At 43.7% G+C, this 55,633-nt stretch overlaps 1 protein-coding gene across 2 annotated transcripts; it reads right to left on the bottom strand.

Moving 5' to 3' along the window:
- Positions 1–37,130: 37,130 nt before the first annotated feature.
- Positions 37,131–50,348, bottom strand: LOC132351558 (epidermal retinol dehydrogenase 2-like). Of its 2 annotated transcripts, XM_059901408.1 has the most exons (8): positions 50,210–50,348; positions 47,692–47,971; positions 47,156–47,502; positions 44,600–44,731; positions 42,253–42,352; positions 40,071–40,215; positions 38,721–38,846; positions 37,131–37,431 (listed from the first exon to the last, which is right to left on the bottom strand). In XM_059901408.1, exons 3-8 carry the CDS (start codon positions 47,486–47,488, stop codon positions 37,338–37,340), a joined length of 930 nt encoding a protein of 309 aa, XP_059757391.1. In that variant the 5' UTR covers positions 47,489–47,502; positions 47,692–47,971; positions 50,210–50,348; the 3' UTR covers positions 37,131–37,337. The 2 variants fall into 2 exon arrangements, with proteins under 2 accessions (XP_059757391.1, XP_059757390.1); XM_059901407.1 differs by lacking the exon at positions 47,692–47,971.
- Between the last annotated feature and the right edge of the window lie 5,285 nt (positions 50,349–55,633).

Genomic DNA, 55,633 nt, shown 5'->3' with positions numbered 1-55,633 from the left:
GTAGACCTAGGTTGTCCCGTCCTGCACTAAACTGCAAAAGCAGGGACCGCCCGCCACGGTACCTTGTGCAGCACCTCGCAGTTTGCAAGGTATTGTCAGAAACACGGTCGTATTTGACCCGCAGCCCACCCCTGGGAAGCCGGTGGTCTCCCCGGCTCGCAGGTGCAGGAGTGAGACTTGCAGCTTATGAACTGTGGTTTGATGCAGTTGCCTCCCGACCCTCGCGTTTCTCCCGCGTGGACCCGGCCTCCTCAGCGTCTTTCATTTCCTTTGCAGCTCCTGACTCCGCCTGGTATTCCAATTACTATTCATGTCACCATCTAGTACTTACTGAGTCTTGGGCACAAATGAAAGGCTTCTGCACGGGATGTAAAAGTGAATGAGGATTTATACTCTAGGAAGAAATTTACAAACTAAGCAGCGTCTGTGACCGTGTGACTGATTCTTTACTAAACTTCTAAGAAGCCTTTCAAATGTTTGCTGCCGGGTGCCCTGTCAACCCTACCTGCTCCTTCTGCCGTTGAGGTGACAGTGGGATGTGACATTGCTGAGATGACCGTGCTCTTTGTCGTGAAGAACAAGGAGGGAAGGCCAAGGTCTGGGTCATCTGCAAAGCAGACTTTTTTCCTGGACATAAAGGTGGGTTTTGTCATTTTGTTGTGCCGAAGTGCTTCCTGACACATACCTATGCCCCTTAGAGACTGGGGACTTGTGGCCAGGGGTTGGGGCGTTTTCAATTCGTGGTTCATGGGCTCCGCTGCTGGAGTTGTCATCTGTCTCCCTGCTTCCTTCTCCCTTTCAACGTAGATGTCATCTTGTAGAGCAGCATTCCAGAGCCTTGACAGCTTCTGTATGTAATTCCCACTCTTGAAGAATGTCTTTCACAACCTCAATAGACTATATTTCTCTACGTCTTGGGAAAACAAGACCAAACAACGCCAAGAATAGCAGCAAACCCCGCCTGGTTAACTCTCCTGAGTCCTGTTCCCTGGCAGGCGTGGCTCCAGCCCCTCATGGCCGCGTGGCCCCCGAGATCCAGCACAAGACGGCTTAGAGCAGTGTTTGGGTCAGTTACCTGTATGTCTCTAGAAACCCCTTTATTTATCATTTGGGGATGGGGGTGGGGTGAAGATGTGGAAAGCAGAGGAAATCAGGGACAGGGTGAGAGGGGTGTGGTTGGTGGTTGAAGGTGAGGGTTCTGCTTTGTTCTGGCTCGATTTGTAATGCCACTTCTTTCTAGCTGTCCTAAGCTGTGGGCTTTGGATAATTACTTAGATGCAGAAACCTCAAGTTCTGCAACTGTAAAATGCCAACATTTTATAGTTCCTGTGTGCATCGAGTCAGATGATGTCTGTAAAAAGCTTAGCACAGTAACGGGACCATAGGAAGCACCAATAAGTATCAGCTATTTTTATTCTGTATCCCTCCCTGTTGAGGAGAAGGAGAAGTAAAATACCCTCATGAAATCTCCATTCAAGGAGATTACATTTTGAAAATCAGAGACCTTATACTTTGTTTTTCTCTTCGCGGGAATAGTAGATCAATACCACTTATTTCCATGTTGTTGAACGCCTCGTACTCTCAAAATAGCATCCTCGTCTTGACTAAGAGTTCTTTAGTGCTGAGTGATTGCAAAACTAATTATAGTAATTTTACTATCTGGGTATCGTTAAGGGAGAGGGCCAGCTGCATAAGACTGTATGATTTGGCACTAGTAATCTTCAAGAAGGCAGTAGCATATTTACAAAGATAGTCTGACTCTCTTCTAATTTGAAGAGACTTACTTACCTCCTGAAGTGTTTATGGCTCTGAAGTTTTGAATACTTCTCTAAACAATAAAACAAATGATGGGATGGATTTACTTAGAAGGGGTGAACAACCGAGAGAGAACGCATTATATATTGAAACATGGGGCTCTTTGAAGAATATGGGTCAGACTGGATGAAAGAAATGGTTTTGTTTAGGTTAAATAAAAGTCCTGGGCCACAGGGATTATGGAAGGATGTAGAGAGTGTAGAAGAAAAACATGGACAAAGTTTAAAATTTTGCCAAAGCTTTGTACGTAGAGATAAGGAAAGTAAGCAAGGAAAAGATTTAGCAGTCTATAGGGTATGCTTTATGACCTGAGCATTAGAGAAATATCTATCTTTTGACATTCATTCATTTGTACAGCAAAAACCTTTTTATTTGTTTTTCAGCAAATACTTATCGAGTACTTACTATGTGCTACACTGTCCTTGGAACTTAAGGTTCATAACCAAACAAGATAGGCAAAGACTTGCGCCCTCATGGGACTTATATGACTGAAGAGAGAGTCAGAGAGACAGAGACAGAGAGACAATGAGAGCCATAAACACAATAAATGAACTAGTGTGTTAGAAAGTTATAAGCGCTGTGAACAAAGGGATTATTAAGGCAGGAGAAGACGGGTGCGGAGTAGTGGGTGTCGGGGGGGGGGAGAGGATGTAGATATGCTGTATGCTCAGTCCTCCGGCAGCAGTTGGGGCCACCACGCAACGGGCGACTTTGCTTCTTGCTCTTCTGACTTTGCTTTTCTAATGAACGTCTCCCGGGCTTTAGGATATGGAGGTAAAAGAGGTCATACGAGTGTCCCTGGGAGAGCAGGAGAGCAGGAATAGGCATTTAAAGAACCTGGAAATCACATTTATCGAGGTAATGGAAATGCACAGTGAAAAGTAGTGTTGAAGCTTCCCAGGGTCCAGGCAACCAAGGACAACAGGGAAGGCAGGACAGTGAGAGTGTGCCGTGAACTCCAAAACCACACGCAGCAAGGAGCGAGAGCTCTTGTCATACAGAAAATAAACAAAGGCTCTGCAGGAAGGTTTTGGATTCGAAAACGCTTTCGATTTTGGATCGATAGAGTGCTAAACGCCTTTGAAGAAAATCTCTTCCCACAGGGGATTCTAAGATCCTAAGGGAGAAACTCAGTGAACTGCCTGCTGATGTGACTCCCAGCACCTCCATGGCTGCCTCAGTTTCTCTCTTTCCTCCAGGATGTGGCACTGCGTACCCGTGGTCGAGCTCGGAGCTGTGGTCAGGGGCTGGTGGAAAATGCTCAGGATTCTCATTTGAGGTTGGAGGAATGTCATCTCAGGGAGAGGGAAGAAAAACTTCTTTCCCTTTGAGGAAACATGCTGTGCCCTGTCCTAGCTGCCGGGGACCTTGCTAAACACTATTTATCGGACCTTCACCTCTGACAGAGGCAAGCAAACATGATGAATCTGAGTCTCAGTTGCGGAGGGCCCCTCTAAGCCGGGGGGAGAATTTGACCGCCTTTGACCTACTGCTATACATTTATGCCAGAGTCGGGCCCTGCTGCCCAGTTCCCAGCCTTGGACTGAAGAACCGGGTCAGGAGAAGTGAAGGAGCGAGAAACCCTGTGGCAAATTTCAAGACCTTCCCAGGGCCACCGCCTACCCTGCCCCCGAGTGTGATGGCCCAAGTGTCTGCGTATCCGAGGACATGATACGACCAAGAATGCTCTGACCACCTACCTACGTCAACACGGTTTCTCCCCTCTGATGCTTCAAGCTGGTGCTTGAAACCTCACAAAAGAATAAAATAGCACTTCTTAGAGTACGCTGGAGGCATTGGTATCTCCCAAAAGGAACCCAATGAATGAGACAAATTCACCTCTACATTCAGAACACCCTACATAGCCCACCCACACAAGACGTTGCCCAAGTCAAAATATTTCACAATATTCCACCCAAATTAAAACAATGGAGACAACCAGGGAGAGTAATAGGAACTTTGTGCTGTAACCAAAGGAAGAGAGAGCAGAGTCTGTGCGCCCACGGACACATCAGTGAAAAATAGGCAGCCGACATTTTTGCAATTTTTTCCCAAGTTTGGGAGATTCTTTTGCAGCAGATTTTCTGGCCGTCAGGAAGGGGATTACAGGAAGTGTAAGGGACACATGTGAGACAGAGAGAAGGGCACAGAGCTGGGGGTATAGAAGCATCTTTAATTTTCACTTGAAGCTAAACGTTTTTATAGAGACTGTCAGAATTTGCTGGCCTCACGATAGAACTCTGCTACAAGTTGCAATTGTTCCATAATGTAGACACAAGGAAGTGTTCCACGGAATTGTGTTTTTCCCCTTTGGTTTTCCTTGCTTCCGTGCAAAAATGTTTTAAAAAAGTATACTTGGTGGTTTATTCTAAACAAATTCACTTTGGCACCCAGGTATTGCTCAAGCGGCCAACTTAAGTACTTATTTTTAAAAGTGTATTTTTGACTTTAAACACTTAAATCCATTGTGGTCTATCATGTCAGTATATATTTTGGCTTGCGCACAGCTCTGAGAAGGCCTGGTAACATTCCTTAAAGGAGTCTCGGAAAGGCTCCTGCTGCAGAAGCATGGCCTCCCTGTTTCCAGTGCAGATAGGTGTGCACCCGAATACCTTCCAGCAAGTTCTGAGACGGCCTGTCCTCCTTTCTGCGAGCCAAATTCAGGCCCCGACGGTGGAGGAAATGTACCAACCAAATGAGTTGTTTTTCAGTGAGTGCAAACAGAATCCAAGAACCAGTGTGGGGCGGGGGGGGGGGGGGGGGCAGTGAGCTCACATCTTGAAATAAGAACAACTTAAATTTGTACAACTTCAATTACAATTGGATCCAAGGTTTTCCTCATCTCATCTGCAATAACCACCTTGGAAGACAGGAGGGGCAGCTACTGAAGAGGAGGAAACAGATGAAAAAATATTCGACGATGGTCCAGGCCCATAATATTCTACCCAAGACAGCAGCTGGAGGAGCGTTTCACATACAGTTTGTTTGGTTTTGTTTCAACTTAAAATCCAGCGCACATCTCATGTCATAGTGCCTCGCGAGAATAAATTGGACTTCAGGTAAATACTTAAAATACTCAGTGTCAGACCAGTGAAAAATTTTATATTATAAATATTGGCAGGAATTGTTATTGTTTTTTATTAGTATCCCAACTATTAAAGTAACACATGAAAGGTTTTTAATAAGTCCAGTGGAACAGTTCAGGAGGGAAAAAAATGTTTCCCTGTCTACACATTACTGGATGCTGTACACTCCCAATTCATCCGGAACATTCTTTCAAAGCTTCTTGCGCTGTTCAGAGAAGATGGGTATTTGTAATGAGCTCCAGTCAAAGATGGAAATATTAATTCTGCCAAGAACATTTTCCAGAGATATTCCACTGTTAATAATTACAAGTTGTCTCCCAAATAAAGCAGTATTACTACCACTCCTGCTGCCATTGCTGCCGCTGCCTTTCCACTGATAATAACAATAACTAATATTTTTAAAATACTTACTACACACCAAGTGCTGTGCTATGTACTTTTGTGGATATGTTGCATTTTTTTCTTCATTGATTCTTCATAACAAGGAAATAATAAGGAAAGTAAGCAAGGAAAAGATTTAGCAGTCTATAGGATGTGCTTTATGACCTGAGGATTAAAGAAATATCTATCTTTTGACAGTCATTCATTTGTACAGCAAAAACCTTTTTGTTTGTTTTTCAGCAAATACTTATCGAGTCTTACTATGTGCTACACTGTCTTTGGAACTTAAGGTTCATTACCAAACAAGAGAAGAAAAACCTGTGACTTGAGAGGTTAAATAATTCGCTCATAGTCACATAATTAACACGGGATGGAGCCAGGATTGTTACTTAGGCAATGTAATTTCAGAACCCACAACCTGAAATTTTATGTGACATTCCCTTCTGAACAACTAATAATTAATAGTAATGATAATAACAACTGTAATATCTGAAATGTGTTCGTTGTTTATCATCAAACTTGTTTTTACAAATGACGTAAATGAGATTTGAAGAGGTGAAGTGATCTGCCCAAGTTCCCACGGCCAGTAAGTTAAAGAATAGAGATTCAGATTCAGGCAGTCTGATTTACAAAAACAGGGAAATTGAATCCCATAGTTCTACCACTTCCCCTTCCTGGGGATGCTCGCACCAATTAAATTGTAGGTGTAGATTCTCTCGTATGAGGGCCTCGGATCCATGTCCTTTGAAATCCAAATTTCTGGGCTAGGAATTCTCAAACTTTTGAATTGGTGAGGAATCACTTTCATTCCTCTGGAATATTATAGATTACAGAAGAACTTGAGAGACCTGGAAAGGTGTAGAAAAAAACCTTCCAGGTGATTAGGGAGGTTTTATTGACAGATTCAAGGAATGACATTCTTTTCTGTACTGAAGATGCTTCCTACCAGGTAAAAAACGTTATGTCTGTTTTCACGAGAAAACGTTGCAAGGCGATGTGTGATGGCAGGTGCACTATCTCTCTGGATCCCGAGGCTTTGCAGAGAGTGGTCCCTGCCCAGAGGAAGGTGAACTGCAAAAGCATCGCTCTCATCTAGCCTTGCCAGGGTCTAGGGATTAACACAAGAGGTGCTGTGGAAAGCTCACTGCAAGGCCAGCAAAAGGCACGATGCTTGCTTGTTTTGTTCCATCCCATCCCACAGTGGAAACCACCATCACCATGTCAAGTAACGAAAGCTATCTTTACTATTGCCAATAGCGATAATGCAAGGAATTAGCTTCTATCATGGAGTCCCCCTTAACTCTATCTTTACTTTTTGGGCAAAACCAGAGAAGAGACATACTGTTGGGTGTTCCTATAAGTGGACTTGGCTTTTTTCTTGAACATGTTCATTTGAGTTCAGAACATGTACTGGCTTTCAAACTTTCCAAATTTCTAGAGGACACGTTGATGGAGGTAACATGCCCCTGGAGCAGTGTGGAGCCCTTCACCTACTGCCGTTGCAAAAATTGAAAACACCTGGATGGTTGCCAGAGGGACCCACATCAGGGAGGCAGGCAGAATGTGTGCATCTTGGATGCCATCCCAGAGCGGTAGAATGACTCCAGTACTGCAAAAGGTCTCCTTGTACATGACCTGCCTAACCTGACGGTCCCAGGGGTGAAGTGTATACAGGGGTGAAGCGTGTGAATCAGTGCTAGAGGTGAAGCCTGGCCATGGTTTCAATAAGAGCACCAGAGACCAGTCTGATACTGACTAGTGAGAAGTGTTTCCCGGACGAGGATGTGTGGCAGTGGGACACCCTGCCCATCAGACATTTTGGGAGTGAACCACCGTTCTGTGTGACCTTCGACAAGTCACTCAACCAGCCTGGTCTTTACTCTCCTTGTGCAGTAACTGAAAAGTTGGGCTGGTGGTCATCAACCCTTCTCCCTCTGAAATGCTCTGATCTCTGGTCGAAACTCATAGACCATGCTTGGAGAACCATTGATCTAATAACCTAAAAAACTGACTGTATTTCCTTCCTAAGCTACTGAAAGTATAAAGGAAGAGAAGCTTGCTCATCGCTAGAATTTGGTTTCAGAGATATTTAATTACAGCATTTGGAGATGTGTCATTCATCCATAGCTGGTAAGAGTCATGGTCTACTGTTTTATTAAGTCATTAATTATCTCATTGTACAATTCCCAGTCTCTAATTCTATTCCACTAGTATGTGTAAGGAGAGTCTTATTCTTCCATTTTCTGCATCTAGGTCCTAAAGTAAACCTATGTTGTTCATAATCATCTTTCATTCTGCTGCGTTTCAAAAGTTTTCTACTCCTGATTTTCTATCTGATTATTTCTACTTTTCCCGGCTATAGAATCATAGATCATAGTCTTTCAGAATTAAAAGTGATTTTAGAAGTTATTTAATCCTGCCTTTGTTTTACTTAATTGAAAATTGGGGACAGGAAAGATTATACAATTCGCCAAAGGCCTACAGCTGGCTAGTTGCAGAGTTCCACTCAGGATAAGACGCCTAACCCTTGCCCTGCTGATTTCAGTGAGACCCAGCGGTTCTGGTTCACTCGGAGTGCAGAGCCCAATCTGATCTAATTTGAGAGATCTGGACACCGCCACCTGGCCTCGGAAATGCCCAGGTAGAGAGGCATAGTGTGAGATACATGCAGGGGTGGAGGGGGGAGAACCAAAGTGGAGGTGGGGACATTTGGTCTCCTTTTCAACTGGGTAGAAGGTGAACTCTAGGGATGAGTGACAGGAGAAGGGATTTTACTAGGATTAAACAAAGCTTGGATGTCTTCAAATGCAAGAATATTCAGCCAGACACTTCATTATGTATTTCGCCCAGATCTCTCCTCCTGTGAGGTTTTCTGGCGAATGTGCACAACTTTGTTGAAAGTGCCGAACACAAAAGGCACACCTCAGCTGCTCTGGTGAGAATAGATGGGGAGGTGACACGTAGAGGCGGGGAGTCCAATCTTTGGACAATAGATTATGGAGTCTTGGAACAGGTGATGGTAACCACACAGAGGGGACAACAGATGCATGACAGCAAGGACACGGGGGGGAAAACTGTCATCATGGGAATGCCTTCAGAGTAGGGAGGTGGATTGTGGGTGATTTTACTTTCTTTGTAAATATTGTATTTTTTTTTTTTTTTTTTTTGGTCTTGGTACATGTTGTTTCATTAAGAAAAGAATAAGTAAAAATTACTTTACTGGATCTTAGCCTGGAATGACTTTCTGGCTACCATTTTTTAAAGGATTACCTTTTATTTTGAAACAATTTCAAACTGATAGAAAAGTTGCAAGAATGATCCAAAGGACTTTGACAAACTCTTTAGTCAGATCCACCAATTGTTAACATTTGCTATGTTTGCACATTCTCTCTCCCCCTACACATGAAAATTATGTATTCTTTCTGAATCACTTGAGAGTACATTGCCCTTTACCCCTAAATACTTTAAGTGTATATTTCCTAAGAACAAGGACCTCCACTTACACAGCCATGTACAATCATCAAAATCAGGGAACATTACATTGATACATTATTATTATCTAATCTGTAGACCTTATGCAAATTCCACCAATTGTCCCAGTAATGTTCTATATAGCAATTTTCTCCCCCAGGTTCTAGATCCAATCCAGGATCACACGTTGCACTGAGTTTTTTCCACATCTCTTCAGTTTTCTTTAATCTGGGTCAGTTTCTCCTTTTTTCTTTCATGACTGTCATTTTCCAAGAGTACAACCCATTTATCTGTAGAATGGTCTCCAGCTTGGGCTTATCTGTGATTTCCTCACGACTGGATTCAGGTTGTGCTTTGTTTTGGAAAGAGTCCTATCTGAGAGCTATTGTGGCCTTTCCGTGCATCATACTAGACACACATGATGTGATTAGTTAGTATCTCTGAGGAGGTTAATCACTGGTGATGTTGACTTAAGGGTAAGGCTATATATTTCAAATAGTAGATGTTTTTGCTGTCTTCAGCTCAATGTAGTGTCATTATTAATAGATAGTTTGGGAAATATTCTAAAAATTAACATGGGCTCACATTTAATCCACATTAAAGTTAGGTGTACCTACAGAACAAGGGATGTGCGCATAACTGCAATACCAGGCCAGGTTCCATCGCAACAAAAAAGGCAGATTAAGGGAAAACGTCAGGTACAGGTAAACAGTGACATAAGCAAGAATAACGTGTTGTTTTCAATTTCTGCATAATGTATAATTTCTAGGGAATCGTTTGGATACATATGTTTTCATATCTGTTGACAAAATCTAAGCAGCAAATGTAAATTATAGCATTTTGGGGGCCATTATGTATATTTGTGAAATTCTCCTTGAATGACTTACTTGGCGCGAATGAAAAATGAGTGGATTCAGACTGATGGTCCTATAGTACTTTGATCTATGGTAGATCATTGCAATGTTATTCCTGTTGGTGGCTATAAAGAAAAATGATCTGTTTGCCTCGATCAACAATGAAAGCTCATAAAGACTTTGGGTTTTTGGATGCAATATACTTTATTTGTATGAATCCATTTAGAAGCTATTCAGTATCTGAAAATTAATCTTAAAGGATATTGATGGCATAATGCTTGACTTTCTGCAAAAAAGCAAGTGGATTTCTGCGGCGTCTTCTGTTTTGAACTCCTTTTGTCAGAATGTGATTTACCTCTTACTGGTGGTACTGTTAAGCATAGCAAATGGTGTTTTGTTTTAATAAAAGTTTTAACTGTAGCTGAACCACTGTGGGTTTAGGAAGAACGGCTAAGATGCTTGCCGCAGAGTGGACCCTGCAATTCTTCAATTTGGGAGTGGAATGATTCTTTTTTGTAGTAAATCAGATTTACTAGTTATTCTACGTTCCCAAGGACAGCAAGAAGAAAAGGGGGAGTGAGGGAAAGTGGATGGAAAGGGAATTCAGGAACATCAGCGCTCCAGTCTTAGGTGGTGCAGTAAAGGGAGTCTGAATGGGCTAATACCTGTTTCCATAGCTGTGAACCAGGTTCTTCTTTGGAACATTGTATATAGTTCTGCATCATGAAGCTGCAATGCTGCCCAAGGGTGAAAATGGCAGTTGGTCTATGCTGCCATCTGGTGGTGAACTGCTGCTCTGCCTCACTGATGAGTCAGACTCACTGGCCCTGGGCTGGTCCACCAGCTAACAAGCAAAGTTGGGGATTTGGCCTGTTGGTCCACTATGCCCAACACGAACTTCTTAATTCTTTTGGCGTGCTTTTCTCCTCTGTGGATTATGTCTCTCATCCCCTTGGAAAGCTTGGTTCCCTTCGTACTGTCTCTCCTTTTCCATCAGTCCAAGAAGGAGAGCAAGAACAGCTAACGTTTACTGAGTTTGTGGCCTTGGCTGACATGAAGCTGTTCTGTGAGGTTTGCTTATCAACTAATTGGACTTAGTGATCAAACTGTGCAGTACTTTAAGCATAAAAAAATTTTCTTTTTGTTATACATTGTATCGAATTTACCACCGTATGAATGGAAATTAAGACTTTATGTAGTTTTTGTATGTTGCAATATTTCTTCAAATAAATCTCTCCTATAAAAAAAAAAGAAACCTGGGAAAAAACACATGGGGTAGAGATAATACATAATCATGATTCCCTTTTACAGATGAGGAAGCATGTTTAATGATGGCTGAGCCCATGTTTCATCATTGGTCTGTCTAGAGCCTGAACTCTTATTTACTGTGTTGCCTTCACACTTATGTGTGAAACTGAATAAAGTATCACCTATCCCATGGAAAATTTTTTTGGTCTTTATTCATAAGATTTACCTCTTATGAAAAGATGTCAAGCCTTCGTGAGCAGGTTGCAAAAATATTTAGGGGATACAGGGAGCCCTTAACTAAGGCCCCTCAAATTTGCCTGTGATAAAGGCAGTCATGTCCCTGGGGTGGGAAATCTGATCTGAAGAAAATGGAGTGACTTAATAACTGTGAAAGTCAAACAAGATAATGCACGTGAATTGGATCTGGATATTCTACACCAAAATTAATTATTGTTATGTCATAATATTGGATAGATTCCTAGTTGATGTTCACACATGACCAAAGCAATGTATTTGGTAAAGGGGTAAATATCTATTTTGTGATGCACTTGAGTTGAATATAACTTCTTTAGTTTGAAGAATAAAAACTCTGGTTGATTTTAATGCAAGACTATTTTTCAGAATACTCAATAAATATTATATTTTGTATTATTTTTTATCATAGACTTTAACCAAAAATAATAGTCAACCAACCAACCATTCATCCAGTCATCAAAGTACAAATTCTTATCAAACTTATGAACATGATTCCTTACTAGTCACCATAACCATATTTCCAAGAATGCCTTTGTGGCCTTCCTTTTTTTTTTTTTTTTTTTTTTGGCCGAGCCGCGTGGCTTGCAGATCTTAGTTCCCTGAGCAGGGATCAAACCCGTGACCCCTGCGGTGGAAGCAAGGAATCCTAACCACTGGACCACCAGGGAAGTCCTGGTCTGGTATTTAGATAGATAAAATATTTAGAATTAAAATATAGACTTTAATATTCTATATTCTATTGAATATAATCTTTTATAATTAAAATATAGAATTTATATTTTATATTCTATTGACTGTGTTTAATACTTTATAATTAAAATATAGACTTTAAGTTTGTGGCAACTGGTAGGTGTTCCATAAATACTCCATTCTGTAGGCTCCGCCTTTGCACTGAAACCCTATTTCTATCCACTTTGTCCGGCTCTATATTTTTGATTTGTGAGGATCCCAGAGTGGGATACTGAGCTGTAACAACCTGTAGGTTCTGCCATGTCTGGAGGTATCTGGAAGGACCCCCCAAGAGATTAACTAACATGAGATGCTAGAGAAGACATGGGCAAGAGTTTCTTGAAGAAGCCTGTTTCTTTCAAGCTTCAGAATAAGAACGGAGGGGACCATGGTGAAGTCAGTCGAGTGGGGCGGTGTTGCTGATTGCTCCACAGCGTGTTATCCGCCAGGCCCAGAGTTATGAGGAAAGGAGGCTGTGGCACACACACTGAGCAAGGCCAGTGGGACCGTCCACGTGGGGCACCGACATCATGGCGGCATTGTCTTCTCCCAGACAGACAATGGTGGGAGCAAAGGCTCTGAGTCAGACACTGTGGCTTCACTGCTCCCAAAACCATTCCCAGTGTCCTCTCCCTTCCTCTACGGTGGGCTGGAAAGCTCACCACTCCCCTTTCCAGATTCCTTTGCTCTAGATCTTATAGTGGCACACTATTCATTTGTACAGTGAAACTCATCTGTCTCCCTAAAGTTTTCCTTAGGATTTTCCCCACAGAAGCTGAATGATGTTGAGCAGATTCTCTGGGCCAGTTCCTTTCTAACGCATAAGACCCTATAGTGGTGTTTCTGAAAATGTGTTCTGCAGGTTATCAGTTCCATTGGAGATCTCAAAAAAAAAAAAAAAAAGTGTTAGGGATAAATAAATTTGGAGAGCACTGAATTTAAAAAGTTAAACCAACTCTGTCTCATCCGGTACAACATCTACCCAGTCACCCAAGCGAGAAATCCGTGGGTTGTTTATTACATATTATTTAGAGTATATATTACATATTATTTATATGTTATACATAATATATAATAAAATAATATCATTACTTATTTCCCTTCTGCACCTAATCCATCTTCAAGTCCTATTAATTTTACTTCCTATGTATTTCTCCATTTTTGTCTCTCTCTCTCCATCCCTATTTATTTCCCCAAATATCCTATTTTGGGTTCTGGCTGCCTCTTCTAACGTCTCTCCCAGCCCCCAGTGGCCACCTGCCAGAAGCCTGTGGGAGAATGGAAGTGTCACCATATCTCGCCCTGCTGACAGCCCATCCACCCCTCACTGGCACTTTCTGATTGGTTTTCTCTGGGGCGTTAGAAGTGCTGCAAGAAAAATTCGGCACAAAGCCTTGTATAAACCAGTTTAAACAGAGTTCTTTACCTCTCAGAGCTCTTAACATACTAACTGAACATTTTGACCCTTTGAGAGGGGATGTGAGATACAGCCTTTCCCAAATCCAACTGGATGTGCCGCGCCCTTTCTCCAGGGAAGCACCACAGTGATTAGTATCACAAAGTAAACATTTTGAGAAACACTTCCTATAGAAATCGCTTTCAAACTAATGGGGATTCACTCAACTCTGCCTCCCCCATCTAAGAATTAGTTTCTCTTTTGATGCCGCCCACAACCATTTTTCTTGGCTAGATTGTCTACTTTTCCCTTATGACACAGCCTGGGCAAGAGGGGACAAAATAGATCTGAGCGACGAAGAGATTGGCCTTGGAATTTCAACAGCTTACTAAACGTATGAGCTCCGGTAAGCTTCTTCCGTTTCTTCAAGTCTCCTTTCCTCATCATTAAACTCTGTATAAAACCTACCTCCTAGGAATGTTTTGATTAAACGATACACCATCTACAAGGTGAAAAGTTTAGTGCCTGGCATATAGAAACTGCTCAATAAATGCTGTTTCTACTTGTTTGAACTTTCAGGGGATCTCAGCAGGAAGGTCATGGAACAGACTCTGTATTTGGTTCAGCCTCCTCTCTGAATGTTAACTAAGTCTCTTGTGCACGAGGAAGGCGCTTGAGAAAATGCAATGTACAAAGTGTTATCCATCCTACGGCCACAGGACCTAAGGAGTGGGTTTTGGGTGGCCCTCTCTTCACTGTCCGGGTGATATCATCTGCTCCACCGTGTGGGCTACAGTGCCAGGCCAGGGATGCCTTCTTGCAAAGGCTCCAAGGATGCACTTAATTGCACATTGTTTGCATTTGTGTTAAATAAGGGTGAACACATCTGGCCATTGTCTTGTGTCAAAAATCCTTTTACCCCCTGAATTTATGAACAAAACAAGTAGTATTTTTTGTTTGTTTGTTAATAAATAACAGTCTGGACTTTGCAGGTGTGCTATCCACTAATTTCTATTTTTAAAATTTTAATTAAGGACATCTAAGGAAAAAACACTGCAAATTTTAAGGAAAATATGAACAAAGTTTGATGTATTTAAAAATGGGCACAGAATATTTATTGAGGCAATATAAAGTTTTCCTAAGTAACGTGTTTAAAATAATCTAGAAAAATACTTGATAAAATATGCAGCGGGCAGAGTAAGAAATTTGGTAAGGCAATTCCTAGGAGCAGTTTAAAAATAAGAAACCTCTGAAGCTTTCACATCTCTGTTATGCTCCATTTTCTCAGTAGATGGCGCCCTTCTCCTACCTTCAGAGCTTTTATTTACACTAAGGTGTAAAGGGCTGACAGTCCGTTAGAACAGTGACAAAATCCTCTTTGGGTCTTAGCTAAATACATACATACGGCCCTATGACACTTACAATACTTGCACACAGAATGGATTGCATGGCTAAGCCAATATTTTAACTACAGTAAAGAAATCTACTTCTGTATTTTATCTGAATATATTTGCAAAATTCAATTCTTCCGTTCCTCTCTTGGTGATTCACAACCATAATCCCAAATATCCTCCTCTTTCCAATATTCTAACGTCACCCTAGGCCTCTTAGTCTAGACAGGTGACTCAACTACTGTTTTATCAAAAAGATCAAGCCATTCATGTTTTTCACTCTTTTATTTATTCAATCTACAATCATTCATTCAGTACCTTCTATATGCCAGATACCGCTAAGCTCAAAGGAGGCAAAGATGCATGAGTTTTGCTCCTTGCCTTTAGCTCAAAACTTATTTGGAGGAGACAGAAACATAATTATACTATGTACACAATTATACTTATTACAATGGTAGAGATATGCACTTGTTGTTACGGGAGCCCAGAGAAAATGGATCAAACCCAGTCCGTGGGAGGGAGTGTGGGAGAGCTCCCTGGAGTTAACAGTACCTATGCCTAGTCTTAAGGGATAAAGCAGAATTAGTTCAGCAGATGTCAGGGCAGAGATACATTCCAGGTGGGGAATGTTATGGGCGAAGGAATGGAGGTGAAATATGTCATAGGTGTGTGGGTACTTTTCCAAGCAGCTCAATCTTAAACGCTACCAGTGGTTCTCAATCTTGGCTGCATATTCGATTCACTTGGGGACTTTCTAAAAAATACCAATTTCTGGACTTCGTTCCCAGGTAGTCTTTAATTCGTCTGGAGATGCCTAGGTGCTGGTGTTTAAAAAAAATAAATTCACTAGGTGATTTTAACAAACATCCAGGGTTGGGAAACACTGTCTTTGCTGGGGAGAGAGTGATGGCAAATGACCCGGGAAGGTAGACAGGAGTCTTCACATTTTACATGCCGGAAGCTTGTTAAATACATAGATCCTGAATCCCCTCCCAGGAAGTTTAACAGTTTCCAAATGAACGTGCTAAAAGTGGTCAGAAAGTAACATTTGAGAAACACCAGAATACATCAAAGAAACCTTGAGAGTCTGGCTAAGGTGCGTGGACTTTCCCTGTTGTTGTGTGGTACCGTTGAAGAGGTTTTATTTTGTTCTGTTCGTTTGTTTTTGTTTTTTTCTCTTTTTTTTTTGCAAGGGACTGAGATGGTTCTGGAATTGCTTTTGAGAGAAGCCACCACAGTGGTCCTGAGGGAAGGACGCTATGATGGGAGGGAGACCGGGAGATAGTTGAGAAAGCGCTTGTAAAACTCCAGTGGGAGGATAAGAGCCTGACCGAGGGTGGTGGCTGTTAAGGATGAAGGTCGGGGTGTGCGATGGTGGGGATGCCGGAGGTATTTGGGATGCCAAATTGCCAGGACCTGGTGACTAGTAGCAGCTAAAAGAGAAGGGCAGGGCTAGATTAAGATCTTTAGGGACCCTAAGTATTAAAAATGAATCTTTTGCCTCATTGTACATATTTTTAAAACAAGCTATAATGGTCTATATAACAAGTATGAGAAAATTCAGCAAAGTTCTGTTTTAGTTTTGTTTTCCTGTAGTATGTGTGTGTGTGTGTGTGTGTGTGTGTGTGTGTACAATTTCAAATATTGAATGCTTTCCAAATATTTTTTTCTGGTGTCTCTCCATTACTGGTACCTTGAACACATACTAGATCTGACTGTTGGGAAATTGAATGCCAAGAGGGAGAATAAAGGATCAATTCCAGGGTGCCTGGGTGGGTGGTGGTTCTATCCACTGACACAGAGAATACAAGGGGAGGGGGTCCTGTTTTTTTTGTTGTTGCTGTTCTGGTTTTCTTTTGCAGGAAGGGATTTGTGCAGACGTCCATCAGGCTTTTAGAAATCCAGGTTTAGGGGCAAGGGCTGGGCCTCAGATGCTGATATGGGAGCCATGGACCTATCTGTGGTTGCTAAAAAAATAAGAAGGATGATTTTTTTTTGTTTTGTGAAATAGACTCGACTGTCTGTCTAACCATGGGAGGTGCCGAGAGTGACAACTGCTCTGACACAGGAAGAAACCCTGGGGATCACGTGCACTTCAGAGGTGGTGAAGAGAGATGTGAAGAAGAACAAAGAGAAAGGTCAGTGAAGTGGAAGGAAGGGGCCATGTGTCAGTTCAGGTGATAAAGAGGACAATTTTATTAAGTAATAGACTAAAAAATGTTCATTGGTGATAGTATTATAAAGGAATATAGGATGATGCTGATAGAATGCAAGGAACCTGTTGATTTGGGGGAGAAAGGCATGAATCTTTTGAGGGAAGTAAAGGGACAGACCCTGTGGTCAGAATGGGAAACTGAAACCTAGGACATCAGGGACAAGGCAATCTGGCAGGCAAATGTCTTAGCTTGGGCTGCTATAAAAAATAAGCTAGCTCTCTTCTTCTTCTTATAGGGACACTAATCCTACCTTGTGGGCTCCGCCCTCAAGGCTTAATTACCACCCAAAGCCCTACCTCTGAATACCATTACATTGGGGGCCTAGGATTTCAACATGTGAATTTTGAAGGGACACATTCAGCACATAGCAGTGAGCTCTAGGGAAGCCCACAGACAGGGGGGTTCCTCAAATACCATTGATGCTTGAGTACTGGATTAGTCATGGGGACAGCGGCATTTGAGCTACCCCAAAGGGTGGTAAAATTGGGGGGGGGGAATGGATCCATGAGCCAGGGGACCAGGTTCAAATTCTATGAATGAGGGAAAACTTGGGGGAATTGTTAGATATCAGAGTGACAGAAGGTGGTTTAAAGTGAAGATGTAACTTATGGGAAAACATTGTTTCCACTCAAAGCTGGAGGAGTAATATCCTAGAATCTTGTAAACTAATATTTGTTGAGTGCTTCCTATATGCTAGGCACTATTTTAAGCTTTTTTTTTTTAACCTGTATCAACTTGTTTAATGGTCACAGCAACTTTATAGGGTAAATATTGTCATTATCTACATAGTACAGATGAAGCTGTAAAAAATTAATAAACAGAAACCTCAGTTAAATAGCGCCAGGAGACCAGCAGGGGGAGCTCTCACGCCCTGTGACTACAGCGGAGCAGAACAGGAAGAAGCCCGACTCCTCTTTTTTCCTGGAAGGACCCGGCCAATGACAAGCCGTGGGCTCTGTTTAATGCATCCCCTCCACTTCTTTTCCCCTCCATAAAAGCTTCCCTTGCCCTGCAGGGCCTTGCTGTGGCTGCCGTGGTTGCCGACCCCAAGCTGCAATGCTCTGCTATCCCAGGGAAGCCCCTCTTTGCTGGAGAAGCATCTGGCGGTCTGCCTATTTCGGGTCAACATTTTGGGGGCCTGGTGGGGGCACCAGAGAAGACCGCTGCCGGCTCCGGGGCCAGTGAGCAAACAGGTGCGGGACCCACAGTGGACCCCACTGAGGTCATGGTTTTTCTCCCAGACCCTGGAGTCTTTCTCCTCAGTCTGAACCTCCACCCTCTTTGCATTTGAAGCTCTCTGGGCTTTAATGGGGATCTGTTTTACGGTTTTGTTTTCTTCTGGTGAAGGCCTTGTTCTGTATGAGCGTACTTGTTTGGTACTTTGGTCTGATTTTTGTAGTATTTGTTTTACCGGAACTGTCCCAGTTCAGCTGTCAGCCCATGCCTTTGGAAGAGGAGCTGATCTATAGGCCCTGGTGAAAAGCCCTTGACCCTGCTCCTCTGGGACCAAGCTGTTGCCTTAGAACTGGCTGGCATTAGGCCTGCAGGTGGTTTGAGATGTTTGAACTCTTTAAGGTGCTTGAATTGAGTCATTTGAGCTGTAATGAGCTATTTAGGTTGTTTGAAAATTATTCTTTTACTCTAGGGAAAAAAAAAAAAGAGAGAGAGAGAAAGGGGATCCTGGTTATCTAAAGATTTTGAGCGTGTGCCCCCCTACAGGGATTCTAGCCGATTTTATGTTTAAAAACCCTGGTCCTACCTCATGCCCATTTCTAACTAAATGGACCCACCTGACCAAAGGCAGATTAGCACATCAATGGCTATGATGGGGAACCTTGGAAATCCCCAAACCTAATCTTCTTAAAACCAAATTGGACATCTAGAGCTCTAGAATTTCTGGAAGTGAATGGAATGCCTATTTCGAATGGTATTTTGAGGCTTCTAAATGTTATCAGGGGTTTGCCTCTCTGTAAAATGAGATTTTAAGGTTAACTGAGGCAAACTAATGATTAAAGAAAGATAAAATGGCTCCCGAAGTGTCAGGCTCTTCTTCCTTGGCTTCTTTTCCTCAGACCCCACCTCCTCCTCCATCTCAGCTCTCTCCCTTGTCTCCTTGTGGTCACACTCTGCCTCTCGTACTATCTTTCTCTTTCCTTTCTTGCCACTTACACCTCCTCTAGACCCTCAGTTCCTCCGTACTAATCTCTCTCCAAACTTCCCTTTCTCTCTGAAACTCTCCCTACAGCCTTTTCCTCTTAACTAATCAGAACCTGTCCCTTTAAAATTAAGACTTCTGAGCAGCCAGAGGCTAAACCCTTGATTTCTTATATTCCTGGGCTAAAGCTGAACTGCAAACCATAGTCAAAGATTCTCCCAAAGTAACCGAAGAGCCTCACGGATTTGCTGAGGAGTTTAATTAATCATTCAAACGGATCAACCTGGTTTCTCTGACTTACAGCATATGCTTGTCAGTGAAGGTCAGGCCTAATATTGGATGAAAATAGTCAATTGGGAAAATCCTGGACTCTCCAGAATTACACCTGGGTGACCAGCTAGGTGACTTCATTGGGCAACTCCTAGGGCTTTTCCAAAGTCTGTTGATTGGAACAAAATTCAGGCTTGCGCACAAAAATCTGATGAATCTGTTTATGAATATTACAATCGACTTCAGATTGCTTTTAAAGAAAATCCTGGTCTTCCTTCAGATGTTGATTCCCCCTGGGTAGCTTGAACTCTATGTTAATGGGAAATTAGTAAAAATTCTAGTAAAAAGAATGGGAAATTACGTCCACTCCAGACTTAATTTGGCAAACCAGCTCTCTTGCTCTCTAGATGAATCACCAAAAGGAAGACCGCCAAAATTCTTAATCTTCAACTCCAGCAGATGAAGTCTTCTAAACAAAACCAAACCCTCCTAGTTTCTGCTATTGTTGCAAAGATCCAGGACACTGGAAAAGAGATTGTTAGAAATTTTAGAGCTTTAGACACCTTCAGCCTTCTAACCAGCCTTTCCAATGTCCTCCCATTCACAACGGTAAGGCTCTGAGGAACTACAGGGGCTTTTTGCAATTCTCCCTTTTAATTGGCTTGGAGAAACATTTCCCCAGATCAGGGATGAATCTCTTCCAGTCCTAACTGGCACTCGAGCCGCATTCTCTGCGCTCAACCCCACTATATAAAGTAGCCCCTGCCTCGGAGGACTAAAAGAGTTCAAATTGTGAGTATCTCTAACAAAACTCAAGAGGTTCCTGTCTCTGAACCTATTCCCTTTTGTTTAGGTCCTTTGAGAGATAGACACCACTTTCTCCTTAGTTACTCTGCCCCTAGCCATCTGTTAGGCCAAGACTTCTTAGAGAAGAATCATGCTGGGATTTCTTTCTCCCAAAGGGAGAAATAATCCTAGAATTTGACAGTAGTCATCAAAGCAGCCAACCAGGTGAATTAAATCACCCTTTGATTTAATTTGTTCCATCTCTTATGGTACTAGAACTGATTCTGGAAACACTGATCATTTGTCCCTGTTGAATCGCTACCACCCTCCTTATGGGCAAAAGCTGCAACTGATATTGGCAAAATTCACAGTGCACCTCCCATCAAGAGTCAAACAGAGGCATCAAAATCTCTTACCAGAATTAATCAATACTCGATAAGTAAAGAAGCCTTTCAAGGCATACAACCCATAACAGCAGATTGAAAGTCTCTCAAGGCCCCATTATCCCAGTGCTAGCCCCTGTAACACTCCCATATTGCCAGTGAGGAGACCGAAGGGCTGAGGATGGAGGTTTGTCCAGGACTTCTGAGCAGTAAACACCTTCTTATCCCTCAACACCCTGTGGTTCTAACCCTCAGACTTTACTACCATCCATTCCCACCAGAAGTAAATTCTTTACTGTAATTGACTTATGCAGTGCCTTCTTTAGTATTCCAGTTGACAAAGTTACCCAATACCTTTTTGCCTTCACTTGGGAAGAAAAACAATTCACCTGGACAGTAATGCCTCAGAGTTTTACTGAGAATCTTCTTATTCTCACAAATCCTGAAGGTTGATCTGGATAATATAAAGCTCCTTAGAGGTTCTACTTTGTTGCAATATATGGATGATTTACTTCTTTGCTCTCTTTCTCAAGCCTTCTCACAGGAAGACAGCATCTACTTGCTAACACTCTTAGCCTTGAAGGGACATTCTGTCACCAAAGAAAAATTGCAGTTTGCCCAAATCCAGAGAGACTTTTTGATGATAGCCATTCTGACAGGTATAAGGTGATATCTCACTGTGGTTCTGATTTGCATTTCTCTGATTCGTGATGTTGAACAGCTTTTCATGTGCCTGTTGGCCATCTGTGTATCTTCTTTGGCAAGGTGCCTATTCAGGTCTTCTGCCCATTTTTTCATCAGGTTATTTGTTTTTTTTGATATTGAGTTGTGTGAGCTGTTTATATATTATGGATATTAACCCCTTATTGATCATATCATTTGCAAATATTTTCTCCCATTCAGTAGGTTGTCTTTTCATTTTGTCAATGGTTTCCTTTGCTGTGCAATGCTTTTAGGTTAATTAGGTCCCATTTGTTTATTTTTCTTTTGTTTCGTTTGCCTCAGGAGACCACCTGGGGAGAATATGTTATAGTGAGATGAGAAGGGAGTTAAAGATGGGACACTGAGAACAGCAACATGCAACAGACAGCATTTTATGGACTGAATATTTGTGTCTCTCCCTGGCCCCAATTTGTATGTTGAAATTCTAATCCCCAATGTGATGGTGTTTGGAGGTGGGGCCTTTGGGAGGTGCTTAGGTCATGGGGGTGGAGCCCTCATGAATGGGATTAATGCCCTTATAAGAACAGACACAAGAGGGCCCCTCTACCCCACCCTCTCTTTTTCTCTTCCTCTCCCTTGGGAGGGTACAGCAAGAAGGTGGCTGTCTGCAAACCAGGAAGCTGGTCCTCACCAGACACCTGCTCTGCCAATCTACTGGCACCTTCATCTTGGACTTCTCAGCTCCCAGAACTGGGATAAATAAGTTTATTTTTTAAGCCACCCAGTCAGTGGTATTTTTATTATTGCAGCCTGAACTAAGAAACAGGGTGCACAAGTGAACTGGCATGGAAGATGGAGGAGGGGCTATCAGAAAGATGAGACTTGAGTCAGGAAAGAGTGATGTGCTAGAGGGATATCAAGAAGAAATGCATCAGCAGTTGAGAATTCGGTACCTGTGCAGGATGCAGAAGAAACGTCTACACCCAGCAGAGGAGAATCTTAGGGTAAAGAAGGAACATGGGAACAATCAGAACACAAACTACACTCTCAAAAAAGTGTTTTAGACTCTGTTAAACTTCCTGATTACGTTTCTACATGACCCATGAATCTACTGTGTGTGTGTGTGTGTGTGTGTGTGTGTGTGTGTGTGTGTGTGTTTGGGGGAAGGATCACTCTGCATTTCCACATCCCTCAGATTTCTGTACCCTTTGACTAGAGTCCTCTCTTAATGTATCCTGGATGGTTGGGAAGTGTGATTCTGGGCCATGAGGTATATATACGGAATATTGCCCAATTTCTTCTCTTTCAAGTCTCACCCCTGCTGTCGGCAGCAACAGCCTTAGCTCACCTTTCTCCTTTGGGGAGTGATTGGAAACTTCCTGCATCTGCCTGGGGTTGATTTTATTTTGAATTTGCCTTATTTGGGACAAAATATTCTTTCCTGATTGTCTCACAACTAGTGTCACATGCAGATTGACACTGTGCTCGTTATTTGGGTTGTGCTGGCCCCCGATCACCAGTGAGCCATTTCCCAGTGCACGTGAGTCCTCGCGTGATGGTGGAAACTTGGAAGATGAGATTTGTCAGTGCTGGTCTAGAACGTGGCTGTAGGTTCCCTCCAAAGCACAGGTGTGCTGTACGTGGTATATGGAAAAAAATCAAGCTAAGCAAATGATAAACTCCACGTAACTATAACATTCTAGGCTTACAACACAGATTGTTCTCTAGGTGAACAATCTTGTCCAAATCCCTTTGAAGTGCGATTCTATATCCTCTGGTTGTACAGCTCAGACACTCAGGTGCATGCCTTTTATCTGTAATCATGATTAGACAATGTTGGTGATGTTTGTAATTGTCAGGTATTGCTCAACAGTGCTGCAGAACAAGTCATCCCAAAGCTCAGGGTTCATTAAAGTAGGCATTTATTTATGTATTCACACTGTTTGCTTTTAGGTCTGCAAGTCATCGGGAGGCTTTGCTTCAGGCTATGAGTCAGCCCAAGGCCACGCCTCTTAAGACATCTGATTAGATCACTTCCACTGATCACATCACCTCTTCTGTCCAAATCAAGACACATGGCCAAGCCCAAGGTCAGTGGAGCGTGGAAGTGTGCTCTGCCCCAGGGGAAAGGGGAGGGGAGTGAATAGTAAATTCATCCTTCTGAATTAAATTCTTACTGAATAGGAATCTAATCCTTCGTGGTGCTGGTGCTCAGATCGGAGAATGTTCTTAACAAATGAAATTCAGAAAAGTCGTCTTTTTTTTTTTTTTTTGGCTGTGTTGGGTCTTCGTTGCTGCGCATGGGCTTTTCTCTAGTTGTGGTGAGTGGGGGCTATTCTTCGTTGCAGTGTGCGGGCTTCTCATTGCGGTGGCTTCTCTCGTTGCAGAGCATTGGCTCTAGGCACGCGGGCTTCAGTAGTTGCATAATGCGGGCTCAGTAGTTGTGGCTTACGGGCTCTAGAGCACAGGCTCAGTAGTTGTGGCGCACGGGCTTAGTTGCTCCGCGGCATGTGGGATGTTCCCGGACTGGGGCTCAAACCCGTGTCCCCTGCATTGGCAGGTGGATTCTCAACCACTGTGCCACCAGGGAAGCCCCAGAAAAGTCATCTTTTAATGACTTTTAAAAGACGTTAAAAACCTTGTTCCAACTCTAATGAAATCCCCTGAGAAATCTCAAATCATTACCTTAAAAAAAAAAAAAATACAGTTTTCCTTGCTTTTCACATAGTCTTAATAAAATGAGTAAACTTAGAAGGGGGAAAAAACAATTACAAACAATCTAATTCATCAAAATTCTACTCACACATAACTGCAGTGATACAGGTATTGTGAATCTGTAACAATACAAAAAAATCATTTTTTCAATTTGCATATTTTATGATATATGGTATTGTTATCTAACCTTCTAGACTGGTCAGGTTGCACCGCTGACCCTGCCAGGATGGAAGGGATCCAATGTAATCACTTGCCATGAAGGGCCTGGTTAGCCTCCTTGAGGGACAGTGTTGTAATGGAGGGCTCAGCATCCGTCTCCGTAGCAGCTGCTCGATCAGCCTCAGCAGAAGGGAGCCTGTGGTGAAAGGCAGCCCTGCTGGGACATGCCTGGCTTCCTTCTCTGCTACCATGGCTGTTCCAGTCTATGGCCATTGTACAAAGACTGGGGTAGCTGAGGACAGAGGCTGGCTGATGTCTCCTAGCCAAGCTATCCTGTCTATTCAGTTTAACGTCTCTGCTAAAGGGATGCTCTGTGGTGGACATTAACATGTGATAAAGACCCTCACAGGAGTGCTACGGCCACTCCCATATGTTTATCTCCATGCTCCTTCCCCAGACCTTCTTGTCTCTGATATCCCAGATTTGTTCCTTCTAGGTCCTGATCACCCACCAAGCCATTTCCACTGCACGAGTCTGTGTGTATCCTGGCTATGAACCCCTCTCTCTTACAAAGGAGATGGCTGGGTACACCGCCTGGACCCCTGCGCAGTTGGGATGGTTTCCATCCCACTCGATCTCCCAACACCCTCCCCTCCCCCCCCAGGGGGCTGAGGTGACGCATCGCTGCTTTGTTGACTTGTACCAACACCGAACATCCCCGTGTGAACAAAGCTTGGGGTTTTCCTCTGTCATCTGGCCACAGGGGACTTCCCGTATGTGTGAGCTGACAGAATGGAACTTGTGCAGCAGTGGAAGGTGACAGGGAGCCTGAGTGGCCTGTCTGTGCCCCTTACTTGTGCCTTCTGGGCCTGTCAAGCTCGATCCTGGATATACCACTTCCATCCTGTGATAGACTGAAGCTGGCTTTGCCTGATCCTATGTCCTGGTCAGTGGGACGGTCCTCATTTAACGTGGGGAGTTCTTGCTGCATAGTTACTTGATGCTCTACAGCCGGATGCTTCCTCTCTCCCAGGGCCCAGCTGGACCCAGGAGCTAATTTCCTACTACGGATGGTGCGGTCTTGCTCCAGAAACCAGGAAGCGTGCCTGCATCTCTCCTATTGGATTTCCAGCATCATGGGATCTTCTGGGTCGTATGGCCCAGGTAGCGGGGCTGCTTATCCCACAGCTTATACAGCTCTGCTGCAGAGCCCTTTCTTATTCCAGGCCACTGGAAACCCCTAGCCTGCCCCAGCACTCAGTGTGGGTTGGTTGCTAAAACCCTGAACGGCAGTGAGGGAAGCTTTATAAGGAAGGGGAAAGAGCAAAGCCAGGCGTGGGCAGGTAAAGTCTTACCTTGCGCCCGGCTCCGTTGGGGTGGAGGGGGCACTCTGGAGCTTAAACTGTATCACTGAGTCCACTCCTTGTACCCTGAGTCAAACAAATACAGGCCCTGAAGGTGGGGCACTGGCTCAGTCAGGCAGGAAGGAGTCTGGGGAGAAGGTCACAAGCATCAGCTGCTAGAGTCCCTTGCAGCAGCTGGGTGGGTGTATCGGGGGGAAAAGGGATCTGGGTGAGGCCCCACTGGCAGAGATCCTCATTACAATTTGAGAGATACAGGAAGGAGAAGTGAAAAAAAGCACCCTTAGTCACATTACCCATGGAGGCAACACCAGAGAGATTTGGGGTGCATGTCCATAAGCTTTTCTCCAAATGATGTTAAGTTGCTTTAAATTTTATTTTATGTAGTTATGATTTTGCACAATTCGTTTTCCTATTTTTAAAAGCCCTGTATCAATTGTCAGAAGCACTTCTCAATCATCATAGGAGTTTTTAGAAACATAATTTTTAATGTAATGCAAACATATAACACTTCTCAATGACAAGTTTAAGAGTGAGTAGCAAATCTCTGATTTCATGTGCTATTTAAAAAAATAAAGATCTGGATAGGGCTTGTATGACAGGTTGACAGCTGTCACTGGGCAGGTATGAGCAGATAGCAGGGGTGCTGGGTTGGTAGGCCCAGACCTGCAGGACATGGAGGGTTTGTGCAGAGAGGCTTACATTTCCTGGTAATGCATCCACATCAAGACAGCAAAGGGACTATATTCACAGGCAATATGACACCAGCATCCAAAATCTGAATGTCTACGTGGGAAGGCAGGTAACATGAACAGATGAATATCAGGTGAAGGGAAAGGGTGCATGCCCAAAGGGGGAATTACCAAAGCACATTGTCATGGAACATCTGATTGCTTTAGCTGGAATCCAAAAGAGAGAGAGAGAGAGAGAGAGAGAGAGAGAGTGTATGTGTGTGTGTGTGTGTGTGTGTGTGTGTGTGTGTGTGAGTGAGATCTTACTAAAAGAAACTCTTGGAAAATTAGGGATAAAAGAGAACCTTCTTCACTTGATAAAGTTTATATACTAAAAGACTTTATACTTGTTGAACTATAAGTGTTTAAGTGTATAAACTTTATACTTAATGAAGAAGCTTTACACATATTCCTCTTAAAAGCAATATAAAGCTTTTTTACTTTGCTCTAAGGAAGGCTTTTATATTTATCTATTTGGACTTGTTAGCCCTTCCTTTGAGGTTTAACTAGAAAGGCTTCCCCTACTCCAAGGCTCTATTTGAATTTTCTTATGTTTTTCTTCCAGTACTTTCATGTATTTTGAATTAAAATTTCTCATATTTTTCTTTATGAATTGAATTTATAAATTGAATATTCTCATGTTTTTCTTCTGGTCCATTTAAGTCTTCTATTTATTTGAAGTTTGTTCTACTGTTGTGTAAGGTATCTAGTTTGTTATCCTATTGTCCCAATTCCATTAATTAAAAATCCCATCTTTCTACCGCTTTGCTGCAGAGCCCTTTCTTACTCTGGGCCACTGAAAACTCCCAGCCTTCCACCCACTCTACAAATAGGTTGGTTGATTAATACTGAAATAAAATCCAGTTAGATTTATAAATGAACTTTTATACACTTGCTCTAAAAATTTTATGCAGGAGTTAAGATCTGAGGTCCATGATAATTTAAGTCAACTTTAGAAAGAATGCATTGATGACTTTTCCACCAGACATTGAGAAAACTAGAGGCTTATCAATTTTGTTGATCTCCTGTGCTGCTTCCTCTGGTTTTGAGCATGTTTTATGATTCCATTTTATCTCCTCTGTTACCATTATATTGATTTTTTCTACTGTTTTCCTCTTTTCAGTTTTATTGATTTCTATTCTAATTTTTACTGTTTCTTTACTCGTGCTTACTTTAGGCTTAAATTGCTCTTCTTGTTTCTGGTTTCTTATGGTGGAAGCTTAGGTTGTTGTCTTGAGAGCTTTCTTCTTTTCTAATTGATACTTTTAATGATATAAATTTCCCTCCATACATTTTGGTAAGTTGTGTTTTCATTTTCACTTAGTTCAAAATATGTTTTATGTTTAAGTTCCTCTTCAGACAGGTTATTTAGAAATATGTTGTTTAATTTCCACATATTTGTGGGCTTTCCAGATATTTTTCTGTTACTGGTTTCGAGTTTAATTCCACTTCGGTCAGAGTACATATTTTGTATGATTTCCATTTTTGTAAATTTGTTGTGGTATCTTTTATGGCTTGGTATGTGGTCTCTCTTGGTGGATGTTCCAGATGACCTTGAGAAGAATGTATATTCTGCTGTTGTTGGATGGCATATTTTATACATGTCAATTAGGTCCACTGACAGTGCTGTCCAGATTATCTGTATCCTTATTGATTTTCTACTTGCTTTATCTATGCATTACTGATTGAGGGACATTGAAGCCTCTAACTATAATAGTAGATTTAAAATTTCTCCTTTCAGTTCTATCAGTGTTTGCCTTACGTATTTTGACTCTCTGTTGTTAGACGCATACACATTTAAAATTGTTAGATCTTCAGAGAGAATTGACCCCTTTATCATTAAGCAATGCTTCTCTCTATCCCTGATAAACTCCCTTGTTCTGAAGTCTGCTTTGTCTGAAGTTAATATAACTACTCCAGCTTTCTTTTGATTAGTATTATTATATCTTTCTTCATCCCTTTACTTTTAACCTGAGTCTTTATATTTAATATATAAATTATATATGTAATATATAGTTGAGTCCTGTTTTTTTAATCCACTGTGACAATCTCTGTCTTTTTTTTTTTTTTTTTTTAATTTATTTATTTATTTTTGGGTGTGTTGGGTCTTCGTTTCTGTGCGAGGGCTTTCTCCAGTTGTGGCAAGCGGGGGCCACTCTTCATCGCGGTGCACGGGCCTCTCACTATCGCGGCCTCTCCTGTTGTGGAGCACAGGCTCCAGACGCGCAGGCTCAGCAGCTGTGGCTCACGGGCCTAGTTGCTCTGCGGTATGTGGGATCTTCCCAGACCAGGGCTCGAACCCGTGTCCCCTGCATTGGCAGGCAGATTCTCAACCACTGCGCCACCAGGGAAGCCCCAATCTCTGTCTTTTAATTGGTGTATTTAATCATTCACATTTAAAGTGATTATTTATGTAGATGAATTAAGGATTTCTACTGTTGCATTTGTTCTTTGTTTCTTTTTTTCCCCCTCTTTTCCTGCCTTCTCTGGTTTTAATTGAACATTTTATATGATTCTATTTTGTCTCCCCACTTATCATATTGATTATATGTCAAAAATTTTTTTAACGGTTGCTCTCGAGTTTACAATATGTAGTTTTAACTAATCTAAGTCCACTCTGAAGTAAACCATATAGTGTTGTGTGGCCTGCAGGTACCTTATAACAGAGTATTACCAATTCTTTCCTCCTATTCTTTGTGACATTGCTGTTATTCATTCCACTTATCTACATGCTATAACCATATAATACATTGATGCTATTATTCCTTTAAACACATAATTATCTTTTAGGTCAATTAAATAATAAAAATAAAAAGTTTTGTTGTACCTTCATTTATTCCTAACATTATTCCTTTCTTTATATAGATCCAAATTCAGACCTACGTAGCATTTTTCTTCTCTCTGAAGAACTCCTTTTAACATTTCTTGCTTATAAGATAGGTTTACTGGTGATGAATTCCTTCAGTTTTTGTTTGTGTGAGAAAGTCTTTCTTTCTCCTTTACTTTTGAGGGATAATTTTGCTGGATATAGAGTTCTAGGTTGGTAGATTTTTTTCTTGAACACTTTACATATTTAAATTCCACATTCTTCTTTCTCACATAGTTTCTAATGAAAGCACCCTGAAATTCTTATCCTTGTTCCTTTGGCTGTAAGGTGGTTTTTTATTCTCTGGCTTCTTTAAAGATTTTTCTTTAAAAATTTTCTCTTTTTTTTTGTCTTTGATTTTTCTGTAGTTAGAATATGATATATGTGTGTGTGTACGTGTGTGTTTGGTATTTAGCCTGCTGTTGTTTTCTGAGCTTTCTGAATCTGTGGTTTGGTGTTTGTCATTAATTTGGGAAAGTTCTCAGCCATTATTACTTGGAATATTTCTTCTGCTTTCTACTCTCTTTCTTTATGTTCTGGTATTCCAGTTATGCCTATGATACACATTTGAAATTGCCCCACATTTCTTGGATGTTTTTTTCCCCCATCTTTTCCTCTTTCCATTTCAATTTGGGAACTTTCCATTGACTCATCTTTAATTTCATTGATTCTTTCCTTGGCTGTGTCTAGTCTACTAATGAGCCCATTAAAGGCATTCATTTCTGTTATGGTGCTTTTGAGTTCTAACTTTCTTTTGATTCTTTCTTAGAGTTTCCATCTCTCTGTTTACATTACTCTGATGGCTGTTTTCCAACACCACCAACTGAGTTGGGAAGACTACCACACTCACAACACTTCTGACACCAGATGTGTGGGGTTTAAGCAATTTTCCAGTTCTCAGGGGACACTGACCAGGTGTCTTATAAATTAACACAGTTCTGACACTATCTACCTGGAGAGAGCATCTTGATCCTCCAGGTTATGGACTCAGTCCCATAAGACTGCCCCCACTGCAGATGCCAATTGTAAGCACAGGTTGTCACCTGCGTTTCTGACCAACTGGCTTGACACTGCATGTTCCCATGACTCCTTTTTCCAGTTTGATTAATTTGCTAGAATGGCTCACAGAAGTCAGAGAAACTTACATTTATAAGTTTATTATAATGGATACAGATGAATAGCCAGGAGAAGAGGTCCATAGGGTAGAGCTGGGAAGGGTCTCAAGTGCAGGAGCGTCTGTGCCCATGGAACTGGGGGTGCCCATCCTCCAGCCATGGGGATGCATTCACCAACATGGAAGCTTTCTGAAGGCTGTCCTTTGGGTTTTATGAAGGCTTCATTACATAGGCATGAGATTACATCATTGGCCATTGGTGACTGATTCAACCTCCGGTCCCTCTTCCCTCCCCAAAGGTTTCCCAGGCAACCAGCTTGCACCCTTACGGGCTTTCCAAAAGTCCCCTCATTAATATAAACTCAGGTGTGGGTGAAAGGAACTTGTCAGATGAATAATAGGGCACCCATTTCATCTTTATCATTCTTATCACTTAGGAATCGTGAGGGTTTTAGGAGCTCTGTGCCAGAAATGGGGAAGAGGAATATATATATCTTAATATAAATCACAGTATCACAATTATGTGCATGTTTGTGCATGTTATCTACTTTTTCCATTAGAGTCCTTAATATATTAATCATAGTTATTTTAAATTCCTTGCCCAATAATTTGAACATCTGTGTCATATCTGAGTCTGGTTTTGATAATACTTTGTCTCTTTAGACTGTTTTTTCTTGCTTTTTGGCATGCTTTGTAATTTTTGGTTGAAAGCCAAGCATGTTTTATTGGGTTATGGGAACTGGGGTAAATAGGCTTTTGGTGTGAGGGTTGATGTTAATCTATTTAGGGGCTGGGCTATATTTAATGTTTACTGTAGCTCTAAGTGCCAGAGGCTACAAATCCCTCTATGACCCTTGTTTCTGTCTCCCCTCTGGTCTTTGGGTTTCCCTAAGCATTTCTTTTTAGAGAGAGAGCTTGTATGTTGCAATGTTTTCAGCTATAATCCACTGTTATTACACTGGAGCTCTGTTGGTGTGCAGTAAGGTGTGGGGAGAAGGGTAGCAGTCTACAAACTTCTGACTGAACCTCACCTTCTAGGGGACCTGTTTCTCAGAGCTGTAATCTTCATAAATGTTTTCCAGGAGTGTAGCTTTTTCCCTGTCCGTCTTCTTTCCCTGGCTGCAGTGTTCCCAATCCACTTCCTGAAAGCCCTGGCCCGAGCTGACTATTTTCTCCTCTTAGGTGAGACAGTAGAGCTGGAAGCGGGTAGAATGACCTTCGTCCTGCTGAGATAAGGCTTTGGCAAAGTTCCTTCCCCTGGAGAGTGCTTTGTGTGGGGAAAGCCCTGGGCTTCTTTCACAATGATCCCTCTTCCCCAGAGCCAGGAAGGGATCTTTCTCAGACCTTCACTGTGAGAACCTGCTAGGATTCCCAGAGGTAAAGCCCACGTAAGTGTGAGGGCCCTTAAGACTTTGATTCCCAAGAGTTTCTCACTGTCATATTAGTTCATCCTCAGCCTCTAGCGATTTGTCAGAATTGCCATTTAAGTGTTCCGACCACTTTATAGCTCCAGTGGTTTCTGCTCCAGGTAAGTAGATCTTGGCTCTGTCTCTCTGAACCAACTTCTCCAGAATTTGCAGTGCTGGTTTGCCCTCAGTTTTCTTCTTCTTTTTTTTTATGTTAATTTCTTTTTATTGGGAGGTTTAAATCATTAAACTAATGATCTCATCCATATTTTGCAGCAAGATAATAAACCGCATGCAGCTATAATCACATTTAACCCCAAAACTACACAGAATTTGGTATAAAAGATTCCATTATATATTTTATTTTATTCTTAAAAATTTTTTTAATTGAAGTATAGTTGATTTACAGTGTTGTGTTAGTTTCAGGTGTACAGCAAAGTGATTGTTTTACATATATATGTAATATATATATACAAATTAAGTGTATATATATATATATATATATATATATATATATATATATTCTTTTTCAGATTATTTTCCCTTATAGGTTATTACAAAATATTGAGTATAGTTCCCTGTGCTGTACAGTAGGTTTTGCCCTCAGTTTTCTGATGGGTCAGAGAAAAGTAATTTATTTTCAGTTTATCCAGATTTTGTTGTTTAAGATGGGAATGATGACATCATGTCAGAGATGAAACCTGACGTTTAGAAGATGAAACCCAACGTTCAGAAGATGAAACCTGAAACCAGGAGTTGGCATCTATCAGCTAGTCCTGCGTGCTTATGTTTAGCACTGTTTTTTAGAAGATAAAGGTCCTTACCCTCCATGTTAACAGCTTTGTGGCTTCAGCCAAAATTTCAAGATGTCAAGAAAATGTTCCATTTAATAGCCTGTAACATATATTAAATATTTACATACCTAGTACATAGTACTTTGCAAAGTGACTGAAACGTAATTTTTTTGAAAGGAAGAAAGGAAGAGATAGAGAAACAGAGATGTTAGAAAGGAGGAAGTCAGAAGGAAAGAGAGAAAAAATAGGAACCATAAGGAGAAAGAGAATTAAGATCCAAAGTTTATGCAAAACTATATCAACATAAGTGGCCTATGTAGAGTATACTGAATAGTAACATGAATAAGAATCAAAGGAGAACATTATATTTTCTTTTTTTTGGTATACTCCCAAAGGCAGGCAAATTCTTTTAGATAACAAAGAATTAAAAGAATATTTATTCTATAAAAACCATAGCTCCAGGACTTCCCTGGCAGTGCAGTGGTTAAGAATCCGCCTGCCAATGCAGGGGGGCAAGAGTTTGAGCCCTGGTCCGGGAATATCCCACATGCCGCAGAGCAACTAAGTCCGTGTGCCACAACTACTGAGCCTGCGCTCTAGAGCCCGCGAGCCACAACTACTGAGCCCGAGTGCCACAACTACTGAAGCCCACATGCCTAGAGCCCAAGCTCTGCAACAAGAGAAGCCACCGCAATGAGAAGCCCGCGCACCGCAATGAAGAGTAAACCCTGCTCGCCACAACTAGAGAAAACATGCGCGCAGCCGCGAAGACCCAACGCAGCCAAAAATAAATAAATAAAATAAATAAATTTATATATATAAAAAAAATCCATAGCTCTGAATAAATACTAAAATACCCTTAACAAACAGGTTAAAAAATGTCAATGGAAATGTGTTACAAAGAGATTTCAAGTGGTACCAGACTCATTGCTACAAACTAGAAGTTTAAGATCAGAGTTTACATAGGGGACATAGTAGAAACTGATGTTTATTGAGTGTTGGTATGTACCAGACCCTACATTAGGCATTTTATCACTGTCAACTCATTTAATCCTTGTAACAGTCGAAAGAGGAATTACAGTCATTTGCAGAATTGGAAAAGGGTTTCAGAAAGTTCAAATCACTTGACCTAAGTTGCATAGCTGAACTGATTCGAATCCTCTTCTATGACTTGGGAGCGCCTGTGGCCAAGATTACTAATGCCCATTTTCCCACGTTTAGAAATCTCTGCCGTTATTAGATGGAGTCATGGCTGCTGTAATAAAAGCTACAATCCCCAGTCTCACTTGCATCTGACTAATAATGTTTGAAGAGAGTGATGTGTGGCTGTTTCTAGAAATATCCTTAAAAGGCAAATTGGTGCCTATGTCATTTTCATCCTTACCCCTTCCTACATCTGCTGCCTGGAAGGTTCTATGATGGCTGCCATCTTGGCGGTGATGGTGGTGGCCACACTGCAGGGATGGCCGAGTGAGGAGCTGTCCGTAGCCCAGGTCCCTGGAACTTCATAGAGCGGAACCAGCAGAGAAGGCATCGTCCACTCACCTCTGGACTTTCACACAACAGAGAGAACACACTCATAGTTTCTACCTCACTGTTATTTATGATCATTATTACAGCTGAACATCATTTTTAAATTAATATAGAACTCAGTACCTTGTCGAGCAGCACTGCATATGGCAGAAATGAAAAGATGTGGTGTAAGTTCAAGTTCTCAGGCGGGAGGTGGCAAGGGCTCAGAATCGTACAGACTAGAAATCTGGTGATCCGTGTTTGGCAGTGGAAACATTTAGTTCAACTTGACCTTACTCTACCTTGAAAGCTCTGTCACCTGCTGAGGGAGATTGTAGCATGAGGGGAAAAGGTAAGACAGATTCAGAATTTTGCTATGACTTGGATGTTTCTGCTGCTTTAAGTGGAGTCTCCCAGAGTTGAACGCAGGCTGGAGAGCACCTATGTGCAAACGGAGGTGTGAGGGAATAAAAGTCTGTTCCAGGAGGCCCTCTCTACCTACAATCTAGAGCCTCGGATGGTTGAAACAGCCAACACCCTCTGTGTCTGATGAGAAGCCCTTGGAAGTGTGGATTCCGGACAATGGCCTTAGCAGAGTAGGACTGTGGTCCTAAGCCTTTTTCCAGCACCTTCCATTAAAGGCTGTTTGCCAGACATGGTATCCAGCACAGTAGCAATCATCAAATGATAGGTTTTTCCCCTAAAGCTATGATTCAGATGGCCCCAAGAGAGTCTTTACTAGATGGGGAGGGACGGGGGAAGAGAGAGAGGCAGGGCATAGATGCCAGTAACAGAGCAGAGCCAGGACAGAGCAAAGTTCTGGACTTTGCAAGACATGCAGTGAGTGGGAAGGGCTTTGAGGTGGAGTGGGTCTGTGGGTTCCATCTGATAAGAGGATACATAGATATTTAGGGAAGCAGACTGTGACAGAACTGTAAGTTGACACCAACACCTGTTTTTATCCTTTTCTACAGTGATATAACCCCTGATCTTTAGCTTGTTCATTCAGGGCAAAACGGGGACCACACTTAGCATCCATTGCAGGCTGGTTTAGTCATGTGACTAATTCTGGCTGATAGGATGTGGTGTTTGAAGCCCTGACTCCTAGTGTGATGATATTTGGAGGTGGAGCCTTGGGGAGGTAACTAGGGTCAATTAGGTCATGAAGGTTGAGCCCTCGTGATAGGGTTAGTGCCCTTATAGGAAGAGGAAGAGCATGATCTCTCTCTCCATGGCCACACGTGGAAGAAAGGCCACGTGAAAACACAGTGAGAAGAGGGCTGGCCGCAAGCCAGGAAGAGCCCTCACCAGAAACTGAACCAGCTGGCACCTTGATCTTGCCCTTCCCAGCCTTCAGAACTGTGAGAAAATAAACGTTTGTTGTTTAAGCCCCCCAGTCTGTGGTATTTTGTCATGGCAGCCTGAGCTAACTAATACAACATCACAATGTAAAAACCAAGCCCCCCAAACCCCCCAAAACCATGGTCACACGTTTTCCCCAGCCAAACTCCTTCTAATACCAAGCGTTCTTCCTCATTCTTGAGCAGCGTGCCAACTACAGGATGATGCCATCTGGAGGGCAGGGTGCCCACTTCTGGGGACAGCCCTTGTTTTCCAGCCTTTCCAGTCTTAAGGCCTCCTTAGGTGTTGGGCTCTTGATCATGGCTTCCGTAGGATTAAATTTCAGATGGAAGCTGCTTGGAAACACACACTGAGGACACTTGCTCCCCTGTGGTATTAAATCAGCTTGTTATTTGTTACCCTCCAGAATCCTCTAATTTACACGTGGTCTCTTCTCCTGTGAACGCTTCAAATAAATCTGAATTCACTTAGACAATTGTATGGGTACTGTAAAACCACAATTAAATTTCAGGCCTTTGTAGTCGTCCAGCCCAGATGCACTCCAGTAAGAAATAATTGCTGTTAACGCTGTTATGATGTGGTGGTGCCCACTCTGCCCCAGACCTTTGTTCTACAAAATCCCCTGAGAGTCTCTTCTTTATTCTTCAACTAAATAGATAGGCCCCTAGAATATACGCTTTTGGAATTGTAATATAGGAGCAATATTGTGCCTCTCTCTTAATTAACCTTGTTAACCAAGGATTTGGAGCATGAGTTGGTTGGTGTAAGCGGGCCTTTGATCCTCTGAATGCACGTCTCCGGTTGGGAAGGATGTCACCCTCGCGAAATAAAACGCCTTTTCTTCTTCGGCATACACCAAATACCTTCATGATTCTGGTTTAATGAAATAATGTGTGTAAAGCGCTTAGCTTCGTGCCAGGCGCGATAAATATGAGCTATCGTTTTTAGGATCACAAAAGGAGCTTTTTTAAAAGGCTTTCTGAAGGGAAAGGAAATACAGGGGCGGAGCTGTCGGAGCCACGCAGGAAGCTCAAGAGAAATCAGTCCACAATGAATCCCAGACGCCGCATTCCCTGAGATGGTCGCTCCTCTAAGAGAATCTTACCCCCAAGATATCCAAACTCTCATTTCTTTTGTCTCTCACAGGGTCTTCCAAGATACTTCTCATCCCTTCCCGCGCTCCACCAAAGGATGGGAAGAGACAAAGGCTGCTCTTTCTCTTGCAAGGCAGGCGCTCCCACCAGCCTGGGAAGGAGCTCCAGGGATACGGTAATTAACGTGTTTCTCTTAATCTTGCTTTTACAGTTAATCTCCAAAGCGTGAAAAGAGTTGGCCAGTTGATTAAACTGTAAGCATACCATAGATCTGAAATGAAGGCAGCCCTGAGGAATGCAAATGGATAAAATTTTTCATTCTGTGATAAAAATACCTCACAAGAACCCCAACTTGAAATACTAAATGAAGCACTTGAAATTACCCACATGGATATGATTTCTGGCTTAATAGGGAACAGGTCATCTAACTCAGTAGAATATCATTTCTTCAGGGTAAGAAGCAACCATTCTTGAATCTCTTCTAGGAAAGAAATGTGACCCTATTTAGAGTGTGGTCTAGAATCACTGCCCCTCGGGTCACCCAGGGAATGTGCACTGACACAGTGGCCCTGGTGTACCCTCAGCAGCATACCCAGGGCTGTAGAAGCAAGCATTTGTGTAGCTACTGTGCAGAGGGGGACATGGGAGGCTGGCCTTCCTACACCAGGCGGCACAGTTTCAACAAGGCCAGGGCTGAGAGCAGGGCAGTGGGGAATCCAGAGCTCTGTGTCCTCTGGAGAGAGGGCACCCAGTTCAGCACTCACCCATCAGCCCTCGTCTCCGCTGCCCAGTGCGGGCTCAACCACAGCCAGCCCCATCTGAGCAACCTCCCCAAAGAGCAAAGCGAAAGGCAGTTCACGAGAGAGAGGGTTATCTCACTTTCACAGCTGTTGCAAGCAAATGACAAAAATGGGCTGTTTGTTTGTTTTTTTTTTAATTTAAAACACTCAACCGAAAAACAGTACGCAACATTACTTTCAAAGGCATTGGTTGAAAATACTAGTCCAGACAGCAGACGAAGAACTTGTGGTTTCCAGATACATTCTGTCGGACAAAGACACTTCTTCATTGAAACACACATTATGTAACTTTGGGTATCAGGTGACGTCAGCCAGAGTTGGTCTTCAGTCTTTCTTCTTACGGCCAGAGAAGCCATCCATTGAATTAAAGATACCCATATACTCAGCCAAAAGCATTCCAACCTTGAGGGGCAAGAAACTAAAGAGAACACAAGAGTGAACTTTCCTGGTTATAATTCATGAAAGCATCTTTACTGGCTCCGCTGAAAAGCAGGGCCACTGACTTGTTGCAGAAGAAGTCATTCACACACTCCCACCTGAATGTCCCTGCCTCATGGTCACTCAGGGCTTGTCCACCACGTGGGAGGACACTGGCCCAGGGTCTCTGTATCTCTCCTTGCTTTATTTACATTATTCAGTCTCCAAGGCCTCACTACACTCTGTAACGATGGATAGGAAGCCGTGAAGTCCTGTGGAGTCGTGAGCCTGGCTTGCATCCTAGTTCTGTCACTCGCAGTGTTACTGGCCTCTGGAGACTCAGTTCCTTCCACTGTCAAGAGGTCATCGCTCTTTCTTTCTGGGACCACTGGGAGGATTAGATGCAATAGCTCCTCCGAGCTTTGGCATGACCCAACTAAGACTGTTCACCTTCTCCACCCCGCTCACCCCTCCTGACACTCTGACCCCATCCATCCCGACGTTCACACTGCAGGGTGAGGAGAGGCACAGTAAACACACCGGAGACTTGTCCTAGGAGTGGGGGGAAGAAAACGGCCCTGTGCTCACTGTACCTCCGAGGGCAGCCCCAGATATCCAGGTGGTTCCTGCCCTCCCCGGCTTCAGGTCTCTGGTCAAATGTGACCCTTCCCCATGAGACCCTCGTGAGGACCATACTGACAATTAAATCCTGACGTGCGCTCTTCCACCTCCTGCTCTGGGATCATCTTCTCCTGCTTTGTATTTCCTTCATAGCACTTACGACCACCCAGAATATCTTTCTTTTACTTCACTTTTTTGTTTGTTTGTTCCCTCCACCAGCCCCCCCGAGAAGAGACTATCCAATGAGAGCAGGGACTCTTGTCTCTCTTGTTCTTTGCTGTAACCCAGATCCTGGGATGGCCAACAGAGCATGGCACACACTCGCCACTCTAATGATGATTGAATGGATATTTGAAGGAGTGTGTGATGTGGTTCCCTGTCACTGAACTTCTTCGGGTTTCCAAAGCCTTCTCAGGACCTATGCAGATATCTCCCCATCTGGGCCCAGAACTAACAGCCTATGAAAGTAAATGTAACCTCCATTTTCTGACTCATGGGAAGCACTGCAAGTATGCAAATTTGAGATTGTGTCAGCAAATGGGCACAATCAAGGGATCAAAATTCATTCATTTAACAGATATTTTTTAAGTGGCTCCTCTCTGTAGGATCTGGAGTAATTTGTTGATACGATTGACACATTACAGAAGTAATAGAAGCAGATACTGTTACCTTTTTAAAAACACTATGAAGTACATAAATCTTGGCATATACAAGTATGGTTTTTCTTGCAGGATAGCAGCTACTATCTTCCTGACTGCATATTCTGGTTCCAGAATCGGTAACAGCAAAGGACAGCTAGGGGGTCAAAAAAAAAAAAAAAAAAAAAGCCACATATTAAGAAATTAATAAAAGCAATTCTTAAAAATAGGATAAAACAGTTGTAAGACATTATCATTTATTTGCTTCTTTCCTTGCCAGATTTGATCTTTTTCTATACTTACTTCCTTATTATCGACCTGGCAAATAACAGCATAACTAGGATTCGAAATGAAAAATGATTCTAATTAATACACTGATGTTACAATATGCACATATGTGAAACCATATTAAATGAATGGTCTAAATGTTGTAAAGCAAGTCTTTGAGATATCACTGCCGGGACCTCCCTGGCAGTCCAGTGGTTAAGACTCCACGCTCCCAAAGCAGGGGTCCCGGGTTTGATCCCCGGTCAGGGAACTAGATCCTACATGCATGCCGCAACTAAGACCTGGAGCAGCCAAATACATAAATAAATAAATATTTAATAAAAAAAAAACCAAAAAAAGAAAGAAAAGAGGGCTTCCCTGGTGGCGCAGTGGTTGAGAATCTGCCTGCTAATGCAGGGGACACGGGTTCGAGCCCTGGTCTGGGAAGATCCCACATGCCGCGGAGCACCTGGGCCCGTGAGCCACAACTACTGAGCCTGCGCGTCTGGAGCCTGTGCTCCGCAACAAGAGAGGCCGCGATAGTGAGAGGCCCGCGCACCGCGATGAAGAGTGGCCCCCGCTTGCCGCAACTAGAGAAAGCCCTAGCATAGAAACGAAGACCCAACATAGCAATCAATCAATCAATCAAAAAAAAAAAAAATCTTAAAAAAAAAAAATCAATTGTATTTGTATGTACAAAAAAAAAAAAAAAAAGAAAGAAAAGAAAACTACCTGCCTGTCATCTCATGAGTGCAGACTGGGTATTTATGCCCCTTCAACAATTTCTGGTCCTTCTGTGGAATCAGGGATGAAGGCAGGATGGAGTCAGGTGGCAGAAAGGGGGTGCGATGGGAGTGCCGAGGAGATGGGGGAGGAGGTCTGGGCCGCAGGGTGGCTGCAACTTGGATACAGCCTTGATAACCCATTGCTTTTAAACCCAGTTATCTTAAACACAACCGCATTTGAGGAAAGAAATTCTGAAACCATTTATGAATCAGGCTGCGTGCTGGAAAGATCTTTTTAAACAACTTTAGAAAACAGATAGAACACAATAAAATGGATGGCCAATCATTTTTCAAAACACAGTTTCTTTGAAATCAAAGGACATGCTTACCCAGTAGTACAACCGTCAAACATTCCAGTGTTGATAAAAAATGGGCACACAATAGTGGTTTTGACCCCATTTTGTTTCTTGGCAAATGTTTCCATGAATACCGATTCAGCAAATCCAAAGGCTGCAAATTTAGTTGCGCAATAATCTGAAAAAAGACAAACGATGCTAATGCATAGCGTAAAGTTTTAAAATGTCATTACATTAAGGTTTCCTCGTGACACGAATACCAACAGAGAACGGGACAGCAATTTCAGAGTTCTTATTCTGTATGATCTTGGTCTGCTCCACCTGGAAGGGGCGAAGAGTGAGTGGGAAGGACCACGGTCACCTCAAGGTCAGAATACAATGACCACGTGGATTCGTGGAGAAACAGGGCTGCGGGGAGCCTCCTGAGAGGCGGGTCACACAGCTGGCCTTTACTCCCGTGTTAGTGATGGTCAGACACTCTGCCGGCCGTGACATGGGGCACAAGATGTGCGTCCTGTCCCTGTCCCAAAGAACTGCAGCCCAATCGGGGCAGGAAGACGCACAAAAGGAGAAATAAGATAATAGGTCAAGTGGGAGTCTAGGCAATGGAGATCAGTGTGGGCCATGATACTCAGATCAAATTTTCTTCCAACTCTAATTCTTCCACTTCCAGAAGGAAAACAAAGGACTCTGTCCCTTCCACCTAAACTGCTCAGGCATCTTCAAATGCAAGGGGGAGGGGAAACTGGTATTTGTGTCAGTTTTGAGCTCTCTGTCCTCAGTGACACTCACTTCAAGTAAACACCTGAATATTCAATTTGCTAAATGGAAACGTGGGCAGAAGAGGAGTCTAGGTGGACTTATCCTTCCCTCTGCCTCACGTGATGCGCACTTCCTGGCTCCGGTGGGAAGCAGCTCCCCCAGCTGGCAAGATCCAGGCCACACATGCCGGGTGTGGGCTGCCCAAGACGGTGGGGAAGCCCACAGAAGGAGGGGCGGGGAGGGGGGGGGGTCCTGAGCCGCTTCTGGGATCATCTGAGTCGTTTGGTAGACATGCAGCTCTCTGAGCTCCTCGACCCCCGAGATGAGGAGGTGTGGGTACGGCCCAGGGCCAGGGAATCTGCATTCTAAGGAGCATACCTGAGGTTCTGACACAGGGGAGCCACCTCTCACCCTGTGGGAACCCAAAAGGCTTACACTTGTTCCTAAGGGGAGCACGGGTGGGAGAGACGTCCGTCTGAAGACAGAGACGTTGTGTCCAGGAAAAGGATTAAGAGGAGTTGTAAATACACTCGTATTATTTCAAAGACCCATGATTTCTCAGATGTACGAGACAGAGGTAATAATAACACCTGATGAATTCTAAGGAGGACAGAGGAAGGGAAATCCAGGGCACAGGGAGATGTGTACAGACTGCTAATATTTTGGGTGATGCGTGGTTCCAGAAACCTATCCATGTAGCTGAGACATATCTGCTGAGACTAGTGTTGTGAACCTTGAACCACACTGCTCAGCTCAAAAGCACTAGGCGGGGCCCAGACGGCCGGCTGGGCCGTCCGCTACTGAGTGCTGCATTTAGGGTTCCGGTGGGTGAGCCTCCAGGAGGGACAGGACTTCCGCTCCTCCTAGAACCAGCTTCCCCAGTGGGCCGCCTTCACCGAAGACCTTGGCGTACGTCTTTGTCCCCTCTCCACTGCTAATGTCAAGTCAGCTGCCAGGGAAATGGGAGTCACAACAAGTTCCTGCCAGTCTCCAACCAATGGAAAAGCAAAGAGGTTAATTTTAGGTTTCCTGGGGTGAAGACATTTCCTCTAAACTCACGGCTAGGGGAGACCACTTAATGGAAACTTAGGAGGGATGAGGGTCCCCTTATCATCCTGATAACAGTGCCGGGGGAGTTCTGGGGGACGGTGACTAAGCTGATCCCTTGTGTAAGAAATTTATCACTAGGGTCTCTCTTTTCTCTTTTTTTAAACCCAAGGGATTGCCTAAGACCTAGTGCTTCCGAAGTGCATAGTTCAACTTCGTGTAAGTATAAACTGCTGGGTGATTTTGCTGGACCATGAAGTTCTCAACCACTTACCTTACTGAATATCCCTCTTCATCTATTATCCTTTATTATTAGTGCATAAGGTCAGTGCTGATTATTCAGAGCTATTACTCAAGTTAAAGTTACAAGAAACTTTGCAATTGTGAAATATCACATTTCTCTTACCGGCCAGCCCATTTACTCCAATTAATCCAGCTGTACTTGAAATGCAGACCAAATGTCCATGGTCATTAGCGATCATAGCAGGTAGAAAGGCTTTATAAGTCTAAGAAGATCAAGGTAAAATGTTTAACATTTTATGCCACATTTTATATTTTTTTTCAGATGTTTATATGATCACTGTGATTGAAAAAAAATGTTTAAGCTCAAAAAAATACCTGAAGGCACTGGGATATTCAAACTTAAACATCTGGAAAATAACCATCTTAACTTGTTTAACCTGTATCAGTGCTTTCCTGACGGCAATTCCAATATTATTAAAAATAACTTATTCAGACTTATATTTTGCTCATATTTGACTTTTAAAAACACAATATTAAGCCAATAATTGAAGCAGTATAGGAAACTCTTAGTTGTGGCAGCCACAATCCACAAACCAATAAGAGCGCTCAAGGATATGATTATTTCGATTCATGGTGCCTTTTTTCCTCCCTGGGCTTATATTTGAATTTCAGATTTTTCCTGAACATCGTTCACAGGACATGCGGCTGCTGGCTTCAGTTTAAAAATGTCACTTTATTTTTAAACTCATCTATACTTCTTTGAATAATGGTTTCTTATTTTTATTCCATGTCAGAAAGGAGAATATCTGTTAGACAGAGGAGACACACACTGTGTCTCAGTATGTATTATATAGAATACCTTCACCTTTCCTGTGGGACCTGGGAAAAAAAGGTAAAAGAGAAATAAATTTTGGGACATGTATTCTGCAACAAAGGAATAATGAATCAAATATGGATAGTTGCATATTTATATGAAATAAATTTATATTCATATTTTCAAATAGGAATAATATGAATAAATATGAGAAAAGGAATCTCTAATAACAATCAAACAACCTTTGTCTGCATCTCAATGAGTTTCAGAGAGAAACTAACAGAGAGAAAGACAGAGAGAGAGAGAAGCGGAAAGTCAAAGAGGCGCCAACAACTCAGCGTGACCCACGGCATCCTGAGTTCCGACGGTCCACGACGAGGGGCGTCACTGCTCCGTGGGACACGCCCCTTGGGAGCATGGTCACCATGAGCTCTCTGACCCTCAGCAGTCACGTGCCTGCTCTGGGCAGGTGCTCAAAGGGCGTTTGCGAACTCGCCTGGGAAGAGTGTACAGAGGGTGAGGACTCGAGGGGATGACAGGGGCCAGGGCAACGCCAGAAGCTCACGAGCAACTAGCAGGGGAGAGAGAAAGAGGAGACCAGGATGGAGACGCGGACAGCGGCGGGGAAGGAACACAAAGCCCCGGGAGCGGGCACTTAGGAGACGACGCCCTCATCTTCATGCTGACCGTACATTCTAACTTCTGTCTCGAGAAGGAGCGGGGCGTTTGCAACAAGACAACATCAATCACTTGCAGTCGTTCCTGAAGGAACTCGGTAGCCCCTTAGCTCGGAATCTTTCCATCTTTCTCCCCAAAACTATACGGAACGCTGAAACTACCACCAGCAGCATTACGTTTTTGGTGAAACCGGGGACACAAAACCTACAAACTCCAAATGGCATGTGAAGGCTGTCACAGGAGAGCTGGGCAGGAGCCCCTGATGTTGGCGTGGGGAGAATGGAGGGGGTCTCGGAAATGCCCAGCAAACTCTCACTCCCCGATGGAGAGAGCTGGTCTGGGGGACGGGCTGTGAGCAAGGGCCAGGGCGGTGGGCAGAACGAGGGCACGTGTATTGCTGGGGAAGCTATGACTGGTCTTTGCAAAGGCCAGGAAGACGCAGCTTGAATGTGGGCACATCGCCTTGGAAGTCAGGGCTGTGCCTCAATGTTCAAGCCACGTAGTCACCAGGTGGGACCGGTGGGAACTCTCCTTTCCCTGGTTAGGTACCGAGTAAGGTGACCGTGTGTCTTGGTTTGCCCTGAACAGACCTGATTGATGCTTGCTTGTTAATCACGCCTCCTTTCACTTCAAGAGAGTTCTAGCCAGGAACTCTCTTAGGGAAACGATAAGGTCACCTGGTCATGTCTAAGCACGGTCACTTTTAACTTCTATGGTCCCTTGTCTCACTGGGCTGTTTTAAGGCTTCTTCATGAGGTGCCTGGGATAGTACCTGACACAGGCTGGCCTTCAGTTCATGATTATGACAGGAGGAGAGGACAGTTGTGTCTTTGTAGGATTCTCTGAGCAGAGGCGCTGGGAGGTGTAGGTTAAGTTGGATCAGGAGAGGACAGCTCAAGCTAGAATTAAGAAGTCTGTGCTTTATTTAGAGACCAAGACTACTGTAAGAGAACAAGAGGAAGGCACTTTAAAATGACAGAGTAACTTTATATTTATAATGAGAAGAAAAAATAATTACCCATAAATGTGCTTTGAAATTCACATCGATAGACTTTTCCATAAGCTCATCTGGGCAGTCGAGGAACTTTTTGCCTGTTACGATTCCGGCATTGTTGATGAGGATTGAAACGTCTCCAACTTCTTTCTTAACCTGAATTGAATAAGGAAAACAGCACCACCAGTGCAGCACAGGCAGACCTCGGAGATACTTTGGCTTCGGTTCCAGACCTCCGCAGTAAAGCAAATACCGCAATAAAGCGGAGTCACACGAATTTTTCGGTTTCCCAGTGCATATAAAAGTTATGTTTACACTATACTGTAGTCTATTAAGTGTGCAATAGCATTATGTCTAAGAGACAAGTTGCCTTAATTAAAAATTTTTTTTTGCTAAAAATACTAACCATCATCTGAGCCTTCAGTGAATTATCGTAGTAACAAAGATCACTGATCGCAGATTACCAGAACAGACATAATAATGATGAAAAAGTGTGAAATACTGTGAGAATTACCAGAATGTGACCCCGAGACAGGAAGTGAGCAAATGGTGGAAAAATGGTGACAACACTGTTGCTCAAGGCAGGGCTGCCACAAACCTTCAATTTGTTAAAAACCTTCAAATGGTAAAAAAAAAAAAAAACAACACAGTACCTTTGAAGTGCAATGAAACGAGGTATGCCTGTAATTTCTTACATCACCCAGCTTCACTTCCCCAATAGTTTTATATGCTCCCTGTCCTTGTTAACTCAGACTGAGTTAATGCGCTCTAAAAACAAAGTATGTTCATCTCCTTTGCAGAGTTTACGGCGCATCAGAGATCTAAGTCTGATGCCTCTCTACTCATTTTCCTCCCGTCCTATGATGGTTCCAACACTGCAATGCTACTTTCCTTCTACAGGTAGAGCTACTCTTATACTCACTCCGTGATTAGTAACTTGGTCCTATGCTAAATTGATGTGTAAGCAGCACACCATTTTAATTAACGCGATGGCACATCAGGCATGACAGCCGTGCCATATAAATCACGACCTGGCCCGCACAGCGATGGGGGCGGGCAGGGAACGGAGGGTGTACGATATTCACACGCGTGTTTCAAACACACCGTTGAGCTCAGAACCCGTCCGTCCTGTTTTCACCAGCTGGCTGGTTCTCTTCTCCCCAACACAGACTTTCAGGTGTAAGATCTGTGAAAGGAGGATCAGAGGGGGCCCCCGTCTGCTGCTGTCACACTGGCCAGAGTAGGTGTCAACAAACTTCAGGAATAAAAATTCTGGGAGCGCTGCGGGAGCCTTCCCCTTAGAGCAAACCTTCAGCATGTGACCCAGGCCCTTTGTCAGAAATGAGCAACAGGAATTTCTAGGCTTGACGGCAGGGGCTGCGGCTGTCCCTCTGCCTTTGTGTTTTGAATTTCATTCCTGTGCCCTGTGTCGCACAGCAGGGGCCCCGTCCCCCCGGAATCGGAGGGCACCACTGGTTGCAGCACCACTTAACATCTCCAGCTCTGTGTGTTGTGTGCACACGTGTGGGTGTGCACGTATGGGGGTGAACCTGCCTATGAGGATGGTGCAGCCGGGCACAGGGAGGCGGTACTACTGAAGCCAGGCAGATGCTGCCACCTTCCTTATCTGCTGATGCAGAAGGCCTGGGCCCCAGCACGGAGGCTGATGTGCTGTGTATCCACTAGCCAACGAGATCCATAGCCTGGGAGAAATTTAGGATGCAATCGAGAAAGTTTCTGGCTCTGAAAGTGATGTGTGGAGCGCTCGTGCCAGTGAGCGGGCGGAGAAATCCTTCTCAGGGAAAAGAGGCAGCCTCCAAACAGGTACGTGCCTCCACGAGCTAAGAACGCCCTTACCGCTGGCCTATGGGAGCTCTGGTTTCCTGAAAGCGTTCTTTCTAAGTGCATCTGTGTCATTGCCAAAGCAGCAGCTGCAGTTGAGTCTTTAGGATGAATATTCTGATTTTCATATGACCACTTAAGAGAAATGCACGTTAATGGAAAGCTCTGTTGGGGGAGAGGGAAGAGCTGGACTTACAATGAGGCTAGATATGGGTTCACATCCTGGCTTGGTCCTGTGCTAGCTCGGTGACCCCAAACAGGTTATTTAATAGCCCTGTTTCTCAGTTTCTTTACCCTCAAAGAAGGGTGCTACAGCCCATCTCTCGCACGGTAACGGGGGCCAGCACAGCGAGCACACGCGCTGGTTAGAGGGCGTTCTTCAGAGTTAAAAGACTCAAGTCCCAGCTGTAGCTCTGCTACTTATTACCTGTGTTTCTCAGGTAAGCGACTCACCTGCCCTAAGTTTCCATTTTCTTATTTGTGATGTGGAGATAATAAGAGGCCTGACTTTACAGGATTGTGATACAACTCACACAGGGTGCTAAGCATGGTGTATTGCACACAGTGAGAACTCAAAAATCCTAATTCCCACTCTCCAATATTTTTTAAAGTAAAGGGATGTGGGAGAGAGGCACATCAGCACTGAGGAAGGCAAACAGACAAAGAAACTGATGGATGTCAAAGAATTTACGTAGCGTTCTCACTACCCATAGGACACAGCAAGCACCCCAGGTTTACCTGATCGGCCACTCTATACACTTCCTCCTTCCGGCTGCAATCACAGGTATAGGTATAAACCTTTGTGGCTCCAGCTTCCCAAGCCATCTTGCTGGTCTCCTCATTCCCCTCCTTGCTGACATCCCAGAGAACAAGCACCGATCCAAGGCGGGCAAATTTGATGGCTAAGAGCCTTCCAAGTCCACTCCCAGAGCCTGTTATAAGTACGATTTCACCAGCAACACTCTTCTGTGGCCTTGGGATGAAGGTAAAAACCATAACCTCCAGAAGGGCAAACAGTGATTTTCCTAAGAAAACGAACAAGTTCTTGACTGAGTTCAGGTTGGGCGCCATGTTCTGGCTGACACCTATAAAGCAAGAGAGACTCATGTAAGGACCTCAGTATCCAATCCCTCTGAGCTCGCTTACTCCACGGAGCTCATACTTTCTGCAATAGTGAAAGAAACCAAGAAGTGGGATGTAAACATCTCTCCTGGTAGCAGACTCTGAACTTAGAAAGGGGAGGGAACCCACAGGGACCATCTCGTCCAACTTACCTTCACAGCAGCAAGGTCATTGCTATGCGCGTGCCTGCTAAGCATTATACGTGACAGAAAGGTTCAGTAACCAGGAACTGTGCACGTGCCCAGATTTAACCCAAAGGAGAAGTTCACTATTTCTCGTAGTTAACCTTTCTTCATAATAATCACAGGTCCTGATTATTCGCAGTCAAAGTCTTGACCATGTGGTGTTTATGATGTAACTGCTCCCTTCTGGTTTTATTTTTACCTCCGTTTAGGTTTCTGTTTTCGTATTTGCACCGTTGTTCTTTAAAATCTGAGATTCAAGAGGAAAATGTAAAACCCTATTTGTATAATGTACCTGGAGGGGAGTAACCAGACGTTCGGAACCTTTCGCCTGGACTTGCTGTCACCACACGGTACCCCTTCCCCATGCTCTGAGGCCCAGATCACTTCCCACTCGGCCCTGTGATTGTAGGATATCGGTGGGAGATGGGTAGGCCCTGCCCCTGCCAAGCTGTGGAACCTGGGGCGGCCCACGAAGGCCCTTTGGGCCTCGGTCTCCGCACCTCTACTGGTCCTGTGGCCTCGGGTGGTTTCGCAGATGGCATGAGAATGTCTGCGGTGCGTGTGACCACAGTGCTGGCCAGCAGTAAGTGCTTTCCAATGTCACCTAGTTTCTCAGACCCGCGGGAAGGCACTCAGTAGGTCTGCTGAATGAATAAAAGGCCTCCCCTTGACAAACACATACAAGGCTCAGTGCTTCCGTCCTATCAGTTACTCACACTTTAGTGAGAATGAGTGTGTAAGATGCTTCACTAACAACCAGCTGAGAAAGAAGGGAAGGTCTTATTTCCTCCGGGATGAGGAGAGAAGGGGCAAACTGTGCTGTGGGTGGAAGGTTTCCCTGAATGGAGTGGTCACTTGAGAGGCGGGGATGAGGACAGAAGAGGGACATCATTAGTGAGGTGAAGCGGTTCTTCACTTACTTTGCAGCTTGGCTGAGGACAGACCAATTCTCACAGATTCATCTACAGGACGCCTTGAAGCATGGTCAGACCCTTAGGAAATTGTGACCTGAATTGTTGTTTCTTGGCTCATTCTACAGATGGGACTGAGGACCAGAAGAGCATGTGTGTGGTTTAGCTAGGCTTCCTGTGCTAGTTCGTGCAGGCCAGGTGAGTTCGTTATCATGTTTACTGAGCACAGACCCCGGCCAGGTATGATGCTGGTCCCTGGGGCTGAAGGGGTGGGCAGCCTCCCATAGTCTCTGCCCTGGTGAGACACCTCTCTCCTCAGTGTCTCCAGCACCACAAGGGTGGCCGGAAGCCTCACCACTGTGCTGGCTGACATGGAAGTTACCGGGTTCTAGACTTTGGTGTTCTGCTGTCTCAGTGCCGGCATGATGCAAGCCCTAAAACAAGCCCCTTCTTAATCCCTGTCCTGGCAGATTCTTCCTAGGTTCTCCAGAGCCTAGCATCCTGCGGTCTCCCTCATTTGGGGTTTAGGGTGTCTGCTGGGTACCTGCACAGGTAGTGAGGTCTAGAGATTAAAGTTTGGGTTGGAATTCTGGATCTGCCACTGACTTCTCAGCATCCTTGCTAAAAACTGTTGCATCTCTTCTGCCTCAGTTTCCTCATCTAAACAGGGGGATTCTACGGGTACATGCCAACATTTACGAAATAGGGAAGGTGTGCAAGCTAAATGAGGTTAATACAGGTATTAAGGAAAGGAGGGTAGTATGGTCACTACTACCCCGTAGGAAACTTCTGAGCAGATTTGGGGAAAACAAAAAAGTCCCCATTGCTGCGGGCAGCCCTCTCCAAGAGGTAGAGGAGGGCGTGGCGTGGGGTCGGGGCAAGAGGAGTCGCGCTGGGCTGGATCTCAGCCCCCGCCAGGTTACGCACCCCTCCACCCCCCGCTCCCCATAACGTGGAAGCCTTGCCAAAACAGTGCCAGGCACGTGACAGCAAAGTAAATAATAGCTAAGGCTGTGATTGGTGTTTCTGCTAGCATATGAACTTCGGATCCTCAGCTACACCAAAGAAAGAGGGTTATAGCATGCATACGAACCCAGGTAAACGTCTGGTTCTGTTTTAGTATAAAGTTTAGGAAGTCAGGGAGCATGTGCATTAAATTTAATCATCAGGCTGAAGACTTCTTTGGTGTCTCCATCCCATGGCTTGCCCCCTTGGTCCAAAAGCTGAGTTAACGTGGTGCAGCCTAAACAGGTGACTTCCGCTTCCCCGGCCAGGGCGCGGCCGCAAGTCGGCCCTGGTACCGGGGGGCGGAATGGGGTGAATGCGGGGGGATGGCTGGGGAGGGACAGGCAGATGCACAGAGCAGCGGGGAGCAGGGCACCTGGTCAGAATGCCCCGGAGAAGACGAGGGGACCAGGGATCAGCCCCGCGCTGCTCCGGGATGGGGCGGGAGGCCACCAGCTCACTCCTCGGGGGCCCGCGCTCGTCCCCGCCGCCCAGGCTCCCGGGCTGCGCCGTCTCGAGGCGCCGCCCCCCCTTGACCTTAACGCAGCCCGCGGGCCTCGGCTACTCACCCGGAACGCGCTGCCCTCGCTGCGGCCGAGAAGTCGGGTCTGCTGCGCCGCGGGTCCCGCGTCACTGGCTCTCAGCCTCGCGAGGCTCCGGATTTATCCCCGCGCCGCCGGAGACCACGTCCAAGGGCGGGACGGCCGCGCCCGCGCGGGGGTGGGGCGCCCGGGGGCCCCGCCCGCCGTGTGGGCGCGCGCTCTTTTTTTTTCCCAGGCGGCCGGATGCAGGAGCTGGAGATTGTGTCGCGGGGACCCCTCGCGCACCTGGATTCCGAGCAGGAGAAGCACCAGGGGGTGTTTAAAAATTGCGATGCCCAAGCTGCACCCGTGATTATTAAGTCAGAATTGCCGGGTTGGCAGGGGGCCCTGGTACGAGCGATTAAAAAGCTCCCCAAGTTGGGGATTGGCATGTACACACAGCTATATTTGAAATGGATACCCAACAAAGACCTGCTGTAGAGCACAGGGAACACTGCTCAATGTTATGTGGCAGCCTGGATGGGAGGGGAGTTTGGGGGAGAGCGCATACATGTATATGTATGGCCGGGTCGCTTTGCTGTGCACCTGAAACTATCACCAACAGGTAAACGGCTCTACTGCCACATAAAATAAAAAGCTCCCCAGGTGTTTTTAAAGCACAGCCGGAGGTTGGGACCCCCGTAGAAGAGAACCGGGGGCGGCAGATGCGGGGTCCCTGCGGGAGGGGGCCAGGTCCAGCCTCTGCAGCCTGCAGTGCGGGGCACAGATACCAGTTCGGGTCAGCGTGTGACTCCTCCGCTTGGGATCAAGGTCGACAGCTTCGCTGGCCCGGATCAAGGTCTACAGCTTCGCTGGCCCGGACTTTGGCGTGTGGGCCTGGGAGAGCCCGGGGGAGGCGGGTGGGGGCGGAGCTAGCTGGGGGCCGAGGAGAAGCGGAAGAAGTTTGTTCTAACGAGATGGGGTTGGGAAAAAGAAAGTCAGCACTGCTTCTGATCCAACCGGTGTTTATTGAACGTCTTCTCTGTGTGCAAAGATCCAGAAGACATAGCAATGCTACATCTGTCAGGGGAAAAAAGAAAAAAAAAAAAAAAGATAAAAATCAGTTAAGAACCTTAGCTAATCATTTAATATGAGTCACCACGGAAATGACTGAAGTGACTGAGTTCAAGGATCCAGAAGACACAGCAATGCTACATCTGTCAGGGGAACAAAAGATAAAAAAATCAGTTAAGAATCTTAGTTAATCATTTCATATGAGTCACCACTGAAATGACTGAGGGTGGAGTTTGATGGGTGGCGTGAGGAGAAGAAACACCAAGTTACCGGGTGCTGAAGGAAAAACTGGGAGTCGGGACAAGATTGCCTTTGGAGTTCAGCCAGGGTTGAGTTGGACGCCCAGGAGTGCTGAACACGCAGAGGAGAGCTGGATAGCCAACCTATATCTGGGACAGACCTGGGTATGTGAGGAACTGCACATTTGTTCTTTATTTGGCTGTGAGAAGAGCCAGGTAGGCTGTATAAGCCTGGAGAATGGGGCAGGTGTGTTCATTGGTTTCAAGTCAGTGAACATCACCCGAGGACATGTGCCGTGGGGGGGGCCTCTGCATGGCTGGGGGAACCGCAGAGTCTTTTTGGGGGGGGTGAGACACAGTCAGGAAGTGCACACCTGCAGATGATATAGACATGCAGGGAGGGGCCCCGGGTGCATGGAAGGGGGGCACCTGCAGCCTGGATGAGGAGAGGTAGCTGCGAAGAGACTTCCCCACTTGGGGACAGAATGGGTCGAGGTGCAGGGGGCACTCAGCAGGGAGTGAGAGTGGACTAAGGCACAGAGAAGTTGGGTGATGGACTCCAGGTCAAACAGCCCACCTGCAAGAGCTCAGATCGGGGGACGTCGGAAAACGGCAGCCTTATGTCATCTTCATGGTTTCTCTGAGAAAAATCCTAGGCTGTCCCTCTTCTTTCTGGTCAGAAGTTCACAGCAGACCTCAAGAAAGAAGTCTCCAGCAGTATTAGAAAGCTCATTGAAACAAAACGAATGTAAAGCAGTGGGGCTCCACTGATGATACAGTTCAGGGAACTAGAGGCCCCGCCTTTGGAAAAGGCCTCAGTCTGACTTGGTGTGGGAATGCTTAGTGGATGACCATAATCCTGAAAACTAAGAAAGTACTTTTAAAGGGTCCTTTGTGGCAAAGGCTACGGACAGATAGTTTATGATGGCAGATGTACAGTAGAACGGGCTAATGAACATATGAAAGAAAATGCTCTAACTTTATTCTTAGAGAAATGCATATTAAATCATTCCTTGCCTTCCAAATTGACAAATATTAAAAAAGAGAGAGAGAGAGAGAGAACGTCTTCATATGGAGGTGGTATAAGTTATACAAATCTGGAGAGCAAGTAGGTATCAGAAACTAGAAAGGTATGTAACCTCTCACCCAGTTCCACATATGGGATTTATCTTTACAAAATAATCAGATATCATTTGTTGATTCCAGGAACGGAAACTGGCTACTGGGAGTCGGGGTTGGAAAGGAGAATTCTGATTGTATTGATTCATGGAAATGTATTACTCTTTCTGGAAATTCATATATTATTAAAAAGAAACTGATCATTAATTTCTAAGAAATATGTGTAGACGGAGTACTCTACAGTCATTTTTTTATAAAATCATGTTTTCAAGGATATAGAAAAATACTCTTCACGTAATATGAGTTTAAAAAGCATAGTATAAGACTAAATATATGATACGATCCAACATTTCTATGAAAACTGTATTTATATGCATTAGAAATGCTGGTAGTGAATTCGCCAACATCTTGATATTTTTTATTATCGAATAGTGGAATTTTGGTTGATTTTTATTTTTTCTTTGTGTCTTTTTGTATTTTCCAAATTTTTGATTATGTGCATATTTTTATTTCATAATAAAAAGTGTTTCTCAGAACATATATACACAGACATTTCCATTCAAGATGGCAGACAAGCATGTGCATTTATATCCTATTTTCTTCCAAAATTCCATTGAAATGAAAGGGAAGATGTAAAAATGTGAATACAAACAAAGTAGTGCTAGCAAAAAGGAAAGGATCTATCAGTGAGGACTGACTAGAGGTCGGTAAGCAGATGGATCCCATTTCCAGAAACCAGAGCAAAAGATACTTTAACCTAAAACACACCCGTGGCAGGAACTACAGAAATGAGTCATTCTTCCCAACAAAACCCAGAGTAACTGCAATTCAGTAAATAAACACAAAAGAGTGGAAATAGGACACAGGGCATCCGGATGGAATAAGAGTCTTGATATAAAAAACAAAACACTGAAAGTACTGAAATAAAATATAGAAAAATTATTTTGTAATTTGGGGCTAGGCAAGCACCCACCCCGAAACCATCAATTATTGATCTGACTCCATAAAAAGTGTAAAGTACCATACAGTAAAAAAAATCATAAGCAAAACAAAATGACAAGCAACAGACTAAGGAGGCAATATTTTCACATAAAGAATCGACAATTGTGGGCTTCCCTGGTGGCGCAGTGGTTTAGAGTCTGCCTGCCAATGCAGGGGACACGGGTTCGAGCCCTGGTCTGGGGGGATCCCACATGCCGCGGAGCGGCTGGGCCCGTGAGCCACAACTGCTGAGCCTGCGCATCTGGAGCTTGTGCTCCGCAACGAAAGGCCGCAACAGTGAGAGGCCCGCGCACCGCGATGAAGAGTGGCCCCCGCTTGCCGCAACTGGAGAAAGCCCTCGCACAGAAACGAAGACCCAACACAGCCAAAAATAAATAAATAAATAAATAAAATAATAAAAATAAAGGAATTCCTTTAAAAAAAAAAAAAAAAAAAAAAAGAATCGACAATTGATAATTAGGCATAATTTAGAGCATTTCTCTAAACCACTCTGAGTAGGGCAGTAGGAAAAATGGGTGAAGTAATGCACAGGAATTAATAGGCAAATAAATACAAATGACTGAAAACATCTGAAAAGATGCTAGATTTCACTAGTATTCAGGAAAATGCAAACTGAAAAAGAATATCCTTTTTTTAATCCATTGATATCGAGATATTAAGAAGTTAGATAAAAATCCAGGAATGATGAGGGTGTGGGAACACAGGTATTCTCATGCACTGAGTGTGAGAGCAGATTCTGATGTATCCTTTATGGAAGGTGATTCGGCAGTAGCTATCATGCCTTTGACTCTGCTCTTTCACATCTAGGGATCGATCACATAGGAATATTGACGCTTGTGCATAAAGAATTCTCACTGAAGCTTGTTTGCAATAGCAAAAAAATAGAAACTCTGTTAATCATGGTGTAGTCATGTAATAGAATTCTATGAAGCAACAAAAAGAATGACGTTAGAACTCTATATACTGACAGGGAAAGATCTCCAGGGTATGTTAAGTGAAAAAAAAAAAAAGTACAGACTTATTCCATGAAAGTTAAATTTAAGATTGCACTGTGTGTGTGTGCGTGCGCGCATGTGTGAATACAGATGGAAACACTTAGAGCAATGGGTTTGAGGACACACACCAAACTGTTCAAGTGGTTACCCCTAGGAGGGGACCAAATTCAGTGAGGGCCATTAAGGGAGGCTTCCCGCTTTAGGATATAGGTTTCTTTTTTTTTTTTTTAATTAATTTTTACTACAGTATACTTGATTTACAATGTTGTGTTAGTTTCTGCTGTACAGCAAAGTGACTCAGTTATACATATACATACATCCACTCGTTTTTAGATTCTATTCCCATATAGGTCATTACAGAGTATTGAGTAGAGTTCCCTGTGCTATACAGTAGGTTCTCATTAGTTATCTATTTTACATATAGTAGTGTGTGTATGTCAATACCAATCTCCCAGTTTATCCCTCCCCCCTTTCCCCCTTGGGAACCGTAAGTTTGTTTTCTACATCTGTATGTTTCTTATTATTAGACATTTTACAAATGTGCATTATTTTGTAATCTTAAAAACCAAAATACCGTTTAAAATGGACTTACTGTCTGTTTAGAAAAGACTCATTTTAAGAACAGATTGTCAACACAACATTGTAAATCAACTATTATACTTTAACAAAAAAAATAAAAGTTTTAATTCCAAATCTCCAGGAAAAAAAAAAAAAGAAGACCAGATTGCCTTTGGGGATTACTTTGTAAAATAGTGGAAGAAGTCTAGTCAACAGGTGACACATTCAAAATATATTAGTTTTACCAAAATGTATTATTTTGGGATACTGTCTGGATTTGGTTAGAAGGAAATTATAAAATTCTCAAGGAAAAACAAAATTAGCTTAAAAATAGATTTGTTTGTTCCATGTCAAGAGGAAAGCAGTGTTAGCTGGGACAGAAGTAGGAAACAAGTACATGAGACTCGTGTGAGTGAGTAGGAAGAACAATACATATGAAGAAGTAACCCAAGAGCTGAAGGAGGTGAGGGACATTTGTGCTGACA

The sequence above is a fragment of the Balaenoptera ricei genome, chromosome 17, assembly GCF_028023285.1.
Source record: "Balaenoptera ricei isolate mBalRic1 chromosome 17, mBalRic1.hap2, whole genome shotgun sequence".
Classification (NCBI taxonomy): domain Eukaryota; kingdom Metazoa; phylum Chordata; class Mammalia; order Artiodactyla; family Balaenopteridae; genus Balaenoptera; species Balaenoptera ricei.
The sequence above is the reverse complement of the archived record's forward strand: the minus strand, read 5'-3'. Positions and strand labels throughout refer to the sequence as shown.

Coding starts and splice junctions, on each gene's coding strand:
- LOC132351558 (XM_059901408.1), bottom strand. CDS start 47,488: ATGGCGCCCAACCTGAACTCAGTCAAGAACTTGTTCGTTTTCTTAGGA. Junction 42,353..44,599: donor ATTTCAAAGCACATTTATGG/GTAATTATTTTT, acceptor TGATCTTCTTAG/ACTTATAAAGCCTTTCTACC. Junction 37,432..38,720: donor TTCATAGTGTTTTTAAAAAG/GTAACAGTATCT, acceptor TGTTCTCTTTAG/TTTCTTGCCCCTCAAGGTTG.